The sequence below is a fragment of the Oncorhynchus gorbuscha genome, linkage group LG24 (assembly GCF_021184085.1).
Source record: "Oncorhynchus gorbuscha isolate QuinsamMale2020 ecotype Even-year linkage group LG24, OgorEven_v1.0, whole genome shotgun sequence".
Classification (NCBI taxonomy): domain Eukaryota; kingdom Metazoa; phylum Chordata; class Actinopteri; order Salmoniformes; family Salmonidae; genus Oncorhynchus; species Oncorhynchus gorbuscha.
In genome coordinates this window covers 2433622-2505012 of record NC_060196.1, presented here as the reverse complement: position 1 = coordinate 2505012, position 71391 = coordinate 2433622, and the positions used below count along the sequence as shown (strand labels likewise).

The 71391-nt window shown below is 45.9% G+C and overlaps 2 protein-coding genes across 4 annotated transcripts; both read left to right on the top strand.

Moving 5' to 3' along the window:
- Positions 1-17512: 17512 nt before the first annotated feature.
- LOC124013075 (fatty-acid amide hydrolase 2-A-like) lies at positions 17513-31065 on the top strand. 2 transcript variants are annotated; one of them, XM_046327225.1, is made up of 11 exons: positions 17516-17870; positions 18957-19039; positions 19411-19547; positions 20065-20274; positions 20591-20710; positions 25557-25692; positions 25803-25920; positions 27365-27484; positions 27577-27688; positions 30051-30239; positions 30439-31065. In XM_046327225.1, the coding sequence occupies exons 1-11, from the start codon at positions 17679-17681 to the stop codon at positions 30666-30668; spliced, it is 1647 nt and encodes a 548-aa protein (XP_046183181.1). In that variant the 5' UTR covers positions 17516-17678; the 3' UTR covers positions 30669-31065. The 2 variants fall into 2 exon arrangements, with proteins under 2 accessions (XP_046183182.1, XP_046183181.1); XM_046327226.1 differs by lacking the exons at positions 20065-20274; positions 20591-20710 and having other exon boundaries at positions 17513-17870.
- A 2064-nt stretch (positions 31066-33129) lies between these two features.
- On the top strand, positions 33130-54384 carry LOC124012655 (dual specificity testis-specific protein kinase 2-like). Of its 2 annotated transcripts, none has more exons than XM_046326516.1 (10): positions 33130-33327; positions 33913-34567; positions 45518-45639; positions 46204-46252; positions 46618-46764; positions 47205-47287; positions 48089-48179; positions 48934-49017; positions 49758-49844; positions 51031-54384. In XM_046326516.1, exons 2-10 carry the CDS (start codon positions 34382-34384, stop codon positions 52225-52227), a joined length of 2046 nt encoding a protein of 681 aa, XP_046182472.1. In that variant the 5' UTR covers positions 33130-33327; positions 33913-34381; the 3' UTR covers positions 52228-54384. The 2 variants fall into 2 exon arrangements, with proteins under 2 accessions (XP_046182472.1, XP_046182471.1); XM_046326515.1 differs by having other exon boundaries at positions 33886-34567.
- Positions 54385-71391: the final 17007 nt, after the last annotated feature.

Genomic DNA, 71391 nt, shown 5'->3' with positions numbered 1-71391 from the left:
GGCGTCTTGACTTAAATGTGCCGACAGGCGTCACTCATCACCAGATTCTCAGAGCAGGTGGGGCCCCACCCCTGCTGTCCCTAATTGGCTCCCCTTATATTTCTGTCCTCCAATGGGGTGCAAATACACACGTGCTTCTCTGCTGGTTGGTTAATAAATCAATATGCAGCACAGAGAAACACACACACTCAGTCAAGTGAAGAAGTCTCCCTCCCTTCCTTACCCCCCCACCTCTCTCTCTCTCTCTCTCTCTCTCTCTCTCTCTCTCTCTCTCTCTCTCTCTCTCTCTCTCTCTCTCTCTCTCTCACTGTATATTCTCTCTCTCCACTGTATATTCTTCCTCCCTCCCTCCCTCCACCCCCCCTCTCTCTCTCATCTCTCTGTCCCTCCCTCCCTCAGGTTGGAGGTGTGCAGGACCAGGATGGAGCCTCTGGCTCCCAGGTAGAGTGTGTCAGAGCTGGGGTCCAGCAGGAGGTCGCTGGTGTTGGACACCCCCAGAACTGTGCCTGATGAATACATTAACTAAACTGATGCTGTGTTGTTTGTTTATTAATTTGGGTCTAAAAACAAGACATAACCAATGAGTTTTCAAATAGAATAATGGACATTTTACAGTATATCTCTAATTTCTCAGCATACCATAGATTAAAGCAGCCTTTTTCAAACCTTTATTGTTTAAAAAGCAGCCTTTTTAAACAATAAACTCAATACCAGTATTTTCACTGACAAGACACCTTCTCACACAGCCAATATATCGCTTTGTTGGAGAGAGACAAAAAAATCTTGGTCCTCCTCTCCCTCTCCCTCTCCATCCCCATCGTTGGGCTCTCCTTTCCTCCAGAGGCTGGAGAAAACACACAAAGATAGGGCTGGATTCAACCACGGCTGGCTGCTGGCACCATAATTGGGGAGGAAGGGCTCATGGTAATGGTTGGAATAGAATGGTGTCAAACACATTGTTTCCATGGTTTCCATGTGTTTGATACTACTCCATTCACTCCATTCCAGCCATTATTATGAGCCGTCCTCCCCTCACCTGCCTCCCCTGGCAACCAAACCACTTCAACACTTATGCATTCTCTTGTTTAGCGATATTGAGTCTTTACAGTTTGATTGTCCGCATGGTCAGTAGTATCTAGTCTATTGATGCAAGCAGTATCAATCTAAGGAACATAACGAAGAAATGCCCTTCAAAATCTGTCAGTTTAAGCTAGAGATACCTGTTTTTGCAAGGGCTGCTTCTCAATCTACCGCATCTGCCTGTAGTGGCCTTCCACATCTGCCTGTAGTGGCCTTCCACATCTGCCTATAGATGCCTTCCACATCTGCCTATAGTGGCCTTCCACATCTGCCTATAGTGGCCTTCCACATCTGCCTGTAGTGGCCTTCCACATCTGCCTATAGAGGCCTTCCACATCTGCCTATAGTGGCCTTCCACATCTGCCTATAGTGGCCTTCCACATCTGCCTATAGAGGCCTTCCACATCTGCCTATAGAGGCCTTCCACATCTGCCTATAGTGGCCTTCCACATCTGCCTATAGTGGCCTTCCACATCTGCCTATAGTGGCCTTCCACATCTGCCTATAGTGGCCTTCCACATCTGCCTATAGTGGCCTTCCACATCTGCCTGTAGTGGCCTTCCACATCTGCCTATAGTGGCCTCCCACATCTGCCTATAGTGGCCTTCCACATCTGCCTATAGTGGCCTTCCACATCTGCCTATAGTGGCCTCCCACATCTGCCTATAGTGGCCTCCCACATCTGCCTATAGTGGCCTCCCACATCTGCCTATAGTGGCCTTCCACATCTGCCTATAGAGGCCTTCCACATCTGCCTATAGTGGCCTTCCACATCTGCCTATAGTGGCCTCCCACATCTGCCTATAGTGGCCTTCCACATCTGCCTGTAGTGGCCTTCCACATCTGCCTATAGTGGCCTCCCACATCTGCCTATAGTGGCCTTCCACATCTGCCTATAGAGGCCTTCCACATCTGCCTATAGTGGCCTTCCACATCTGCCTATAGTGGCCTCCCACGTCTGCCTATAGTGGCCTTCCACATCTGCCTATAGAGGCCCTCCACATCTGCCTATAGTGGCCTTCCACATCTGCCTATAGTGGCCTTCCACATCTGCCTATAGTGGCCTCTCACCTCTGCCTATAGTGGCCTTCCACATCTGCCTATAGTGGCCTTCCACATCTGCCTATAGTGGCCTTCCACATCTGCGGTGGAAGGTGTCCGAGTTACAACTGCGTTTGTCAGACCATGAAACATCCCGAAAAACGGTCTTCTCATGGAAACGTCTGTAGCGTCCGAACGGGTTGGCCGACAAAATAATATGGATAGATGAGACTCTCACAAACACGATGGTGTTCTCCGTTTTGCACTACGTGTCATGTTTTGTCATTTATTATCTTGTCTTGTCCCTGTGCTTCCCATTCTATTCGTTTCCCTCTGCTGGTCTTATTAGGTTCTTTCCCTCTTTCTATCCCTCTCTCTCCCCCTCCCTCTCTCACTCTCTCGCTCTCTCTTCTCTCTATCGTTCCGTTCCTGCTCCCAGCTGTTCCTATTCCCCTAATCAATCATTTAGTCTTCCCACACCTGTTCCCGATCCTTTCCCCTGATTAGAGTCCCTATTTCTTCCTTTGTGTTCCGTTCCTGTCCTGTCGGTTCCTTGTCTAGAATTCACCGTGCTGTGTTTGTGTATCGCCCTGTCGTGTCGTGTTTTCCTCAGATGCTGCGTGGTGAGCAGGTGTCTGAGTCTGTCTGGTTCAAGTGCCTTCCCGAGGCAACCTGCTGTTCACCTGCTGTTCAAGATCGAGTCTCCAGTTTGTCCTCGTCATTTCGAGTGAAAGTTGTGTTTTTTTGTTTGTAATTACTTTACTGGATTAAAGACTCTGTTTTCGCCAAGTCGCTTTTGGGTCCTCTTTCACCTGCATGACAGAAGGAACCGACCAAGGAATGGACCCAGCGACTTCAGACGCTCGTTACACTGCCGTCGAGATCCAAGGAGCCATGCTCGGCAGACACGAGCAGGAATTGTCTGCTGCTCGCCATGCCGTGGAGAACCTGGCCGCTCAGGTTTCCGACCTCTCTGGACAGTTCCAGAGTCTACGTCTCGTGCCACCTGTTACTTCCTGGCCTGCCGAGCCTCCAGAACCTAGGGTTAATAACCCACCTTGCTACTCCGGGCAGCCCACTGAGTGCCGCTCCTTTCTCACGCAGTGTGAGATTGTGTTCTCTCTCCAACCCAACACATACTCTAGAGAGAGAGCTCGGGTTGCTTACGTCATTTCACTCCTTACTGGCCGGGCTCGAGAATGGGGCACAGCTATCTGGGAGGCAAGGGCTGATTGCTCTAACAAGTTCCAGAACTTTAAAGAGGAGATGATTCGGGTTTTTGACCGTTCAGTTTTTGGTAGGGAGGCTTCTAGGGCCCTGGCTTCCTTATGCCAAGGTGAACGGTCCATAACGGATTATTCTATTGAGTTTCGCACTCTTGCTGCCTCTAGTGAGTGGAACGAGCCGGCGCTGCTCGCTCGTTTTCTGGAGGGACTCCACGCAGTGGTTAAGGATGAGATTCTCTCCCGGGAGGTTCCTTCAGATGTGGACTCTTTGATTGCTCTCGCCATCCGCATAGAACGACGGGTAGATCTTCGTCACCGGGCTCGTGGAAGAGAGCTCGCATCAACGGTGTTTCCCTGCTCCGCATCGCAACCATCTCCCTCCTCTGGCTCAGGGTCTGAGCCCATGCAGCTGGGAGGGATTCGCATCTCGACTAAGGAGAGGGAACGGAGGATCACCAACCGCCTGTGCCTCTATTGCGGAGTTGCTGGACATTTTGTTAATTCATGTCCAGTAAAAGCCAGAGCTCATCTGTAAGCGGAGGGCTACAGGTGAGCGCAACTACTCAAGTCTCTCCATCAAAATCCTGTACTACTTTGTCGGTCCATCTACGCTGGACCGGTTCGGGTGCTACATGTAGTGCCTTGATAGACTCTGGGGCTGAGGGTTGTTTCATGGACGAAGCATGGGTTCGGAAACATGACATTCCTTTCAGAGAGTTAGAGAAGCCTACGCCCATGTTCGCCTTAGATGGTAGTCATCTTCCCAGTATCAGATTTGAGACACTACCTTTAACCCTCACAGTATCTGGTAACCACAGTGAGACTATTTCTTTTTTGATTTTTCGTTCACCGTTTACACCTGTTGTTTTGGGTCATCCCTGGCTAGTATGTCATAATCCTTCTATTAATTGGTCTAGTAATTCTATCCTATCCTGGAACGTTTCTTGTCATGTGAAGTGTTTAATGTCTGCCATCCCTCCCGTTTCTTCTGTCCCTACTTCTCAGGAGGAACCTGGCGATTTGACAGGAGTGCCGGAGGAATATCATGATCTGCGCACGGTCTTCAGTCGGTCCCGAGCCAACTCCCTTCCTCCTCACCGGTCGTATGATTGTAGTATTGATCTCCTTCCGGGGACCACTCCTCCTCGGGGTAGACTATACTCTCTGTCGGCTCCCGAACGTAAGGCTCTCGAGGATTATTTGTCTGTGTCTCTTGACGCCGGTACCATAGTGCCTTCTTCCTCTCCGGCCGGGGCGGGGTTCTTTTTTGTTAAGAAGAAGGACGGTACTCTGCGCCCCTGCGTGGATTATCGAGGGCTGAATGACATAACGGTTAAGAATCGTTATCCGCTTCCCCTTATGTCATCAGCCTTCGAGATTCTGCAGGGAGCCAGGTGCTTTACTAAGTTGGACCTTCGTAACGCTTACCATCTCGTGCGCATCAGAGAGGGGGACGAGTGGAAAACGGCGTTTAACACTCCGTTAGGGCATTTTGAGTACCGGGTTCTGCCGTTTGGTCTCGCCAATGCGCCAGCTGTTTTTCAGGCATTAGTTAATGATGTTCTGAGAGACATGCTGAACATCTTTGTTTTTGTCTATCTTGACGATATCCTGATTTTTTCTCCGTCACTCGAGATTCATGTTCAGCACGTTCGACGTGTTCTACAGCGCCTTTTAGAGAATTGTCTCTACGTAAAGTCTGAGAAGTGCTCTTTTCATGTCTCCTCCGTTACTTTTCTCGGTTCCGTTATTTCCGCTGAAGGCATTCAGATGGATTCCGCTAAGGTCCAAGCTGTCAGTGATTGGCCCGTTCCAAGGTCACGTGTCGAGTTGCAGCGCTTTTAGGTTTCGCTAATTTCTATCGGCGTTTCATTCGTAATTTCGGTCAAGTTGCTGCCCCTCTCACAGCTCTTACTTCTGTCAAGACGTGTTTTAAGTGGTCCGGTTCCGCCCAGGAGCTTTTGATCTTCTAAAAGAACGTTTTACGTCCGCTCCTATCCTCGTTACTCCTGACGTCACTAGACAATTCATTGTCGAGGTTGGCCTTCAGAGGTAGGCGTGGGAGCCATTCTATCCCAGCGCTTCCAGTCTGACGATAAGGTTCATCCTTGCGCTTATTTTCTCATCGCCTGTCGCCATCTGAGCGCAACTATGATGTGGGTAACCGTGAACTGCTCGCCATCCGCTTAGCCCTAGGCGAATGGCGACAGTGGTTGGAGGGGGCGACCGTTCCTTTTGTCGTTTGGACAGACCATAAGAACCTTGAGTACATCCGTTCTGCCAAACGACTTAATGCCCGTCAAGCTCGTTGGGCGTTGTTTTTCGCTCGTTTCGAGTTTGTGATTTCTTACCGTCCGGGTAGCAAGAACACCAAGCCTGATGCCTTATCCCGTCTGTTTAGTTCTTCTGTGGCTTCTACTGATCCCGAGGGGATTCTTCCTTATGGGCGTGTTGTCGGGTTAACAGTCTGGGGAATTGAAAGACAGGTTAAGCAAGCACTCACGCACACTGCGTCGCCGCGCGCTTGTCCTAGTAACCTCCTTTTCGTTCCTGTTTCCACTCGTCTGGCTGTTCTTCAGTGGGCTCACTCTGCCAAGTTAGCTGGTCATCCCGGTGTTCGAGGCACTCTTGCGTCTATTCGCCAGCGCTTTTGGTGGCCGACTCAGGAGCGTGACACGCGCCGTTTCGTGGCTGCTTGTTCGGACTGCGCGCAGACTAAGTCGGGTAACTCTCCTCCTGCCGGTCGTCTCAGACCGCTCCCCATTCCTTCTCGAGCATGGTCTCACATCGCCTAGACTTCATTACCGGTCTGCCTTTGTCTGCGGGGAAGACTGTGATTCTTACGGTTGTCGATAGGTTCTCTAAGGCGGCACATTTCATTCCCCTCGCTAAACTTCCTTCCGCTAAGGAGACGGCACAAATCATTATCGAGAATGTATTCAGAATTCATGGCCTCCCGTTAGACGCCGTTTCAGACAGAGGCCCGCAATTCACGTCACAGTTTTGGAGGGAGTTCTGTCGTTTGATTGGTGCGTCCGTCAGTCTCTCTTCCGGGTTTCATCCCCAGTCTAACGGTCAAGCAGAGAGGGCCAATCAGACGATTGTCGCATACTACGCAGCCTTTCTTTCAGAAACCCTGCGTCTTGGGCAGAACAGCTCCCTGGGCAGAATACGCTCACAATTCGCTTCCTTCGTCTGCTACCGGGTTATCTCCGTTTCAGAGTAGTCTGGGTTACCAGCCTCCTCTGTTCTCATCCCAGCTTGCCGAGTCCAGCGTTCCCTCCGCTCAAGCGTTTGTCCAACGTTGTGAGCGCACCTGGAGGAGGGTGAGGTCTGCACTTTGCCGTTACAGGGCACAGACTGTGAGAGCCGCCAATAAACGCAGGATTAAGAGTCCAAGGTATTGTTGCGGCCAGAGAGTGTGGCTTTCCACTCGCAACCTTCCTCTTACGACAGCTTCTCGTAAGTTGACTCCGCGGTTCATTGGTCCGTTCCGTGTCTCCCAGGTCGTCAATCCTGTCGCTGTGCGACTGCTTCTTCCGCGACATCTTCGTCGCGTCCATCCTGTCTTCCATGTCTCCTGTGTCAAGCCCTTTCTTCGCACCCCCGTTCGTCTTCCCTCCCCCTCCCGTCCTTGTCGAGAGCGCACCTATTTACAAGGTACATAAGATCATGGACATGCGTTCTCGGGGACGGGGTCACCAATACTTAGTGGATTGGGAGGGTTACGGTCCTGAGGAGAGGAGTTGGGTTCCGTCTCGGGACGTGCTGGACCGTTCACTCATTGATGATTTCCTCCGTTGCCGCCAGGATTCCTCCTCGAGTGCGCCAGGAGGCGCTCGGTGAGTGGGGGGGTACTGTCATGTTTTGTCATTTATTATCTTGTCTTGTCCCTGTGCTTCCCATTCTATTCGTTTCCCTCTGCTGGTCTTATTAGGTTCTTTCCCTCTTTCTATCCCTCTCTCTCCCCCTCCCTCTCTCACTCTCTCGCTCTCTCTTCTCTCTATCGTTCCGTTCCTGCTCCCAGCTGTTCCTATTCCCCTAATCAATCATTTAGTCTTCCCACACCTGTTCCCGATCCTTTCCCCTGATTAGAGTCCCTATTTCTTCCTTTGTGTTCCGTTCCTGTCCTGTCGGTTCCTTGTCTAGAATTCACCGTGCTGTGTTTGTGTATCGCCCTGTCGTGTCGTGTTTTCCTCAGATGCTGCGTGGTGAGCAGGTGTCTGAGTCTGTCTGGTTCAAGTGCCTTCCCGAGGCAACCTGCTGTTCACCTGCTGTTCAAGATCGAGTCTCCAGTTTGTCCTCGTCATTTCGAGTGAAAGTTGTGTTTTTTTGTTTGTAATTACTTTACTGGATTAAAGACTCTGTTTTCGCCAAGTCGCTTTTGGGTCCTCTTTCACCTGCATGACACTACGACCCACAGAAGTATCATGGTACTATTTTGAAGGTAACCGGTACCGGTAGAAAATGAATGGAAGTAGGGAAGTAGCGCCACAGTCAAATAATATTACTAAAAAATATTCATATTCATGAAATCACAAGTGCAATATTGCAAAACACAGCTTAGCCTTTTGTTAATCCACCTGTCGTCTCAGATTTTGAAATTATGCTTTACAGCGAAAGCTATACAAGTGTTTGTGTAAGTTTATCGATAGCATAACATAACATTATGTACACTAAGCATTAAGTAGCTAGGTCAAGAAAATCAGAAAAACAATCAAATTAATCGTTTACCTTTGATGATCTTCGGATGTTTTCACCTACGAGACTCCCAGTTACACAACAAATGTTACTTTTGTTCCATAAAGATTATTTTTATACCCAAAATACCTCCGTTTGTTTGTCGCGTTATGTTCAGAAATCCACAGGAAAGAGCGGTCACGACAACGCAGATGTATATTCCAAAAAATATCCATAATATCCACAGAAACATGTCAAAAGTTTTTTATAATCAATCCTCAGGTTGTTTTTAAAATACACTGTATATTCGATAATATATCAACCTGGTGTGTAGGTTTTTCAATAACACCGGGTTAAACAATGGCCGCTTTACTCTGTAGCGCAAAACTCATACTGAGAGCCCCCACCTATCCACTTACGCAATGTGATCTTTCACGCTCATTTTTCAAAATAAAAGCCTGAAACTATGTCTAAAGACTGTTGACACCTTAGGGAAGACATAGAAAAAGGAATCTGGTTGATATCTCTTTAAATGGAGGATAGATATGCATAGGAACAGAGAGGTTTCAAAATTAGAGGCACTTCCTGATTGGATTTTCCTCAGGCTTTCGCCTGCAATATCAGTTCTGTTATTCTCACAGACAATATTTTTTACAGTTTTGGAAACTTTAGAGTGTTTTCTATCCTAATCTGACAATTATATGCATATCCTAGTTTCTGGGGCTGAGAAATAGGCAGTTTCAAATGGGTACGTTTTTTAGCCAAAAACGAAAATACTGCCCCCTACACGCAAAAGGTTAAATATACTTAAGTATCAAAAGTACGTAATTGAAGTAAAAGTATTAATAATTTCAAATTCCTTATATTAAGCAAACCAAACGGCACCATTTCCTTGTTTTTATATTATTTACGGATAGCCAGGGGCACGCTCCAACACTCAGACATAATTTACAATCAAGGCATGTGTTTTAGTGTTTTAGTGAGTCCGCTAGATCAGAGGCAGTGGAGATGACCAGGGATGTTCTCTTAAAAAGTGTTAAACCATTTTCCTGTCCTAAGCATTCAAAATGTACAAGTACTTTTGGCTGTCAGGTAAAATGTATGGAGTAAAAAGTACAATATTGTCTTTAGGAATGTAATGAAGTGAAAGTAGTCAAAAATATAAAGTCAAGAATAAATATCCCAAAAAATGACTTAAGTAGTACTTTAATGTTGTGGACGGGTTGTTATTAGTAATTGTGGGCGGTGCAGGGTGAACAAACAGCTGACCCTCACATGGCTTCTGTCTTGAACCATGACAAAGATTGTCTATTATATTGAGAAGATAATCAAGTGACAGCTCTATCAATGGAAATACATATCCTCAAATGATGGAAGGCGAGATCAGGTGGAACCATTCGAGGCAATGAGAGATCAGGTGGAACCATTCAAGGTAATGAGAGATCAGGCAAACGTGTGAACAACTGGCTAAAAAGATGTTTCTCTCAACCTCACACCAAGTCTAATAACATAACCAACCTTATTAAGATCTGTTAATGTAGATTTTTACATCAACAAATAACCTTCAATTAATTGCATTTTCATCTCTTATCAAAATTAAAATAAACCAATAAATATATTTTATTTATAAAATGATCTTTCTCAAAAAACATCACATACAATAATCTCTCAATGTACTCCCCAAAATGTTTGGGCGGGGGTGACCCCGCTAGGGGAAGCCAGAGATCGGTGTATAATGGTGAGATGCTCATGTCTCCACCGTAACAAAGGTAGTCATTGTCCCAAAGGAGGGAAGGCAGGAAACAAGTTTAGGTCTACAAATGATGCACATAGAAAGGCATCAGGTTTATTGCGGACAGATTTTGTCAAGAGAGAGCTCTCACTACACCTCGTCCTCTCTGCTAAAACTATCTCACCGGAGAAAGCATCCGAGTGAGCAAAACAGAGCGAAACAGTTCTTGCTTACTGTATACTCAGTGTACAAAACATTAAGGACACCTTCCTAATATTGAGTTCCACCCCCCTTTTTCTCCTAAGAACAGCCTCAATTCATCATGGCATGGACTCTACAAGGTTCGAAAGTGTTGCACAGATATGCTGGCCCATGTTGACTTCAATGCTTCCTACAGTTGTGTCAAGATGGCTGGATGTCCTTTGGATGGTGCACCATACTTGATATACATGGAAAACTGTTGAGCGCGAACAACCCAGCATCGTTGCAGTTCTTGACCCAGCATCGTTGCAGTTCTTGACCCAGCATCGTTGCAGTTCTTGACCCAGCATCGTTGCAGTTCTTGACCCAGCATCGTTGCAGTTCTTGACCCAGCATCGTTGCAGTTCTTGACCCAGCATCGTTGCAGTTCTTGACCCAGCATCGTTGCAGTTCTTGACCCAGCATCGTTGCAGTTCTTGACCCAGCATCGTTGCAGTTGTTGACCCAGCATTGTTGCAGTTGTTGACCCAGCATCGTTGCAGTTGTTGACCCAGCATCGTTGCAGTTGTTGACCCAGCATCGTTGCAGTTGTTGACCCAAACATTCACCCTCTGAATGGCACACATACACAATACATATACAGTGGGGCAAAAAAAGACCATCATTTGCAAAAAAACTCATTAAAAATCCTACAATGTGATTTTATGATTTTTTTTTCTCCTAATTTTGTCTGTCATAGTTGCAGTGTACCTATGATGAAAATTACAGGCCTCTCTCATCTTTTTAAGTGGGAGAACTTGCACAATTGGAGGCTGACTAAATACTTTTTGGCCCCACTGTATATCTCAATTGCTTCAAGGCTTAAAAATCCTTCTTCAACCTGTCTCCTCCCCTCCATGTACACCGATTGAAGTGGATTTAACAAGTGACATCAGTAAGGAATCATAGCTTTCACCTGGATTCACCTGGTCAGTCAATGTAATGGAAAGAGCAGGTGTCCTTAATGTTTTGTACACTTTGTATCCCATCTATCTGATGCTGTCTGGACAGAAATAGCATGTATGACATGCCATACTCTCTTTGTCCAGACAGCATCAGATACATGGTCTACACATACTGAGACAGAGGGGCGCTGTTTCACTGTCCAGACAGCATCAGATACATGTCTACACATACTGAGACAGAGGGGCGCTGTTTCACTGTCCAGACAGCATCAGATACATGGTCTACACATACTGAGACAGAGGGGCGCTGTTTCACTGTCCAGACAGCATCAGATACATGGTCTACACATACTGAAACAGAGGGGCGCTGTTTCGCACGCTCAGATGCTTTATCTGGTATTGATGCGTCTTTCTGTCTGCACGGGTCTATCTTATCAATATTTCAATATTTTATTTGGAGAGGCAAAGAGGTATGCTAGGGTGGGCCAGGCCCCCTTAGGCCCACAACCTCGACCCTGTGTAAATCACTTTAATTGTGTCAAGACCTGACCTCAGTATCTTTAGTAGAAGATCAACAAGTCGGAAAGCCTGAACGGTAATTCAATGAGGCCAAACACGCATGTTAAAAATGTATACATTTTTAAATCAAAGTTTATTTTATTTTCTATTTTGTAAAAAAATACATATACAACTGCATTTTGTCAAGGAACATAGTACATTTTACAAATCTTTTTCAAGATATTAATCAAAACAGGGATATTTCAAACATGGATTCCTCATCAAAACAGAGCCCCCCTCCAACAGAGCAAAACAACAATATCATCATAAAACTCTTCACTCTATGAATCCTAGCGGTTAAGAGCATTGGGCCAGTAACCGAAAGTTCGCTGGTTCAATTCCTCACACCGACTGGATTAAAAATCTGTTGATGTACCCTGGAGCAAGGCACTTAATTAACCCTAATAGCTCCTGTAAATCGCTCTGGATAAAAAGTTTTGCTAAATGACTAAAATGTCCATTTGGCTGATGAGAAGTAAGCATATAAACATACAGTTCTTTACTCCACCACCATTACGCTCTCCACTCCCAATACCTGCAGTAGAACCAACACAGAGTTAGACTGGTCACCGTCTCAGAGCCAAAAAGTGTATGGTGGGAGTGTTGAGTGGGATGTCTGAGGACAAACCTCGATCTTGAACAGCAGGTGAACATTCAGGCAGCTCACCCGCAACAGTATGAACAACACAGAGAATCAGTCCTACTCCTTACGCTGTGATCAGTGTTATTAGAGCAGTAGTCTTTTACCTAATATATAATAATAATAATAATATATGCCATTTAGCAGACGCTTTTATCCAAAGCGACTTACAGTCATGTGTGCATACATTCTACGTATGGGTGGTCCAGGGTGGTCAGTGGGGTGCCGTCCACTCATTTCCAGGTCCCCGCAGTAACATTGGTGGAGTGGAGAACTGTGGGTATATTTCTTACTTTTCATCAGCCAAAGAGTATGGTGGGATGTTGAGCATCTCAGGGCAATTCATTGGATCTGCGAGAAATAGGCCTCTCTGGCTACGTTTACACAGGCAGCCCAATTCTGATCTTTTGCCCAATAAGTGGAAAATAATCAGAAGTGGGCTGCCTGTGTAAAGGCTGCATGGTACTTTCTCTGCATTGCTGTTTAAGGAACTATATATACAGGAGGAAATCTAAGGTGGAATTACACAGAACAAATATATATATATTCAGGTCCATCCATTTGGACCTGATCCATATCATATGAAATGGATACCACATTTTGGGGACCTGTTTTGGCTAGTGAGCGCTACCTTCCAAGCTACTGGCTGAAATGATACAAACCTTTATAATGCATATTTAACACAATGTCTGTGGCAGGTAGCCTAGCGGATAAGTGTGTTGGGCCAGTAACCGAAGGTTGTTGGTTTGAATTCCTGAGCCGACAAGGTGAAAATCTATTGGTGTATCCTTGAGCAAGGCACTTATCCCTAATTACTCCTGTAAGTTGTTCTGGATAAGAGCATCTACTAAATATATATTCTCTCTCTTTTACCTGTTCCTCTCTGCTCTTTATGATCCTACTCTGTGGTCAGTCTCGGCCCACCAGTTGGGAATGGAGGACCTACTCTGTGGTCAGTGTTATTAGAGCAGTAGTGTATTACCTTGGTGGTCAGTGTTATTAGAGCAGTAGTGTATTACCTTGGTGGTCAGTGTTATTAGAGCAGTAGTGTATTACCTTGGGGTGGTCAGTGTTATTAGAGCAGTAGTGTATTACCTTGGTGGTCAGTGTTATTAGAGCAGTAGTGTATTACCTTGGTGGTCAGTGTTATTAGAGCAGTAGTGTATTACCTTGGGGTGGTCAGTGTTATTAGAGCAGTAGTGTATTACCTTGGTGGTCAGTGTTATTAGAGCAGTAGTGTATTACCTTGGTGGTCAGTGTTATTAGAGCAGTAGTGTATTACCTTGGTGGTCAGTGTTATTAGAGCAGTAGTGTATTACCTTGGTGGTCAGTGTTATTAGAGCAGTAGTGTATTACCTTGGGGTGGTCAGTGTTATTAGAGCAGTAGTGTATTACCTTGGGTGGTCAGTGTTATTAGAGCAGTAGTGTATTACCTTGGGTGGTCAGTGTTATTAGAGCAGTAGTGTATTACCTTGGGGTGGTCAGTGTTATTAGAGCAGTAGTGTATTACCTTGGGGTGGTCAGTGTTATTAGAGCAGTAGTGTATTACCTTGGGATGGTCAGTGTTATTATAGAGCAGTAGTGTATTACCTTGGGGTGGTCAGTGTTATTATAGAGCAGTAGTCTCTTACCTTGGGGTGGTCAGTGTTATTATAGAGCAGTAGTCTCTTACCTTGGGGTGGTCAGTGTTATTATAGAGCAGTAGTCTCTTACCTTGGGGTGGTCAGTGTTATTATAGAGCAGTAGTCTCTTACCTTGTTATTATAGGCAGTAGGTCAGTGTTATTATAGAGCAGTAGTCTCTTACCTTGGGGTGGTCAGTGTTATTATAGAGCAGTAGTCTCTTACCTTGGGGTGGTCAGTGTTATTAGAGCAGTAGTCTCTTACCTTGGGGTGGTCAGTGTTATTATAGAGCAGTAGTCTCTTACCTTGGGGTGGTCAGTGTTATTATAGAGCAGTAGTCTCTTACCTTGGGGTGGTCAGTGTTATTATAGAGCAGTAGTCTCTTACCTTGGGGTGGTCAGTGTTATTATAGAGCAGTAGTCTCTTACCTTGGGGTGGTCAGTGTTATTATAGAGCAGTAGTCTCTTACCTTGGGGTGGTCAGTGTTATTATAGAGCAGTAGTCTCTTACCTTGGGGTGGTCAGTGTTATTATAGAGCAGTAGTCTCTTACCTTGGGGTGGTCAGTGTTATTATAGAGCAGTAGTCTCTTACCTTGGGGTGGTCAGTGTTATTATAGAGCAGTAGTCTCTTACCTTGGGATGGTCAGTGGGGTGCCGTCCACCCATTTCCAGGTCCCCTCATTAACAGAGTCAGTCAGACCAATCCAGACTCTCTTGTTGAGGTTGAAGAACATTTTCTGTTTTTGAAAAAGATAAACATATATACGTATTCTGTTTGATTATATCTAACCCCTGCACACCCATATCATCTCTCTCTCTCTCTCTCTCTCTTACCTGTTCCATATTGCTGTTAATGATCACAAGGTCTGCTCCTCTCTCCAGACAGTCCTCTCTGCTCTCCTCCCAGGTTTACGTCTCAGTAGACAGGAAGTACTAAATCGATTCATACTTGTGACAGGTTACAGGACAGGGTTGTTGTGAAAGATGAAAATATGAATTGACGTCCAACTTCTTACACTGTACACTTAATGACCGAATACAGACACATGCTCGGGCCTGTGTGATAATGACATGATCATTTAGTGCGGTAGATTTACTAGCCTCCCACTGAGAACATTTCTCTCAGTCTGTAGTTGTTCTCTCTCTTCAGTACATTTGTTTTCATAAACTATGAATCTCGTTAAGACCTCATTATCTGCAACGACTAAAAAAAGAGAAGTTGCTCACTAAATTAGATAACATCAGAACTGCTAAAATAGTAAGAACAATAACTATAATGTTTACAGTAACTTTGAGCGCAGCAAGAATGTCACGTTGCCAAGCAACATCCAAAGGTAAGGCCAAGATGTAAATAGAAAAGTAGAAAATCTGGTGACCTGTGATGAAGACGGCACAGCATCAAGTCTAGTCAATGTAATGAGGGCCTTATACTCACAGTATTCAGACAGGCCTATGATCCCAGCCAGTAGGAGAACACACAGCATCAAGTCTAGTCAATGTAATGAGGGCCTTATACTCACAGTATTCAGACAGGCCTATGATCCCAGCCAGTAGGAGAACACACAGCATCAAGTCTAGTCAATGTAATGAGGGCCTTATACTCACAGTAGACAGACAGGCCTATGATCCCAGCCAGTAGGAGAACACACAGCATCAAGTCTAGTCAATGTAATGAGGGCTTTATACTCACAGTATTCAGACAGGCCTATGATCCCAGCCAGTAGGAGAACACACAGCATCAAGTCTAGTCAATGTAATGAGGGCCTTATACTCACAGTAGACAGACAGGCCTATGATCCCAGCCAGTAGGAGAACGCACAGCATCAAGTCTAGTCAATGTAATGAGGGCTTTATACTCACAGTAGACAGACAGGCCTATGATCCCAGCCAGTAGGAGAACACACAGCATCAAGTCTAGTCAATGTAATGAGGGCTTTATACTCACAGTAGACAGACAGGCCTATGATCCCAGCCAGTAGGAGAACACACAGCATTCACAGACACACTGCAGCAACTAGGAAGGGTCTCTTCCCTGAGCTCTCAGGCTCTGTAGACAAATAAGAGAGACTTGTGGTGTGTTATGTTGGTCAATTATTTGTAACAGTGTCTGCTGTCTCTTCTCTCTTGGTGCTGGTCTCACCGTCTCTCAGGGTGTCTGCACTGACGTAGATATCCACAATCCTCTCCTCCATCTGACCTCTGTCAAACTTTACCTTCTTGTTCATATCTGCTACTACAGCAAAAGTTGTAAGTATTTGTTGTCGGCAGCGGTCCTTTGAGGCATGGGTTGTAGCTATTGGGTAAAAAACTGTCTACTTCCATGAAGACACTCAAATTAAGGTATTGGAATGAAAAAAGCACGCCAGGTGTATGTTAAAGTAACTCTCCAGTGTTTCCAGATTTCTATAAATTATTACCTATAATTCATAAAAATATGAGTGAAATAGTTTAAGTTCCAAAAAATTCTAAATAAGTGCATTATGTTAAAATGCTTTTCTGTGTTGGAAAGGTGTCACCACAACAACAGAATGGGGCATATACCGGTCATAAAAATATGAACGTGAGTAGACTGCTGATTGGCCAGCTCATCCTCAGGAGTATGACATCATTCCTTATGAAGAAATAGCAAGCATGTTTTAAACAGTCTGTTTGAGATACAAGTTTGAGATGGAGACATATTTTTATGAAGACATATTTTTTCTCCAATTTATGCTTTGGCCACAAATTCGAGTAAAGAATGAGTCAACAACATTATTTGGGTCGAAATTAACAGAATATTAACTTTGTGAGATTTTCACTGGACAGGTGTTCATTTATTGGTTTCAAACTTTATTGTTATCCAAAGCAACATGAGTGGAAACCATTGAAGGAGCAAAGCAGCACAGATATTCCATGGCTCATCACATTCATTTTGTTCTGCGTCTGTATGGTTCGTTTTCTGTCAGTGGAGGCTGGTGGGAGGAGCTATAGGAGGACAAGCTCATTGTAATGGCTGGAAAGGAATTGTGGTCCCGCCTCCTGCCTCTCTATTGGATGGTTTTGTCTATCATTAAAGAAATGCAGGCTAATGAGAGATTGCTATTGGTGCTTGATAACCATTACAGGCAGCTCACTTATTATCAGTAAAGATCAAGACCAAAGCATAATGCAATGTGTTTAAAAAAAACTTTAGACATTTCCACAAATGAATAACTGTATTTTGAGCAGCCTACTCCTTCCTACTGTTCAAAAACAGTCCAAGTTCCTAAATAGTGCGTGTCTGCTTTTTTTGTGTGTGTACTGTCTCTGCGGGTCTGAATGGAGGAAGCTGAAGCGTTGGACTGGGATGTTTGCTGCCATCTAGTGGTAGTAAACGGAACAACGACACTGCAAAGACAGCGCTGTCTGCTACATTAAACTGCTGTATAACAATGCAATGTAATTGTTTCACTGTGTAGTTTCAACAGATAAGACCGTTTTCATTGTGATTGTGCCCTGACAACAACAAAAAAATGCAGTTTTGAGAAGTGCAGTAACTGCAGTCGACTGTGGTATTTTGGACCCAGTAATTGCTGCGTTCAACTGCAGTTGATAACTGCATTGTACTGCAGTTGAACTGCAGTTATACTGCACTCTAATTGCAGTTACACTGCAAAATTACTGTAGTAAAAAAAGTGTTTTATGTATACTGTAGTTATACTGCACTCTGACTGCAGTCTTTCTTCCGTAGCGGTGATATAACATATCTGATTGTATGGGGTCCCCTACGGAAATTCCGGTTAACTTTCATGCAAGAAACTGAGTCTGACATAACACCTGCAGCGAGCAGTGGCAGAGGTTCATTTTATTACAGCACACCCGTTGCATTCTGGGAGAGTGGATAGAGACTGAGCAGTGGATCTTTTTTAGTAGTACGGCAATTTCTGGCACCCGAAATCTCATGTCGAAATAGCTAGTCTTCCGCTATCGGTAGGAATGGCGCTGACACGGTTCGAGCGGTTCCTGGCCTCGATACTGCGGGGAGCGGTCAGGTTGCTGTTTGCCGTATTCCAGCTGCTCGCTCAGCGGCGGGAGGCCGACAGGTCGGTGAGGAGGCTCCCACCAATCACCAACCCACTGTTGAGGGTCCCCGCGATGCGGCTCGCCCGCATGATTCGACGGAGAGAGGCAGGTGAACTTTATTAAAGTGTTGTTAGGTAGTTAAATGCCACCCGGTAGATCGTGACATAACGTGTAGTCATACAGAAATGTCCGGGGTAAATGAAGAACTGCCAGTTGCTTGTTTTATTATGCATCGTAGCTCGGAATGTTTAGGGAAGAGAAAGATGCTGCAAGGTGACTCGGTGGCACTGACGAATGCTGGGATATGTAGGCTAGTAATAACTCACGACAGTAGTTTACTGACAGTAGTTTACTGTACTTCGTACCTAATAGTACTTGTATTACTCTGGGCCTACTTGAATAAAGTAGCCTATTGAATTATCATTTCATATAAAATACATTCAAGTTGGTTGTGTTTTCAAACACATCCTGTCACATCCCAGAGGATATACTGTCGTTTGATTCTCTATTCCATACAGGTCTCTGTTCAAAAGCAGTACACTACATAATAAGGTACCAGTTGGGACACAGATTTGTGTGGCTTTTGATGGTTGAGCCGGGCTCCCTGTTGAGAGGGATTTACTTCTAGAACGTAAACAATAGTGGCAGGGGGCCACGTAGAGCCACCGGAGGGGACTTGACTTAACCTGCACAAAGGTCACTGTAGTCAGAGGAGGCTACATCCCAAATGGCAACTGGTGACCTATATAGTGCACTGCTTTTGACCAAGGCCCATAGGGTTCTGGTTGAAAGTAGTGCACTATAAAGGGAATAGTGTGCCATTTTGGGGTAGAGACAGAGACAATAGGAACTCTTTCCCCCACTCCCGTTCTCTCTCTGCTATGTAACGTTACAGTGCTTTGAACATCTGGTAATGTCACTATACATCCTGCCAATTGTACTCTCAGATTAGCTTTTTACAGTGTTTACAGCCTACGAGAATAGACATATTCATCCTAAATATTCACGGTTGTGGTTCTCATTTCTTTTTTGGATTGATCATGTTTGTATCCCAAATGGCACCCTATTCTCTATGTAATGCACTACTTCTAGTCAAAGGTAGTGCACTAACAAGGAATAGGGTGGCATTTGGGGCACAGAATATCTTGATGAATTAGGCTGTAATTGATATAATTGCCCCTGTTCGCTCAGGTAACCAGTGTGGAGGTGGTACAGACCTACATAGACCGCATCCAAGAGATTAACCCTCTCATCAATGCCATGGTCAAGGACAGGTAAGAGAGAGAGTGTGTGTGTGTGTGTGTGTGTGTGTGTGTGTGTGTGTGTGTGTGTGTGTGTGTGTGTGTGTGTGTGTGTGTGTGTGTGTGTGTGTGTGTGTGTGTGTGTGTGTGTGTGTGTGTGTGTGTGTGTGTGTGTGTGTGAGATCGAGAGAGGACACCTACTTTCACTGTGCATTTCAAGTCAAGCCACACTCCCATCCTCCCTTTATCTTTTACCTCCTATTCTCTGTCTGTCTGTCTCTGTCTCTCTCTCTCTCTCTCTCTCTCTCTCTCTCTCTCTCTCATCCCTCCACCCATCTCTCTCATCCCTCCACCCATCTCTCATCCCTCCACCCATCTCTCATCCCTCCACCCATCTCTCTCAGGTTTTCATTGGCCCTGCAGGAGGCAGCCCAGGTGGATAAGCTGATAGAGGAGGAGACAGGAGGAGAGGATGTTCTGGAGGACAGGCTTCCTCTACTGGGTGTCCCTTTCACTGTCAAAGAGGCCTTCTCCCTCCAGGGTAGGCTGCTAATGCTACACCTTCTAATGATGGTTAGAATAGAGTCACTTTATTTCTATGAACCCTGGTACTCTGGTAAACAGGGTCACTGCCCTGACCTGCAGCAGTACTGCTGTCTGTTGTATTTCAATATTTGATGCAACGTTTGGTGCCAAAGTATGGAGTCTTGCGTCCAGGGCAGGCTACTAATGCTACTTATAGTGAGGATAATATGATCAACATGGCCAATACCCTGACCTGTAGTTGTGCCTGTGCTGCAATCAGTGTTCTTTCCCCACTGGTTGTCCTTGATGCAACGTTTGTTGCTAAAGTCTTATCTGTCTCTGTGCCATTCCCTCACTCTCAAGGTCTAAACCTGCTGAAATTGGAAACCTACTGAACTACTACAGTTTAAATAAAAGCCTTGTTTGTTCCAATGCCTTGTTCACTGTCCCCATTTACCATCCCCTCTCTCTCTCTCCCTCTCTCGCTCTCTCTCCTCTCTCTCGCTCTCTCTCTCTCTCTCTCTTCTCCCCAGGCATGCCTAACTCCACAGGGCTGGTGTCACGGCGGGGGGTGATTTCGGCAACGGACGCTCCCCCGGTGGCTCTGCTGAAGAGGGCAGGGGCCATTCCTCTGGGGGTGACTAACTGTAGTGAGCTCTGCATGTGGCTTGAGTCCCATAACCACCTGTATGGAATCACCAACAACCCATACGACCTGGAGAGAATACCAGGAGGAAGCTCCGGTTAGTTACACCGCTGTCATTCTCCAATGGAATGGAATGGAATGGATGGTCTCAATGGAATGGAATGGATGGTCTCCAATGGAATGGAATGGAATGGATGGTCTCCAATGGAATGGAATGGATGGTCTCCAATGGAATGGAATGGATGGTCTCCAATGGAATGGAATGGATGGTCTCCAATGGAATGGAATGGCAACAGAATGTTTGGGATACGGTGGAATGGAGCAGATAATAGAATGTTACCTCTACTGTCAACCTTCAATATATTGTTACTACCATCTAGTATGACCTTTATCTCTCTGTCTGTCTCTCTCAGGAGGGGAGGGCAGTATTTTGGGGGGCGGTGGTTCCGTGATAGGGGTTGGCTCTGATGTTGGGGGCAGTATTCGCATCCCAGCATTCTTCAACGGCATCTTCGGCCACAAGCCAACATCAGGTGAGGGCGTCCATTCTGACACCTGTGTGTGAGTGTTGTGTGCATGGAGGTTTGTATCTATCCCACGTTGTAGAGGGACACGTCCTATGAGACACTCACACCAATCTGCTCTCTCTGTAGGATGTAACTGGGCCAGTTCCTTCTAATCGTGTGTGTGGTTGTGTTTAATTGCAGGTGTGTGTGTATTTTAATATTTGGTATGTTATTAGTATCCCCATAAGCTGTTGTTAAAGCAACAGCTACTCTTCCTGGGGTTCAACACAGAACATGAAACATGATACAGAACATCGTTAGACAAGAACAGCTCAAGGACAGAACTACAATCATTTAAAAAGGGCACACAGCTTTCATGTCAATACAATACACACAAACTATCTAGGTGAAAAGGGGAGAGGCGTTGTGCCTTGAGGTGTTGCTTTATCTGTTTTTTAAACCAGGTTTGCTGTTCATTTGAGCAACAGAGTTCCATTGAATAATGGCTCTATGTAATACTGTACGCTTTCTTCAATTTGTTGTGGATTTGGGGACTGTGAAAAGACCCCTGGTGGCATTTTGTTTTTTATATATTTTTATTTCACCTTTATTTAACCTGGTAGGCTAGTTGAGAACAGGTTCTCATTCGCAACTGCTACCTGGCCAAGATAAAGCAAAGCAATTCAACACATACAACAACACAGAGTTACACACGGAATAAACAAAACATACAGTCAATAATACAGTAGAACAAAATAAAACAAGAAGTCTATATACAGTGAGTGCAAATGAGGTACGATAAAGGAGTTAAGGCAATAAATAGGCCACGGTGGTGAAGTAATTACAACATAGCAATTAAACACTGGAATGGTAGATGTGCAGAAGATGAATGTGCAAGTAGAGATACTGGGGTGCAAAGGAGCAAGATAAATAAATCAATACAGTATGGGGATGAGGTAGGTAGATAGATGGGCTGTTTACAGATGGGCTATGTACAGGTGCAGTGATCTGTAAACTGCTCTGACAGCTGGTGCTTAAAGTTAGTGAGGGAGATATGAGTATCCAGCTTCAGTGATTTTTTGCAGTTCGTTCCAGTCATTGGCAGCAGAGAACTGGAAGGAAAGTCGACCAAAGGAGGAATTGGATTTGGGGGTGACCAGTGAGATATACCTGCTGGAGCGCGTGCTACGAGTGGGTGCTGCTACGGTGACCAGTGAGCTGAGATAAGACGGGGCTTTACCTAGCAGAGACTTGTAGATAACCTGTAGCCAGTGGGTTTGGCGACGAGTATGAAGCGAGGGCCAACCAACGAGAGCGTACAGGTCGCAATGGTGGGTAGTATATGCGGCTTTGGTGACAAAACGGATGGCACTGTGATAGACTGCATCCAATTTGTTGAGTAGAGTGTTAGAGGCTATTTTATAGATGACATCTCGGAAGTCGAGGACCGGTTGGATGGTCAGTTTTACGAGGGTATGTTTGGCAGCATGAGTGAAGGATGGTTTGTTGCGGTATAGGAAGCCAATTCTGGATTGGAGATGCTTAATGTGAGTCTGGAAGGAGACTTTACAATCTAACCAGACACCCAGGTGTTTGTAGTTGTCCACATATTATAAGTCAGAACCGTCCAGAGTAGTGATGCTGGACAGGCGGGCAGGAGCGGGCAGTGATCGGTTGAGGAGCATGCATTTAGTTTTACTTGCATTTAAGAGCAATTGGAGGCCACGGAAGGAGAGTTGTATGGCATTGAAGCTCGTCTGGAGGTTAGTTAACACAGTGTCCAAAGAAGGGCCAGAAGTATACAGAATGGTGTCGTCTGCGTAGAGGTGGATCAGAGAATCACCAGCAGCAAGAGAGACATTATTGATGTTTACAGAGTAGAGAGTCGACCCGAGAATTGAACCCTGTGTAGAGACTGCCAGAGGTCCGGACTACAGGCCCTCCGATTTGACACACTGATCTCTGTCAGAGAAGTAGTTGGTAAACCAGGCGAGGTAGTCATTTGAGATCCCAAGGCTGTCGAATCTGCCAATAAGAATGTGGTGATTGACAGAGTCGAAAGTCTTGGCCAGGTCGATGAATATGGCTGCACAGTAATGTCTCTTATCGATGGCGGTTATGATATCGTTTAGGACCTTGAGCGTGGCTGAGGTGCTGTGGCCAAGATTGAACTGTTTGGCCTGAATGCCAAGAGTCATATATGGAGGAATCTGGCACCATCAGTGAAGCATGGTGATGACAGCATAATGCTGTGGGGATGTTTTTCGGCGGCAGGGACTGGGAGACTAGTCAGGATTGAGGGAAAGATGAACAGAGCAAAGTGCAGAGAGATCAAAACCTGAGTGCTCAGCACCTCAAACGGGGGCCGAGGTTCACCTTCCAACAGGACAACAACCCTAAGCACACATCCAAGACAACGCAAGAGTGGCTACGTGACAAGTCTCTGAATATCCTTGAGTGGCCCAGCAAGAGTCCGGACTTGAACCCTATCGAACATCTCTGGAGAGACCTGGAAATAGCTGTGCAGTGATGCTCCCCATCCAACCTGACAGAACTTGAGAGGATCTGCAGAGAAGAATGGGAGAAACTCCCCAAATGCAGGTGTGCCAAGCTTATAGCGTCATACCCAAGAAGACTCAAGGCTGTAATTACTGCCAAAGGTGCCTCAAAGTATTGAGTAAAGGGTCTGAATACTTATGTAATTCAGATATTTTCATTTTTTAAATTTTTTTATACATTAGCAAACTTCTTTTTTTTAAACTGTTTTTGCTTTGTCATTGTGGGATATTGTGTGGAGATTGTTGAGGGGAAACCAACTATTTAATCTGGTTTAGAATAAGGCTCTAACGTGATAAAATGTAGAAAAGGTTAAGGGGTCTGAATACTTTCCGAATGCACTGTAAGTTGACTATGTAAACAATTTGGGATTTTCAACACAATGTTTCTTATCAAAAGAAGAAGTGATGCAGTCAGTCTCTTCTCAACTGTTAGCCAAGAGAGACTGGCAGCATAGTATTTATATCAGCCCTCTGATTACAATGAGCGACAGCTTAACTATGTCTTTCTTTGCAACACTTGACCACATGATTGGACAATAATCAAGATAAGACAAAACTAGAGGCTGCAGGACCTTCTTTGTGGAGTCAAAAAGCAGAGCATCTATTTACTACAGACAGACCTCTCCACATCTTTACAACCATTGAAGCTGTATGTTTTGACCATGACAGTTTACAATCTAAGGTAACATCAAGTAATTTAGTCTCCTCAACTTGTTCAACAGCCACACCATTCATTACCAGATTCAGCTAAGGTCTAGAACTTAGGGAGTGATTGGTACTAAATCCAATGCTCTTAGTTTAAGATGTTCAGGACCAGTTGATTACTGGCCACCCATTCCTAAACAGACTGCAACTATTTGTTAAGGGTTTCAGTGACTTCATTAGCTGTGGTTGCTGATGTGTATATGGTTGAATCATCAACATACATGAACACACGTCCTTTGTGTGTGTTTGTGTGGTTTTGTTTGCTTGCAGGTGTGTGTGTGTTTCTGGGTGTTCTACTGATGTTGTCCATTATTCTCCCTCTAGACAGGTGTAGTATCTAACATGGGTTAGTTCTCCCCTCTCTCTCTGTAGGTGTAGTATCTAACGTGGATCAGTTCTCCCCTCTCTCTCTCTGTAGGTGTAGTATCTAACGTGGGTCAGTTCTCCCCTCTCTCTCTGTAGGTGTAGTATCTAACGTGGATCAGTTCTCCCCTCTCTCTCTCTGTAGGTGTAGTATCTAACGTGGGTCAGTTCTCTCTCTCTGTAGGTGTAGTATCTAACGTGGGTTAGTTCTCCCCTCTCTCTCTCTGTAGGTGTAGTATCTAACGTGGGTCAGTTCTCTCTCTCTGTAGGTGTAGTATCTAACGTGGATCAGTTCTCCCCTCTCTCTCTCTGTAGGTGTAGTATCTAACGTGGGTCAGTTCTCTCTCTCTGTAGGTGTAGTATCTAACGTGGATCAGTTCTCCCCTCTCTCTCTCTGTAGGTGTAGTATCTAACGTGGGTCAGTTCTCTCTCTCTGTAGGTGTAGTATCTAACGTGGGTTAGTTCTCTCTCTCTCTCTCTGTAGGTGTAGTATCTATCGTGGGTCAGTTTCTCTCTCTCTCTCTCTCTCTCTCTCTCTCTCTCTGTAGGTGTTGTATCTAACGTGGGTCAGTTCTCTCTCTCTCTCTGTAGGTGTAGTATCTAACGTGGGTCAGTTCTCTCTCTCTCTCTGTAGGTGTAGTATCTATCGTGGGTCAGTTCTCTCTCTCTCTCTCTCTCTCTCTCTCTCTCTCTCTCTGTAGGTGTAGTATCTATCGTGGGTCAGTTCTCTCTCTCTCTCTCTCTCTGTAGGTGTTGTATCTAACGTGGGTCAGTTCTCTCTCTCTCTCTCTCTCTCTCTGTAGGTGTAGTATCTAACGTGGGTCAGTTCTCCTCTCTCTCTCTCTGTAGGTGTAGTATCTAACGTGGGTCAGTTCTCCTCTCTCTGTAGGTGTTGTATCTAACGTGGGTCAGTTCTCCTCTCTCTACAGTATAGATGTAGTATCTAACGTGGGTCAGTTCTCCTCTCTCTCTCTCCTTTTCTCTCTCTCTCTAGGTGTAGTATCTAACGTGGGTCAGTTCTCTCTCTCTCTCTCTCTCTCTCTCTCTTTTTCTCTCTCTCTCTAGGTGTAGTATCTAACGTGGGTCAGTTCTCCTCTCTCTACAGTATAGGTGTAGTATCTAACGTGGGTCAGTTCTCTCTCTCTCTCTCTCTCTCTCTCTCTCTCTCTCTCTCTCTCTCTCTCTCTAGGTGTAGTATCTAACGTGGGTCAGTTCTCCTCTCTCTCTCTTTTTCTCTCTCTCTCTAGGTGTAGTATCTAACGTGGGTCAGTTCCCCCCGGCCTCGGGGCAGCAGCCTGGTTTCCTGTGTACAGGCCCAATGTGTCGCTACGCCCAGGACCTGCTGCCCATGCTCAGAGTTATGGGAGGAGCCAACGCTGACAGGTACAGAGGGGCAACAAAAAAACAACAACATGCACAGATGAACATTGACTAGACGTTAATAACACCCAGATATGACCATGTCTTCTCTCTCTCTGCCTCCCCATCTGCAGGTTGTCTCTGTCATCTGAGGTGGATCTGAAGAGACTACGGTTCTTCTCTGTTCCTCACGATGGAGGCTCTCCTCTGGTGTCTCCTGTTGACCAGCAGCTAGTCCTGGCTCAGAGGAGGGTAAGAGAGAGAGGGGGAGGAGGGGAGGGAGACAGGAGAGTTCCTCTGGTGTCTCCTGTCGACCAGCAGCTAGTCCTGGCTCAGAGGAGGGTAAGAGAGAGAGAGAGGGAGGAGGGAAGGGGGAGGACGGGAGGGAGACAGGAGAGTTCCTCTGGTGTCTCCTATAGACCAGCAGCTAGTCCTGGCTCAGAGGACGGTAAGAGAGAGAGAGAGGGAGGAGGGGAGGGAGACAGGAGAGTTCCTCTGGTGTCTACTGTCGACCAGCAGCTAGTCCTGGCTCAGAGGAGGGTGAGGAGGAGGGGAGGGAGACAGGAGAGTTCCTCTGGTGTCTCCTGAGGAGGGAGGGAGGGAGACAGGAGAGTTCCTCTGGTGTCTCCTGTCAACCAGCAGCTAGTCCTGGCTCAGAGGAGGGTGAGGAGGAGGGGAGGGAGACAGGAGAGTTCCTCTGGTGTCTCCTGTCAACCAGCAGCTAGTCCTGGCTCAGAGGAGGGTAAGAGAGAGAGAGGGGGAGGAGGGGAGGGAGACAGGAGAGTTCCTCTGGTGTCTCCTATAGACCAGCAGCTAGTCCTGGCTCAGAGGAGGGGGGGAGACAGGAGAGACCAGAGTCCTGGCTCAGAGGAGGGGAGAGGACGGGGGGAGGGGGAGGGAGACAGGAGAGTTCCTCTGGTGTCTCCTATAGACCAGCAGCTAGTCCTGGCTGGCTCAGAGCAGAGTCCTGGCTCAGAGGAGGGTGAGGAGGAGGGGAGGGAGACAGGAGAGTTCCTCTGGTGTCTCCTATAGACCAGCAGCTAGTCCTGGCTCAGAGGAGGGTAAGAGAGAGAGAGGACGAGGAGGGGAGAGACAGGAGCGTTCCTCTGGTGTCTCCTGTCGACCAGCAGCTAGTCCTGGCTCAGAGGAGGGTAAGAGAGAGAGAGGGGGAGGAGGGGAGGGAGACAGGAGAGTTCCTCTGGTGTCTCCTATAGACCAGCAGCTAGTCCTGGCTCAGAGGAGGGTAAGAGAGAGAGAGAGGGGGAGGAGGGGAGGGAGACAGGACAGTTCCTCTGGTGTCTCCTGTTGACCAGCAGCTAGTCCTGGCTCAGAGGAGGGTAAGAGAGGGAGGAGGGGAGGGAGACAGGAGAGTTCCTCTGGTGTCTCCTGTCGACCAGCAGCTAGTCCTGGCTCAGAGGAGGGTAAGAGAGGGAGGAGGGGAGGGAGACAGGACAGTTCCTCTGGTGTCTCCTGTCGACCAGCAGCTAGTCCTGGCTCAGAGGAGGGTAAGAGAGAGAGAGAGGAGAGTGAGTTGGAGAAAGAAAGGGGGAGATGGAGCAAAGGAGGTAGAGAGAGAAGGAGATAAGAGATGAGGGAAATGGTTGAATCAGGAGAGACTGAGGAAGATTAGAAGATGGAAATAGAGAGAGGGAGGGAGAGAACGTTAGAGAATTCAGTGTCACCATGTCTTCCCCAGGTGGTAGAGCGTCTGGAGGCAGACCTGGGGGTCAAAGTTCAGCAGTTGAAGATTCCTCAGCTCAAATACTCCTTCCAGATCTGGAGTGCGATGATGGGAGCCCCGGGGAAGGATGGAAAGGTGTGTATCTATTTGTGTGAGTTTTTGCTTGTCTCTGAGTGCTTGAATGTATAGTATTGCCTTAATGGTCTAAATGCCTGTTTGTCCAACAGCAGCCCACATCGTTTGCAGAGCTGATGTCTGACCATGGGAAGAAGGTGTGGCCTCTATGGGAGATGGCTAAGTGGACTGTGGGACTCTCCAAGCACACCGTGGCTGCTATAGGTGTGTGATTGTTATGTGTTGGTTATGTGATGGTGTGTGATGGTTTAAGGACATGTAGTAGGCCTCCCCTACTTCTCTGTTCCTCCCTCCTTTTCTCTCTCTCCCTGTCCCCCTCTCCCTTTTCAACTATGTCATGTTGTCTATAACTGAGGATAATGTTATATTGTTTTTCATTTAACTCTGTGCTCTTGAAAGTGGGGCACATTGTTGTAAATGAAATAACCAGAACTCCTCTCAGTTCTGGTCCTGGTAGAGATGTTTCACTGGTCCCGACCCACGTCAGACTGGGACTGGGAGTGTGTTGGTACATACAAATGACTGTCCTTTTTCCCTCTCGTTGCCACTCTCTCTCTACCTCTACCTCTCTACCCCTCTCTACCTCTCTCTACCCCTCTCTACCTCTCTCTACCTCTCTCTACCCCTCTCTACCCCTCTCTACCTCTCTACCTCTCTCTACCTCTCTACCCCTCTACCTCTCTCTACCGCTCTCTCTCTCTGCCTCTCTCTGCCTCTCTCTGCCTCTCTCTGCCTCTCTCTGCCTCTCTCTGCCTCTCTCTACCTCTCTCTACCCCTCTACCTCTCTCTACCCCTCTACCTCTCTCTACCCCTCTACCTCTCTCTACCTCTACCTCTCTACCCCTCTCTACCTCTCTCTACCCCTCTCTACCTCTCTCTACCTCTCTACCGCTCTCTCTCTCTACCTCTCTCTACCTCTCTACCCCTCTACCTCTCTCTACCGCTCTCTCTCTCTACCTCTCTCTACCGCTCTACCCCTCTACCCCTCTCTACCCTCTCTACCTCTCTCTACCTCTCTCTACCTCTCTCTACCTCTCTCTACCTCTCTCTACCGCTCTACCTCTCTACCCCTCTACCTCTCTCTACCCCTCTCTACCCCTCTCTACCCCTCTCTACCCCTCTCTACCCCTCTCTACCTCTCTCTGCCTCTCTCTACCTCTCTACCCCTCTACCTCTCTCTACCGCTCGCTCTCTCTGCCTCTCTCTGCCTCTCTCTGCCTCTCTGCCTCTCTCTACCCCTCTACCTCTCTCTACCCCTCTACCTCTCTCTACCGCTCTCTCTCTCTACCTCTCTCTACCTCTCTACCCCTCTACCTCTCTCTACCTCTCTCTCTCTGCCTCTCTCTACCCCTCTACCGCTCTACCCCTCTACCTCTCTACCCCTCTACCTCTCTCTACCTATCTCTAACCCTCTCTACCTCTCTACCCCTCTACCTCTCTACCCCTCTACCTCTCTCTACCTCTCTACCCCTCTACCTCTCTCTACCGCTCTCTCTCTCTCTGCCTCTCTCTACCGCTCTCTCTCTGCCTCTCTCTACCGCTCTCTAACCCTCTCTACCCCTCTACCTCTCTCTACCCCTCTCTCTCTCTGCCTCTCTCTACCGCTCTCTCTCTCTGCCTCTCTCTACCGCTCTCTCTCTCTCTGCCTCTCTCTACCGCTCTCTCTCTCTCTGCCTCTCTCTACCGCTCTCTCTCTCTCTGCCTCTCTCTACCGCTCTCTCTCTCTCTGCCTCTCTCTACCGCTCTCTCTCTCTCTGCCTCTCTCTACCGCTCTCTCTCTCTCTGCCTCTCTCTACCGCTCTCTCTCTCTCTGCCTCTCTCTACCGCTCTCTCTCTCTCTGCCTCTCTCTACCGCTCTCTCTCTCTCTGCCTCTCTCTACCGCTCTCTCTCTCTCTGCCTCTCTCTACCGCTCTCTCTCTCTCTGCCTCTCTCTACCGCTCTCTAACCCTCTACCCCTCTACCTCTCTCTACCGCTCTCTCTCTCTCTGCCTCTCTCTACCGCTCTCTCTCTCTCTGCCTCTCTCTACCGCTCTCTCTCTCTCTGCCTCTCTCTACCGCTCTCTCTCTCTCTGCCTCTCTCTACTCTCTCTCTCTGCCTCTCTCTGCCTCTCTCTGCCTCTCTCTCTCTCTCTCTGCCTCTCTCTACCTCTCTCTCTCTCTCTCTCCTCTCTCTACCGCTCTCTCTCTCTGCCTCTCTCTACCGCTCTCTCTCTACCTCTCTCTCTCTGCCTCTCTCTACCCCTCTACCTCTCTCTACCTCTCTCTACCCCTCTACCTCTCTCTCTGCCTCTCTCTACCCCTCTACCTCTCTCTGCCTCTCTCTACCCCTCTACCTCTCTCTACCTCTCTCTACCCCTCTACCTCTCTCTACCTCTCTCTACCCCTCTCTCTCTCTGCCTCTCTCTACCCCTCTCTCTCTCTGCCTCTCTCTACCCCTCTCTCTCTCTGCCTCTCTCTACCGCTCTCTCTCTCTCTGCCTCTCTCTACCCCTCTCTCTCTCTGCCTCTCTCTACCGCTCTCTCTCTCTGCCTCTCTCTACCGCTCTCTCTCTACCTCCTCTCTCAGGTCTGGTCCTGGTAGAGATGTTCCAGAGGTCCCAGCCCACCCAGTTCATCCTGCAGCAGAAGGAGTCTCTCCAGAAGGACCTGGAGGAACTGTTGGGGACAGACGGGGTGCTGCTCTACCCCTCTCACCCGCACCTCGCCCCCAAACACCACCATCCCCTCTTCACCCCCTTCAACTTCTCCTACACTGGTCAGTGGTGCTTTATCTAGCTTGGTGTCAGTGGTGGAAGGTAGGCAGTAGTTTGCAGAGCCTCATATGTTCTTTACCTGGTCAGGATAATATCTATCCCTAAATGACAGCCATTGCCTGAAGTACAGATCCTAAACTTTCTTTTGGTGTCAACATTTTTATCAGCTCTGACACGGTACCCTTCTCTCATCCCTCACAGGTATCTTTAACATTCTGGGTCTTCCGGTGACCCAGTGTCCGTTGGGGCTGAGTGCGGAGGGTTTACCCTTGGGACTGCAGCTGGTAGTGGGGAAGCAGCAGGACCGTCTCTCCCTGGCCACCGCTGTGTTCCTGGAGAAGACCTTCGGCGGTTGGAGAGACCCGGGGAGCATCGCCACGGCCACCACCCATCTAGATACCTGGCGCGGGGCGTCAACGACCGCATCGTGAATATACAGAGATGTTTATTCTGGGAGGAATGAAAGTCCTAGAAGACAGAGGAATGTATGCACTGACACAGACAGGCAGACACACTCACACTGTCTGTTTGCACATGCCGTCCTGTCAGTCGTCCAGCCTTCTCATTCGTTCTTTAACAGCAGACTGTCGCCAGGTTACTGAGTCACTCGTCCACTACAGTATGTCTGTTGTGTCTTCGTCACAAAGTGCCCTATGCTTGTCCAAAGAGCCTTTATGTGTCTTGTCATTGTGTGTTCCTGGCTTGTGTCCCAAATGACTCCCTATATAGTACACTACATTTGACCAGAGCCCTATTCCCTACATAGTGCCCTACATTTGACCAGAGCCCTATTCCCTTCATAGTGCCCTACATTTGACCAGAGCCCTATTCCCTTCATAGTGCCCTACATTTGACCAGAGCCCTATTCCCTTCATAGTGCCCTACATTTGACCAGAGCCCTATTCCCTTCATAGTGCCCTACATTTGACCAGAGCCCTATTCCCTTCATAGTGCCCTACATTTGACCAGAGCCCTATTCCCTTCATAGTGCCCTACATTTGACCAGAGCCCTATTCCCTTCATAGTGCACTACTTACATATTGCACTACTATGGGTCCCGGTCAAAAGTAGCGCACTATATCGGGAATAGGGTGCCATTTGGGATGCAGGTGGTGACTGTCCGACAGCTATATGTTGCGTCAGGGTTTTGATGTGTAATGTCCAATAAGGTTTTCTCTCTACACTGTATTTGTCCACTACTAATGAGATGTCGGAACCTGATTGGAGAGAGACGGTATTATGAGAATGTCATGTGTTATGGTGTAGTCCATGTTCAAATGACGGGTAATTGATGGGTGATATACCACCACGTCTCTTCAATGCCTGGCGCTTTTTCAACAAGTTAACGTGATCTACTGTATAAAGACATGTGCATATTATGATCATTTGAAAGGATATCGTTGATAATGTTTCATATTAAATGTCAATGGTTACTGTCCTACAATTATGCCAGAACAAATATTATAATAAAATGTACATTATACTGAGGACAACATTGTATTTCCTAAGTGTGTTTTTGACATTTTCTCCGTGAAACTGACCATTATATTTCCCCGTAGCAGCAATGGAACACTTCAGGCTGGTTTCCCGGACACAGATTAAGCCATTGAGCATGCTTGTAAATCCAAGAGTGTCCTTAATCTGTATCTGGGAAACCGACCAACAATCTCAGAAATGTAGGCTAATCTTTTCTGCTGACAATGTCTTCTTCAATTTGACCACCGGGGGGAGTATATGCTCCAATTACATTTTATCAATAGCATAGAATGTCTGGTTGTCATTGCAAAGGTGGTGTGCTGTTCAGATCTATGATTGAAAGAGAAATGGAGAACCTGAGCTAGTCGATTCAGTTTTTGTTTGTGTTCTCAATCAAATGTATTTAGAAAGCCCTTTTTACATCAGCTGATGTCACAAAGTGCTCTACAGAAACACAGCCTAAATCCCCAAACAGAAAGCAATGCAGATGTAGAAGCACGGTGGCTGGGAAAACGTTGGTTCCTGTGACTAAATCATCACAGATTGGAGTGTTGCGATTCAGAATGAAATCACGCAATGATGTCCTCATTCACCACGCACACACCAGTCCCATAATAGGAATCCGTCATCACTCAGGGCCGTGGATTTATGCCGCCTTCAAAACAACTGGGAACTCAGAATTCTCCGACTTCCGACCTCAGTGCGTTCAAACCAACCGGGTTCAGAAAACAAACGAGCTCCGACTGGGTAAAAATCATTCTAGAGCTCCGACTTTCTGACGTCATGATTTGACCTCGTCTATTTTCCGAGTTCCCAGTTGTTTTGAACGCGGCATTAGAAGTATCTTTCACTTTGAGCTGTCAGACTTTCATGTGCTCATTACAAACTGATGTGGATGGTCGGGGGAATTTGTCATGCTCAGTGAGGTAATGTTTTGCCTCCTGGTGGAAGCTATGGTGCTTTTGTTTTGTCCTGTAGCCTAAGGTTTTTATGTGTCCAGGATAAGGAAAAATGCAGCCTATACACAAACGCATTGTTTTGAATGTCCACTGACATCCCAACGGTTAAATATGCAATAAAATATGTTTTATTCAAATGAGCTTTCAAATTCTGCTACTTGCTTTAATGTCAAAAGAGTATGAATTTGCTTAGAAACATATTTATTTCCAGAATCTTTAACCTGACCATATTTTTGAATATCTGCAGTAGTTTGAGCTCATCATCAGGGTTTTCAGCGAGGGGCACCATTGCTTCAAGTTCCAGCGTGTACAGTAAAAGCAGCAGTGGTACAGTGTAACAGAATAATACAATATTAAAAAGAAAAAAGTGTCATTGCAGTGACACTTCCGCTTCACGTTATTTTCTCTCAGGCCCCGCCCCGTGTGTCGTCCAATCAAAGAGCTCGTTTAGAAGCGCTTCAAGAGAACATTATTATTATGGTTGAGAGATCGACGGCAGTGGGAATCAGACCAAGAAACGGATCGAAATCCACGGTAGATTTACCGTCAATAGACCATCTGCAGTTATTGTAACGATCGATTATTTTATTGTGACTGTTTTGACCGAGAAGCCAACACAATTCCTACATCATCCGATACTGCTTTGCAAAGACAGGTAAACCGTTGGATATCCGGCTTATTCGGCCATTATAGCAATCATCCAGGCAGAAATCCCCCCGGTAATGAATGTACGGTTGTATTCTGAGCGAGCTCTTCCATTATTAACACTACAGTGTCTGATGGAAAGTGCAATCAAGCTCGTTTTATTTTGATGATCTGTTTTGCAGCAATGAATATTTTCGCTGTTTATGTCAGTCAGCTTAATTCACCAGCTCTATTTGTCAAGTGGAGAGGAGCGGGCAGCTGAGGGCATGGTTTATCGCCACACAAGGTGCTTTAGTAGCGGCCGTCTGCTACAGCAACATTGGATCCTATGAACACCCCGTAGGATCGGGATTAATAATAGGGCTACAATGTAGCTAGTGTTGATTAATTGTAGCCGAACATATTCAGAATAATATATTGCAATGAGGTGGTGCTGAAAGAGTGCGATAGAAAAATTAACAAGAGGGGGAATGGCTGACCATAGTTGAAGGTTTTCCCTTTGACTTGGATGAACTATAAACTATAACGAATAGGCTGTTCTTAAACGACTTCCTTCTCTCCCCGACAGTGACAGCTGTGGTCTTTTTGCATGCAGCAATAGGTTCCATCGCCGCTAGGACGAGCCTGCATCGACTGAGACATTGTGATAGGCTGGCTATAGGAGAAGGAACCGGCTGCATGCACCTCCGCCTCCCTCCTCCAACGTCAGCAGCGAGGACGGTACTGTTCAGTGCCTGTATCACCCGTTAACGGGATGACGAAGTGAACCAAGCCTCCTCACGCACCGAACGCTGGATTCCGCATGAGGACTGAATGAGTGGAAAGAGAGGGAGACAAGAGGTGATGGCGATGCTGATCTAGTGAGGAGAAGGGAAAGCCTATTCATTTCCCGATTGATTTATCAGGACCTTAACAGCCGACACGGGGTCTCTACCAAGGTTTCAACAACCAATTAATCCCCTCGCACGACGGACGACATTTGCCATTCCGAGGCGATGGGAACCGCGCGTAGATGCCGGACTGCGGTTTAAACGTGCACGTGTCTCTGTGAAAGCGCGGCTGTGATGGAGCACGACGAAAGTAGCGACGCGGAGGTTGCTGCCGAGCCCCTGCTGCACGGTATTCACGCGCCCAATCGGATCAGGCCCTCGTCGTACCGGGCACTGCGGAGTGCCGTTTCCAGCCTGGCGCGCATCGATGACTTCGTATGTGAGAAGATCGGGTCAGGGTTCTTTTCAGAGGTCTTCAAGGTGAGTCTTCAATGCAAGTTATTAACAAAACCTATTCATTAATTACTGTATAATATTATATTGCAATGCTTAAAAAACTATGTATAGCCTCCTTGTATATATATGCAGCATACTACTACTTCTGCAATGACCCATGAGGTCTGAACCTTGATGGCACAGGAAGTAGTAGTGTGCCCACCCTTTGACCAAGGGCATCACCTCCTCAAGTCCAGCTTGCTACACAAGGTTCATCATAATTTACAGGTCTACAGGTCACACACAGGAAAATATGTGTAGGACTGTTGACGGCAGACATCACAACCTTGTTATTCTCAGAATAGATGACAGACCACCCTATGACTCCCCGGAGAGACACATCTCATTAGTACAGCTGCTAGGATCTAGCTACATTACACATAAGTCATTGGAGGAAGGCGTCTTCTGTAGGGGGAGCCGCGCCGCTCGGTCTGAACATTAAAGCACGCGAGTATAGAGAATCATTGTACCATCTAAGCCGCTGTGCACTGCCAGAGAGGTGTGTGTCTCAGTGGTACTGTGCCCTGCCAGAGAGGTGTGTGTCTCAGTGGTACTGTGCCCTGCCAGAGAGGTGTGTGTCTCAGTGGTATTGTGCCCTGCCAGAGAGGTGTGTGTCTCAGTGGTACTGTGCCCTGCCAGAGAGTTTTGTGTCTCAGTGGTACTGTGCCCTGCCAGAGAGGTGTGTGTCTCAGTGGTACTGTGCCCTGCCAGGGAGGTGTGTGTCTCAGTGGCACTGTGCCCTGCCAGAGAGTTGTGTGTGTCTCAGTGGTACTGTGCCCTGCCAGAGAGTTGTGTGTGTCTCAGTGGCACTGTGCCCTGCCAGAGAGGTGTGTGTCTCAGTGGTACTGTGCCCTGCCAGAGAGGTGTGTGTCTCAGTGGTACTGTGCCCTGCCAGAGAGCTGTGTGTCTCAGTGGTACTGTGCCCTGCCAGAGAGGTGTGTGTCTCAGTGGCACTGTGCCCTGCCAGAGAGTTGTGTGTCTCAGTGGTACTGTGCCCTGCCAGAGAGTTGTGTGTCTCAGTGGTACTGTGCCCTGCCAGAGAGGTGTGTGTCTCAGTGGCACTGTGCCCTGCCAGAGAGTTGTGTGTCTCAGTGATACTGTGCCCTGCCAGAGAGTTGTGTGTCTCAGTGGTACTGTGCCCTGCCAGAGAGGTGTGTGTCTCAGTGGTACTGTGCCCCTGCCATGCCAGAGAGGTGTGTGTGTCTCAGTGGTACTGTGCCCCTGCCATGCCAGAGAGGTGTGTGTGTCTCAGTGGTACTGTGCCCTGCCACAGAGGTGTGTGTCTCAGTGGTACTGTGCCCTGCCAGAGAGGTGTGTGTCTCAGTGGTACTGTGCCCCTGCCATGCCAGAGAGGTGTGTGTGTCTCAGTGGTACTGTGCCCCTGCCATGCCAGAGAGGTGTGTGTGTCTCAGTGGTACTGTGCCCCTGCCATGCCAGAGAGGTGTGTGTGTCTCAGTGGTACTGTGCCCTGCCAGAGAGTTGTGTGTCTCAGTGGTACTGTGCCCTGCCAGAGAGGTGTGTGTCTCAGTGGTACTGTGCCCCTGCCATGCCAGAGAGGTGTGTGTGTCTCAGTGGTACTGTGCCCCTGCCATGCCAGAGAGGTGTGTGTGTCTCAGTGGTACTGTGCCCTGCCAGAGAGGTGTGTGTCTCAGTGGCACTGTGCCCTGCCAGAGAGGTGTGTGTCTCAGTGGTACTGTGCCCTGCCAGAGAGGTGTGTGTCTCAGTGGTACTGTGCCCTGCCAGAGAGGTGTGTGTCTCAGTGGTACTGTGCCCCTGCCATGCCAGAGAGGTGTGTGTGTCTCAGTGGTACTGTGCCCTGCCAGAGAGGTGTGTGTCTCAGTGGTACTGTGCCCTGCCAGAGAGGTGTGTGTCTCAGTGGCACTGTGCCCTGCCAGAGAGGTGTGTGTGTCTCAGTGGTACTGTGCCCTGCCAGAGAGGTGTGTGTCTCAGTGGTACTGTGCCCTGCCAGAGAGGTGTGTGTCTCAGTGGTACTGTGCCCTGCCAGAGAGGTGTGTGTCTCAGTGGTACTGTGCCCTGCCAGGGAGGTGTGTGTCTCAGTGGTACTGTGCCCTGCCAGAGAGGTGTGTGTCTCAGTGGCACTGTGCCCTGCCAGAGAGGTGTGTGTCTCAGTGGCACTGTGCCCTGCCAGAGAGGTGTGTGTCTCAGTGGTACTGTGCCCTGCCAGAGAGGTGTGTGTCTCAGTGGTACTGTGCCCTGCCAGAGGTGTGTGTCTCAGTGGCACTGTGCCCTGCCAGAGAGGTGTGTGTCTCAGTGGTACTGTGCCCCTGCCATGCCAGAAAGGGGTGTGTGTCTCAGTGGTACTGTGCCCTGCCAGAGAGGTGTGTGTCTCAGTGGCACTGTGCCCTGCCAGAGAGGTGTGTGTCTCAGTGGTACTGTGCCCTGCCAGAGAGGTGTGTGTCTCAGTGGTACTGTGCCCTGCCAGAGAGTTGTGTGTCTCAGTGGCACTGTGCCCTGCCAGAGAGTTGTGTGTCTCAGTGGTACTGTGCCCTGCCAGAGAGTTGTGTGTCTCAGTGGTACTGTGCCCTGCCAGAGAGTTGTGTGTCTCAGTGGTACTGTGCCCTGCCAGAGAGGTGTGTGTCTCAGTGGTACTGTGCCCCTGCCATGCCAGAGAGGTGTGTGTGTCTCAGTGGTACTGTGCCCCTGCCATGCCAGAGAGGTGTGTGTGTCTCAGTGGTACTGTGCCCTGCCAGAGAGGTGTGTGTCTCAGTGGTACTGTGCCCCTGCCATGCCAGAGAGGTGTGTGTCTCAGTGGTACTGTGCCCCTGCCATGCCAGAGAGGTGTGTGTGTCTCAGTGGTACTGTGCCCTGCCAGAGAGGTGTGTGTCTCAGTGGTACTGTGCCCCTGCCATGCCAGAGAGGTGTGTGTGTCTCAGTGGTACTGTGCCCTGCCAGAGTGGTGTGTGTGTCTCAGTGGTACTGTGCCCTGCCAGAGAGGTGTGTGTCTCAGTGGTACTGTGGCCTGCCAGAGAGGTGTGTGTCTCAGTGGTACTGTGCCCTGCCAGAGAGGTGTGTGTCTCAGTGGTACTGTGCCCTGCCAGAGAGGTGTGTGTCTCAGTGGTACTGTGCCCCTGCCATGCCAGAGAGGTGTGTGTGTGTCTCAGTGGTACTGTGCCCTGCCAGAGAGGTGTGTGTCTCAGTGGCACTGTGCCCTGCCAGAGAGGTGTGTGTCTCAGTGGTACTGTGCCCTGCCAGAGATGTGTGTGTCTCAGTGGTACTGTGCCCTGCCAGAGAGGTGTATGTCTCAGTGGTACTGTGCCCTGCCAGAGAGGTGTGTGTCTCAGTGGTACTGTGGCCTGCCAGAGAGGTGTGTGTCTCAGTGGCACTGTGCCCTGCCAGAGAGGTGTGTGTCTCAGTGGCACTGTGCCCTGCCAGAGAGGTGTATGTCTCAGTGGTACTGTGCCCTGCCAGAGAGGTGTGTGTCTCAGTGGTACTGTGCCCTGGCAGAGAGGTGTGTGTCTCAGTGGTACTGTGCCCTGCCAGAGAGTTGTGTGTCTCAGTGGTACTGTGCCCTGCCAGAGAGGTGTGTGTCTCAGTGGTATTGTGCCCTGCCAGAGAGGTGTGTGTCTCAGTGGTACTGTGCCCTGCCAGAGAGGTGTGTGTCTCAGTGGTACTGTGCCCTGCCAGAGAGGTGTGTGTCTCAGTGGTACTGTGCCCCTGCCCTGCCAGAGAGGAGGAGAGGACTGTGTGATTACAGGAGAACAGGTCGCGCTCACTGCTCACACTAAGCTGATTACCTCTCAGGCTCTCACAACCTCTGTGTGTGTTTCTGTGTGTGTGTTTACAGTGTGTGCATCTTCAATTTTAACTATAGCATCTTCACTGTGAACTGATGGTGAGCACATCAGTGTGTGGGGACTTGTGTGTGTTTGTTTTAAAACCTCAAGGTCCGTGACTGCTGTATAAATGCCCATGTCGTTATCACAGACTATTAACATGACAGTCAATGTGTTCACTGGGCCAAGATACAGTACATTACCGATACACAACATCAATGTGATCACTGGGCCAAGATACAGTACATTACTGATACACAACATCAATGTGATCACTGGGTCAAGATACAGTACATTACTGATACACAACATCAATGTGATCACTGGGCCAAGATACAGTACATTACTGATACACAGCATCAATGTACAAATCTGCTTAGGCTACAGGCCTGCAGAACAGTCAAATGACCAGGCATTAAAAGCATTAGATGCCTGAGCTCCAGTGTGGTATTTGCCTCTGTTGAAGGCATTTGTTTTCTATATTGGCCAGTTCTACATTCCATTGTGCTTAATGATCTTTAGCTCTTCATTCTCTAAGCTCTGAACCTCTCTCTCTCTTTCTCTCTCTAGTTAGGTGGGTCTGCAAATACAGTCCAACCCTTCATTTGTTTGCACACTTCAGTTTGTCTTGGATAAGAGCCTTGATTTCCTTCCTCCATAAGTTAGTCACATCCCCAATGGGTGGAACTTATTGTGTGTGTGTGTGTGTGTGTGTGTGTGTGTGTGTGTGTGTGTGTGTGTGTGTGTGTGTGTGTGTGTGTGTGTGTGTGTGTGTGTGTGTGTGTGTGTGTGTGTGTGTGTGTGTGTGTGTGTGTGTGTGTGTGTGTGTGTGTGTGTGTGTGTGTGTGTGTGTGCGTGCGTGCGTGCGTGTGCACCTCCCAGTATGTAACGGTTGTACTTTGCTTCTGAAGAGTGTTATCATCATGCTGTCAGAGTGGGAAGTATTTATTCAGTTAGTCATAAAACTCAACTTGGAGATGAAACATTTAAGGTTAAATATATATTATGACCTCATGCATGTTGTGGGGCAACTTCCTGATAACAGGCATCAACGACAATAGAATTCAAATATACCAAGGCTGACACGATTGGCTCGTTCAAATGTTTACGCCCTCCACTGAGGCATGCTAGAGAGACAGAGGGACTTCTCTGACCAACATCCCATTGACAGCCCAACTAGCCAACATCTGAATGTTATTCCTAACCTTAACCAAACCCTATCTCAACCTTCATTTTAACCAATCAACATTAGTTTGCTGGTCAGCCACGTCCCTTTAGTTTTTCCCTGAGGCTCAGTTGGAAAGCGGCATTGGAAACAGTCTTGGTGGATCAGCATGTTGTGGTTGTTGATTTCTTTCAGTAGGAAGTAATTCACTATACAGGGATTGGAATGGGGTGATATTTGGGAGGAACACTACGTTTAATGCTGTTCACTAGATCTGATTCTCAACCTGCCATATGCGTCCCAGGAGTGGCTTCATTTACATTAGGCCCCAGATTTAATCTCTCTCTCTCTGTCTCTGTCTCTCTCTGTCTCTATATCTATCTCTATATCTATCTCTCTATATCTATCTCTCTATATCTATCTCTCTATATCTATCTCTCTATATCTATCTCTCTATATCTCTATATCTATCTCTCTATATCTATCTCTATATCTATCTCTCTATATCTATCTCTCTATATCTATCTCTCTATCTCTCTATATCTATCTCTCTATATCTATCTCTCTATATCTATCTCTCTATATCTCTATATCTATCTCTCTATATCTATCTCTCTATATCTATCTCTCTATATCTCTATATCTATCTCTCTATATCTATCTCTCTATATCTATCTCTCTATATCTATCTCGAGATCAATGACACAATGCTCATGCCGTCAATAGTTCATATTCACCAAACATTTGATTAGCCAACATCCTGTTCTTGCCTAATTCACCCTGAATGATCCTGATTGATTAGAATACAAGTCAATGATACTAAAGCTGACCATGTTTTGCATTGGTCTTTGCAATGGAAATAGTTTTACAGCCCATGTTTTAGTCCCACAACCAATTAGTTTACATTTTAAGAGTTGACTGGTGTGGTTTTGCTCGAAAGTGTTTGGAGGGTGTGTGTTTGTGTTTGTGTGTGTGTGTGTGTTTTAAGAGGCTGAGACTGTCCTGTCTATGTTGTGATGTCACAGTGACGGTACCCTGGATTTGTGCAGATCAAGAGGGGTGATGGGAAATCTAGAAATCCTATTAGTGCGGAGCGGCTATTAAATACACACAATATGTTCTTCCATCCTCATGGGGACCTAAATATCCATTCACAATCCATTCACAATCCTAAATATCCATTAATATCCATTCACAATCCTATTTTCCAGAACCTTAACCTGTAACCCTAAACCTACCCCCCCCACCACCACCACACACAACACACACACACACAGTCTGACTCAAGCAAAAAGCCACACATAGGTCTTCAACCAATCATTGTCCATAACGCATGCCACATGCTAGTACATATGCACCACTTACACACTAATTGCAACTAACACATCCACCTCCTTTCTCTTCCCCCCTTCTCTCTCTCCCTCTTACACACACAGTACCAGATCTACTATTAACTGTGTCCCCTCACCTCCAGGTAGAAGTTTCCATAGCCCTAAGCACAGATCTAGGATCAGCTTGCCCTCCTCAAACTCTGTACTAGACCATTAAGGGGGGGGTTCTAAACTGATCTTAGATCTGTATAGGAAGGAGCAACTTCATCATACTCCAGGTTTGTGTTCCTATCCCACCTGAACAAGAGAAATATCTACAGTTGAAGTCAGAAGTTTAAATACACTTAGGTTGGCGTCATTAACTCGTTTTTCAACCACTCCACAAATTTCTTGTTAGCAAACTATAGTTTTGGCAAGTCAGTTGGGACATCTACTTTGTGCATGACACACAAATTGTTTACAGACAGATTATTTCACTTATAATTCACTGTATCACAATTCCAGTGGGTCAGAAGTTTACATACACTAAGTTGACTGTGCCTTTAAACAGCTTGGAAAATTCCAGAAAATGATGTCATGGCTTTAGAAACTTCTGATAGGCTAATTGACATCATTTGAGTCAATTGGAGGTGTATCTGTGGATGTATTTCAAGGCCTACCTTCAAACTCAGTGCCTCTTTGCTTGACATCATGGAAAAATCTAAAGAAATCAGCCGAGACCTCAGGCAAAAAAAATTGTAGACCTCCACAAGTCTGGTTCATCATTGGGAGCAATTTCCAAACGCCTGAAGGTACCACATTCATCTGTACAAACAATAGTACGCAAGTATAAACACCATGGGACCACACAGTCATCATACCGCTCAGGAACGAGACGCGTTTTCTGTCTCCTAGAGATGAACGTACTTTGGTGCAAAAAGTGCAAATCGATCCCAGAACAGCAAAGGACCTTGTGAAGATGCTGGAGGAAACGGGTACAAAAGTATCTATATCCACACTAAAACGAGTCCTATATCGACATAACCTGAAAGGCCGCTCAGCAAGGAAGAAGCCACTGCTCCAAAACCGCCATAAAAAAGCCAGACTACTGTTCGCAACTGCACATGGGGACAAAGATCAAACTTTTTGGAGAAATGTCCTCTGGTCTGATGAAACAAAAATAGAACTGTTTGGCCATAATGACCATCGTTATGTTAAGAGGAAAAAGGCGGAGGCTTGCAAGCTGAAGAACACCATCCCAACCGTGAAGCATGGGGGTGGTAGCATCATGTTGTGGGGGTGCTTTTCTGCCGGAGGGCCTGGTGCACTTCACAAAATAGATGGCATCACGAGGAAAGAAAATTGTGGATATATTGAAGCAACATCTCAAGACATCAGTCAGGAAGGTAAAGCTTGGTCGCAATTGGGTCTTCCAAATAGACAATGACCCCAAGCATAATTCCAAAGTTGTGGCAAAATGGCTTAAGGACACAAAGTCAAGGTATTGGAGTGGCCATCACAAAGTCCTGACCTCAATCCTACAGAAAATGTATGGTCAGAACTGAAAGTGTGTGCAAGCAAGGAGGCCTACAAGCCTGACTCAGTTACACCAGCTCTGTCAGAAGGAATGGGCCAAATTTCACCCAACTTATTGTGGGAAGGTTGTGGAAGGCTACCTGAAACGTTTGACCCAAGTTAAACAATTTAAAAGCAATGATAACAAATACTAATTGAGTGTATGTAAACTTCTGACCCACTGGGAATGTAAAAGCTGAAATAAATAATTCTCTCTACTATTATTCTGACATTTCACATTCTTAAAAAGTGGTGATCCTAACTGACCTGAGACAGGGAATGTTTACCAGGATTAAATGTCAGGAATTGTGAAAAACTGAGTTTAAATGTATTTGGCTAAGGTGTATGTAAAATTCTGACTTCAACTGTATGTAAGAATACCATAGTACCCTCCAAGCTCATCACTAAGTTGAGGGCCCTTGGTCTCAGCCCCTCCCGGTGCAACTGAGTCCTGGTCTTTTTGACAGGCCGACCCCAAGTGATATAGATGGGCTACAACACCTCCGCCACGCTGATCCTCAACACGGTGGCCACACGGGTGTTTGGTCAGCCCCCTTCTATACTCTCTGTTCACCTATGACTGCGTGGCCATGCAAGGGGAATGGGAAGGTTTGGTCGGCAGGGATGTTCTTGCCCCATGTTCTAGCGATTTGTGTGGCTTGCCGGGCGCAATGCACGCTGACACGGTCACCAAGTGTACAGTGTTTCCTCTGACACATTGGTGCGGCTGTCCTCCAGGTTAAGCGAGCATTGTGTCAAGAAGCAGTGCGGCTGGGTTGTGTTTCAGAGGACACACGGCTCTAGACCTTCGCCTCTCCTGAGTCCGTATGGGAGTTGCAGCAATGGCACAAGACTAACTACCAATTTGGATACCACAAAATTTTAAAAAATTAAAGGAAAAATTTAAAAAACGATTACAATTATTTGTATTTATTTTTAAAGACATCAAAAAAAAGGTCCCTTCACATAGACAGTGTGGTGAAGAAGACACACTGCCCGCCCTCCAGGACATCTACAGCACCGGTGTCACAGGAAGGCCATGAACATCATCAAGGACCTGATCCACATCCTGTTCACCCTGCTTCCATCTAGAAGGTGGAGACGGTACAGGTGCTTCACAGCTGGGACCAGGACCAAGAGACTGAGGCCATCAGACTGTTCACCCTGCTTCCATCTAGAAGGTGGAGACAGTACAGGTGCTTCACAGCTGGGACCAAGACCAAGAGACTGAGGCCATCAGACTGTTAAATCATCTCCACTAGCCGGTCTCTGCCCAGTACCCTGCCCTGAACTTTAGTCACTGTTACTAGCCGGCTACCACCCGGTACTCTACCCTGCACCTTACAGACTGCACTGGTCACTTTACATTGGTCACTTTAGTAATGTTTCCATACTGTTTTACTCCCTTTATATACTGTATTCTAGTCAAGACTCATCCTATATACCTACTGTTGTACACACCTTTTCTACTCGTACACTGTTCACAATGCCAGGTTCAAGTTAGTCCCACCCTGTTTCGGTCCACTTTCTGCCATTTAGTTTCTAGTGAAACTATGGTTGTCTTTAGTGAATACCACCCAGTCCTCTTTCTCACCATCTCTATGGTTGTCTCTAGTGAATACCACCCAGTCCTCTTTCTCACCATCTCTATGGTTGTCTTTAGTGAATACCACCCAGTCCTCTTTCTCACCATCTCTATGGTTGTCTCTAGTGAATACCACCCAGTCCTCTTTCTCACCATCTCTATGGTTGTCTTTAGTGAATACCACCCAGTCCTCTTTCTCACCATCTCTATGGTTGTCTTTAGTGAATACCACCCAGTCCTCTCTCACCTCATCTCTATGGTTGTCTCTAGTGAATACCACCCAGTCCTCTTTCTCACCATCTCTATGGTTGTCTTTAGTGAATACCACCCAGTCCTCTTTCTCACCATCTCTATGGTTGTCTTTAGTGAATACCACCCAGTCCTCTCTCACCTCATCTCTATGGTTGTCTCTAGTGAATACCACCCAGTCCTCTTTCTCACCATCTCTATGGTTGTCTTTAGTGAATACCACCCAGTCCTCTCTCACCTCATCTCTATGGTTGTCTTTAGTGAATACCACCCAGTCCTCTTTCTCACCATCTCTATGGTTGTCTTTAGTGAATACCACCCAGTCCTCTCTCACCTCATCTCTATGGTTGTCTTTAGTGAATACCACCCAGTCCTCTTTCTCACCATCTCTATGGTTGTCTCTAGTGAATACCACCCAGTCCTCTTTCTCACCATCTCTATGGTTGTCTTTAGTGAATACCACCCAGTCCTCTTTCTCACCATCTCTATGGTTGTCTCTAGTGAATACCACCCAGTCCTCTCTCACCTCATCTCTATGGTTGTCTCTAGTGAATACCAGCCAGTCCTCTCTCACACCTCATCTCTATGGTTGTCTCTAGTGAATACCACCCAGTCCTCTCTCTCACCTCATCTCTATGGTTGTCTCTAGTGAATACCACCCAGTCCTCTCTCTCACCTCATCTCTATGGTTGTCTCTAGTGAATACCACCCAGTCCTCTTTCTCACCATCTCTATGGTTGTCTCTAGTGAATACCAGCCAGTCCTCTCTCACCTCATCTCTATGGTTGTCTTTAGTGAATACCACCCAGTCCTCTCTCTCACCTCATCTCTATGGTTGTCTCTAGTGAATACCACCCAGTCCTCTCTCTCACCTCATCTCTATGGTTGTCTCTAGTGAATACCACCCAGTCCTCTCTCTCACCTCATCTCTATGGTTGTCTCTAGTGAATACCACCCAGTCCTCTCTCTCACCATCTCTATGGTAGTCTCTAGTGAATACCACCCAGTCCTCTCTCCCACCATCTCTATGGTAGTCTCTAGTGAATACCACCCAGTCCTCTCTCTCACCATCTCTATGGTAGTCTCTAGTGAATACCACCCAGTCCTCTCTCTCACCATCTGAGAGAGAGGAGCCATTGTAATGAAATAAAACATTCTTAACTGACTGATCTAGTTAAATAAAGGTTAAATATTTTTATTTTAATAATAATCTCTATGGTTGTCTGAAGCAGTGCTGCTCTCTGTCTCCCCCTACAGGTGCAGCACAGGATCACAGGCCAGGTGATGGCCCTAAAGATGAACACTCTGGCCAGCAACAAGGCCAACATGCTCAGGGAGGTCCAGCTCATGAACCGGCTCTGCCACCCCAATATACTCGGGTATGTCTAGAGCCACACACACACACACACACACACACACACACACACACACACACACACACACACACACACACACACACACACACACACACACACACACACACACACACTGCATGCACAATGTACACACTTGGCTATGTGCAGTGCATATTGCACAGCTGCCCTGTCACCCTCGCTCAGACCATTTATTAGTAGCACTGTGTTGTTGTCACAGATGGAAGGGGTTCTTATAATCTTTGTGGTAGTAGCCTACCTTTGCTGTGGATAGAACTTGCGTCAACTCTCAGCAGCACCACCCAAGGGAAAAGACACAACTGCTGTCAATTAAAAACAACATGTAATCTGGAAAGACGGACAGGCAGAAAACTAGCCTGTAAAATGGTGCAAAACCATTATCAGAACAGAGGACAGACACACACAAACTCTCTTCAAATGTAAGACATTATTGGAATCATTGAAACCGCTTGTAAACTAGGTTTGAAATCACATAGTTGTTTTTAGCTGTGTAGATGATGTATTCTGGATGTATTCAGTGTGTTTTGAATGCTCTCCCTCTCTGCTCAGGTTCCTGGGAGTGTGTGTACAGGAGGGCCAGCTCCATGCTCTAACTGAGGTAAACTCATCCGGATTCTGTCTCTCTGGAGGGAGTCCTTGCATTTTATCTTCCAGAGACAATAGTGTCCATGGTAACAGAATTGGCTGTATACACTGGCCATAAAAATTAATGAAGATGAGGGTTGCGTTCCATTTAAATTAAATTTTACACAGGCCTGCAAAGAACATAGGCTAAGGTCTCTACAGAGTATTACGTCCTTACAACGCCTATGGAAATGTTTAACGTCTCAGGAACCACATCAATTTAATGTAGGGTTAATGATCATGTAATAGGTGTGGGCATGCACAGAATCTGTCTGTCTGGAATGGACTCAATCTCATTAACTGTGTGTGTGTGTGTGCTGTTGTCATGGTTACCTACAGTACATCAACGGGGGTAACCTGGAGCAGCTGCTGGACAGTGACAGGTATCTGTCGTGGTCGGTGAGGATGGGTCTGTCTCAGGACATCGCCTGTGGCCTGCAGTACCTCCACAGCAAGGGCATCTTCCACAGAGACCTCACCTCCAAGGTAGGAGATAAGAGCATATAGGGGACCAGACAGACACAATAACTCTTCCCTTCATGTCATCTTGCATTAATTGTTAATTTAATCTCACACACACAATCATATGCTCTCTCTCCTCTCTCCCCTCTCCTCTCTCCCCTCTCCTCTCTCCCCTCTCCTCTCTCCCTCTCTCCCTCTCTCTCTCTCTCCCCCTCTCTCTCTCCTCCCCTCTCTCCCCCCTCTCTCTCCCCCCCTCCCCCTCTCTCTCTCCCCCTCTCCCTCCCTCCTCCTCTCTCTCTCCCCTCTCTCTCTCCCCCTCTCTCTCTCTCCCCTCTCTCTCCCTCTCTCTCTCCCCCTCTCTCTCCCCTCTCTCTCTCCCCTCTCTCTCTCCCCTCTCTCTCCCCCTCTCTCTCCCCCTCTCTCTCCTCTCTCTCTCTCTCTCTCTCTCTCTCTCTCTCTTATAGAACTGTCTGGTACGCTGTGAGAATGGTGTATTCACTGCAGTAGTGGGAGACTTTGGTCTGGCAGAGAAGATTCCAGACTACAGGTTAGTACTGTGAGAATATTCCAGACTACAGGTTAGTGCTGTGAGAAGATTCTAGACTGCAGGTTAGTGCTGTGAGAAGATTCCAGACTACAGGTTATTGCTGTGAGAAGATTCTAGACTGCAGGTTAGTGCTGTGAGAAGATTCCAGACTACAGGTTAGTGCTGTGAGAAGATTCCAGACTACAGGTTATTGCTGTGAGAAGATTCCAGACTACAGGTTAGTGCTGTGAGAAGATTCCAGACTACAGGTTAGTGCTGTGAGAAGATTCTAGACTGCAGGTTAGTGCTGTGAGAAGATTCCAGACTACAGGTTAGTGCTGTGAGAAGATTCCAGACTACAGGTTATTGCTGTGAGAAGATTCCAGACTACAGGTTAGTGCTGTAAGAAGATTACAGACTACAGGTTATTGCTGTGAGAAGATTCCAGACTACAGGTTAGTGCTGTGAGAAGATTCCAGACTACAGGTTATTGCTGTGAGAAGATTCTAGACTGCAGGTTAGTGCTGTGAGAAGATTCCAGACTACAGGTTATTGCTGTGAGAAGATTCCAGACTACAGGTTAGTGCTGTGAGAAGATTCTAGACTGCAGGTTAGTGCTGTGAGAAGATTCTAGACTGCAGGTTAGTGCTGTGAGAAAGTTCCTCTAGATTACAGGAGGACTATATGACTGTCTCCCCATATTCCCATCATGACTGCACATATAGCCTACAGTCTAGATGAGTTAGTTAAATGCATTGTACATTCTATTCTGTTTTTAAATAAATGTGTTCTATATGAATGTATTATTTTCCTCTCCTCCAGTGACGGGGTTGATCAGCAGCCTCTGGCCGTGGTGGGCTCCCCCTACTGGATGGCCCCGGAGGTGCTGAGAGGAGAGCTCTATGATGAAAAGGTACTAACAGAAGTACAGATAGACATTTCACTGGATGTATAAATATGAAGCATCCGGTTGGCGTTTCCAGTCACTAACAAATATGGTGATGAGAGGAAGCCCAGAGGACGGCAGTGGGAGAAGATGGATTTTGGCCGACATTCTGTTAATTTACTCATCGATGAAACAATACTTTTCTGTTCCCACAACTACAATCTGTTACGAAAAGAGTGGACAAAGTTTTGTAGACTTTACCCTTTGCCAGAGTTGTATTGTTTAGAAGGAGTGCAAAGGCGAATTGAGTTATTGCACACGTGCACTACAGAGTAGGCGTTACCTAATGAACATATGCAAATGCATGGTAGAACGAGCCAATGGGATCTCATTAGCTCATGCTTGGCTCTGCCCACCTCCTTGCTTGTTCTGCCCACTATGGCTCATTTGTTTCCATTGGAAACGACAGGCTGTGGTTTATCTTAGTTAAGTTATACAAATCTTTGACAGTAGTCAACTGTTTCCTGGCTGTTATCTCACTGGTCCGGGTGCATCATTATACGAAGCAAACACAGTAATATAATGAAACAGTACTCTGCCATAAAACAATCTGGAAGGACAACTGTTCCATGTTCCTGCTGTGTTTTTCTGGTTGTGTCTAGTGGGTCCTGCTAATATGTATGTTTCTGGCAAATGACCAGACTCTTCCAAGGTGTATTATTGTGAATATTTCAAGTGAGATGTTATTGATTAGATGTGATTGGCCGACTCTGACCCCTAGGTGGATGTGTTTGCCTATGGAATCATCCTGTGTGAGATCATCGCCCGGATAGAGGCTGATCCGGACTTCCTACCTCGCACTGAGGTACACACACACACACACACACACAACCCCACAGTGTATGACAGGCACACAGTTAACCAATGCTTTTCCTTTTTCCCTGATCACACAACCCTAAATCAATGGTTTCATACTATCACACAACAAACTGACAGTGTAAACCCTTAATCCAAACCCTTTCTACACCACTTTTTTTCCACTTTGACCCAGAAAATAAGTGCCCTCCCTGTCCTTATTGCACATTATCACATGTAACTGCAGTGGAAGACTTAGATATTTAATCACTGCAGTACAGGGCAGCAGTTCCAGCTACATGTGAGGTTTAAAGTGGAACTGACAGTGTTTTCACTACTGTAACGACTAGAGGTCGACCGATTTAATCGGAATGGCCGATTAATTAGGGCCTATTAATTGTCTAAACACAAGGCTGCATTTCCTCTCCATATTTATTTTGACTTAGTATACAGTATGTAATTCCCAAATATTCTAAGAATGTATGACGATGTGAAAATGTGACTAAGTGCTCGCTTGTCAGAAATCTTCTAAAAAAATCTGTCATTTTTCCTGGGGGGACTATACTGTATGAACAGATTTGAATGAGATTTCATGTTGCTAAAATACTGTCAGTTCCACCTTAATGAGTATAACTCCTTCACAGTGTAGTTCTCCATCTAGTTGATATGATGGAGAACCACAACATGTACATTATTTTAACCTAGTCGGCTACATTAAAAGATGATGATGATGATCCTCTGTGTGTGCAGGACTTTGGACTAGATGTGGATGCCTTTGAGAGCCTGGTTGGTGACTGTCCAACACCATTCCTCAACCTTGCAGTCCTCTGCTGCAATGTAAGATGCAGACTGACTTACAGATTGGCTGACTTCATAATAATGACATGCATTAATGACTCTGTGTACATACTTACTGTAAATGCACAGATTGACTGACTTCATAATAATTGCATGCATTAATGACTCTGTGGACATACTTACTGTAAATGCACAGATTGACTGACGTCATAATAATGACATGCATTAATGACTCTGTGTACATACTTACTGTAAATGCACAGATTGACTGACTTCATAATAATGACATGCATTAATGACTCTGTGGACATACTTACTGTAAATGCACAGATTGACTGACTTCATAATAATGACATGCATTAATGACTCTGTGGACATACTTACTGTAAATGCACAGATTGACTGACTTCATAATAATGACATGCATTAATGACTCTGTGGACATACTTACTGTAAATGCACAGATTGACTGACTTCATAATAATGACATGCATTAATGACTCTGTGGACATACTTACTGTAAATGCACAGATTGACTGACGTCATAATAATGACATGCATTAATGACTCTGTGTACATACTTACTGTAAATGCACAGATTGACTGACGTCATAATAATGACATGCATTAATGACTCTGTGTACATACTTACTGTAAATGCACAGATTGACTGACTTCATAATAATGACATGCATTAATGACTCTGTGTACATACTTACTGTAAATGCACAGATTGACTGACTTCATAATAATGACATGCATTAATGACTCTGTGGACATACTTACTGTAAATGCACAGATTGACTGACTTCATAATAATGACATGCATTAATGACTCTGTGGACATACTTACTGTAAATGCACAGATTGACTGACTTCATAATAATGACATGCATTAATGACTCTGTGGACATACTTACTGTAAATGCACAGATTGACTGACGTCATAATAATGACATGCATTAATGACTCTGTGTACATACTTACTGTAAATGCACAGATTGACTGACGTCATAATAATGACATGCATTAATGACTCTGTGTACATACTTACTGTAAATGCACAGATTGACTGACTTCATAATAATGACATGCATTAATGACTCTGTGTACATACTTACTGTAAATGCACAGATTGACAACCTAAAACCAACCATACATTCAAAAAGTATGCACTGTTTACACTCTTCCTGCTCCCCTCACTCTGTTTCTCCCTCTTTCTCAGATGAATGCAAAGACACGTCCCTCGTTCTCTGAGATAGTGGTCTTGCTGGAGGGGATGGAGAGAGGAGAGGAGGAGAGGAAGACGGCCATCCCTCTGGGCGATTGTCTCTCCTCAAAACCCCCCACTGGCCACATCAGCCCCTACCGACGACGGAGTTCCCTCTGTCGCCCCGGCGACCAGCAGTTGTCACGGAGCCAGTCTGAAATGCTTCCACCAACGACGCCCCCACTCGGCACCCTGGCCCGGGTCAACCCCTTCTCCCTGCGGCAGGACCTGAACGGGGGCCGCATCAAGCTCTACGACACCCCCAGCAAGTCTGTCATCTCCCTGACCTTCACCCTTCCCCAGCAGCCTGACACCTGCGCCTCTCCCCCCCTCAGGGGAAACCTCTTACTCCGCGGGCCCCCCCGACGCTGCCAGTCTCTCCCCTGCACCCCCGAGCCGGGGCGAACCCTCTCCCTCCTCCGTGACCCCGACCTGCAGCGCTTGGGGAAAGAGGAGGGGGAGGATGAAAGGAGGAAGGAGAAGGGAGGTATGGTGGAGGATGAAAGGAGGAAGGAGAAGGGAGGGATGGTGGAGGACGTGTCAGATGATTCTGGGCTGCCTCTGGACCTGGTGTCTCTGGGTCCTCTGGAAGAGGAAGAGGAGGAAGGTTTTTCTCTGGGGGAGCCTATGGACTGCAGCAGGTCTCCTGACACACTAGAGGGCGCTGTCCCTACACCAGGGAGACATCTACTACACCCAGCCTCGTCCTCTTCCTCCCTGTTTCTGCAGCCGAACGGCTGGCGTCACCCAGTCTCCAATGCCCCTTCCTCCCTCCCTCCTCTCCCTCATCTGGACAACAACAACATCTCGGCGATGGTGGTCGTCGGCCGTCCGATTGGCTGGAGGGCTAGCGGCTACCGCACCGCAATCCCGGGCCCCCCTGCTGGCCCCGCCCCTGAACAAGATGAGGTAATTTCCTGTCCGGGCTGCTGTCTGATTGGTCTGAGCTTTCCATCCGTGTGCCTGAAGGGGGTGCCGACCCCTCGCCGCGTTCCGCCCCGACGACCCTACCGGAACCTCAACGGGGGGGGCATCAGTGACCCTTCAGCTGCCACGGCAACCAAGGGACTGCTTTGTTGCGGGGCGAATGGTCTCGCTCCTCCGACTGCACCTTGTGTGCCTGGGCTACCCCTACCAGAGGCACAGACTTAGGAAGGGCTCCCCCTAGTGGGCTGACTGGCCAACAACAACATTAACACCAGTGACATTACTGAGACTTTGACTGGTTTTGTGTATTGTCGCTATTACTATTTATTATTACTATTAGGAACTTATGATGTTGATTACTACTACTACCTGAAGTGTGTGTGTGTGTGTGTGTGTGTGTGTGTGTGTGTGTGTGTGTGTGTGTGTGTGTGTGTGTGTGTGTGTGTGTGTGTGTGTGTGTGTGTGTGTGTGTGTGTGTGTGTGTGTGTGTGTGTGTGTGTGTGAGGAGTTGGGGACACTGGTGGTTGTATTGGGAGTAACAAGGGAGAAGCACAATAGGAAACCAGAAGTGGGTTATTGATGTGAGATCTTATATATTGGTTGTTGACCTGGTGGCATTTGAAAATGTCATTGTGTCGCTGGTTTGTTCACTCACTTTCTGCACTCTGAATCTTTCTATTTGATTCCTACTAATGATTTTTCACTGGTCTGGGTGGTGCTTGAGATTTGTATTGAATTCAAACAAGTGCTTCTTCTTCCCATAACCCACTATGATCCAGGTATCCTCTCAGTGTGTGTGTGAATTTTTAACAGCTTGTGTATCTTTGAAACAGCAGGAAAAGCAATTCTCCTTATTCTCCTAGCTTATTTACATATTGTACTGATTATTTCACTCTAAGTTCTGTCTGTGTGTGTCAGAGGGAGAGAAAGTGTGTGTGTGTATGACTGAATGACTAAGGTTTGTCCCTTGATGTCTGTTTTGAAATGTCAGTGGTTTGCAGGTCATTTCCCCGTACCCGTGTGTGAGATTAGAGAACTGTGTAATCATTTAATATAAAGTTAGTGAGTTGAACATAATCTTTACTATAATGTTTTTTGACACCATTGATGAGAATCACTCCACTCTTCATTTCATAGGGCTACTGGTTCCGTACCTGTTGAGGTTGACTCCCTGTATATGAAATGGCACCCTATTCCCTATATAGTGCACTACTTTTGACCAGGGCCCACGGGGCTTTGGTCAAAATAGGATGCCATTTTGTCTGTTGTCCCCAGAGCTTAAGGTGTGTTTGTCTCCCTCTGCTGGCCTGGAGGACCCGGGCATACCAGGCCATTGTGGCTCACAGGCTTTGTCTCTTCCTTTCGTCATAACCCTTTCCTTCTACGAGAAGCTATACATGACCAGACCAGGGAAAACTCCAGGCTTCAGTTATAGACCTGGAGGTTTTCCTAGACGGGTAACTTTGTCAGGAAAAAGTCCCAGCCATATATCATATCAACTGATATGAGGGGACTGAAAAAGGTTTATGGCTATGCTATTAACATTTCTAACCAGTTCTAACCACTTAATCTAGCTAGTGATCTGTAGGAAAGGAGGAGGAGGAAACATAAACAAGTGTATTGGGACGTAGCCAGTCACACTCAACTGTACTGGCCAGAGAGTCTCTTTGTTACTGCACGGTTTAAACAGCATGATTTACAGAGTCTGGACAACTGTGTGCATCCATCCAAATAATTCCACTGTTCTGTCCCATATTGATGATGTCATAATGACAATGGTACAAACACCGACCCATATGTCCATGGAACAACCGAGGGAGTGTAATGCACTTTCTTTTTTAAAGCTGAGAATCTTGTTGATTTAACATTATTTATGAAATCATGTATGTAGCTAACTAGTAAACCCTTCTGCTGGCTGGGATGTTGGTTGGTCTGTTGCTAGTTGGAATAATAAATTATTATTATGGAAATCTGTGTCTGTTCCTTTCCGGGAACAACCCTTCCCCTTTAGACACTTGTAGAGATCTGAGAGGACTTGATAGGATGCATCAATATAGTCATAGCTCCACCTTGTCCTCTGATGGAATTTCACCATATTGCTTAAGCCTGTCCAACCCTCTCAGATCTCCACCAGTTCCTATAGGAAGGGGTTGTTTCTGGACAGGGGCTCTGTTTCTACTAGAACCCATCCTCTACATGCAAGACACTGATCAGACCCCTTGATTTTTTCCCCCGTATGTTATTACGTTGCAGCCTATGTCTAAAATGGATGAAATGGTTTTTTTCCGCATTAATTGACTGTACACACAACACTCCATTATGACAAAGCAAAAACAGGTTTTTTGACATTTTTGCAAATGTATTAAAAATAAACTGATGTCACATTTACATAAGTATTCCGACTCTTTACTCACTACTTTGATGAAGCACCTTGTCACTAGTGTAGAGAGGAGGAGGCAGTCGCAGGTTTAGAACTACTACATTTATTTAAGCACCATTTCTTTTATATCCTATGAACTTTACATGTTGGTGCTCATGGGTCCTTTTACATGGAAATGCCCAGAGGTGACTGATGCCTTTGTTTCCACGGCAGCTGAACCATTTCAACACCATGATCTGGATTTGTCCACTTTCACATTGTTTGAGAGATACCGGTGTTCTCTATGATGAGACAACCAGCCTAGATTGTGTCAATGATCTGAGGAAGAAGCTCTTCTCCAATAGGTCATTCTAGATGGAGAACATCACAGGCTGCACTACTACAACATTCAAACAGAGCAGTGTACCAAACAAGCATTTTGTCAACAAGACTGAAAACCATCCAATTGGCACTTTCACCAGAAACTACTGGATGGACTAAACCAGTTGATTCCTGGACACCTTAGATGACTCTCTTACCAGAGGCTGACCACGTTTACAGAGAACTCCTGATGTGTGGCAGCAGAAGTGAGCCCCTCTGTTCTTGGTCGTATCGATGCCAGGATGCTGGATTGTCATCCACTCAGGGTCGGAGTTATGGGCAGTCCTTATGGGGTCTGGCCCGCCCTACCTCCTTGACCAACCAAATGAAATATATTTATTTGACAAACGTGTGCCAACAGGAACAGGCATCAAACTCAGATAAAGCATCCAAACGAGCGAAACAAACACAAATGGGCTGCAATATTCAAGGTAAATTAAATCCAGTTTGAGAGACTTCCCTGGTGTCCTTTAGTAATCAAATGTTTTCTCCACGGTCTGTAGGTTCAGGTTTCAGGCCTTTATGAGTTTTACTTTAGAAAAGGATCTCTCCGCAGAAGTGACAGTTACAGGGATGTTAAAAACATCTATATTGCCGTAGCAACATCAGGGAAACTGGGGAGGGAGTTGTGCTTCAAATACAGCAGTTCTGTAACAAATGTAATCTCATTCTGCTTAATTGCCGGCCTCAACACCTTATGGAAATAGATGAACTGTTTACGAAGCTCTGGGGACAAGTCGTCTGGATACAGACAATAAATGGGCAGATGAACTGTATACGAAGCTCTGGGGACAAGTCGTCTGGATACAGACAATAAATGGGCAGATGAACTGTATACGAAGCTCTGGGGACAAGTCGTCTGGATACAGACAATAAATGGGCAGATGAACTGTATACGAAGCTCTGGGGACAAGTCGTCTGGATACAGACAATAAATGGGCAGATGAACTGTATACGAAGCTCTGGGGACAAGTCGTCTGGATACAGACAATAAATGGGCAGATGAACTGTATACGAAGCTCTGGGGACAAGTCGTCTGGATACAGACAATAAATGGGCAGATGAACTGTATACGAAGCTCTGGGGACAAGTCGTCTGGATACAGACAATAAATGGGCAGATGAACTGTATACGAAGCTCTGGGGACAAGTCGTCTGGATACAGACAATAAATGGGCAGATGAACTGTATACGAAGCTCTGGGGACAAGTCGTCTGGATACAGACAATAAATGGGCAGATGCAAACAGATGATCATCTTTAGCAGACAACGGTTCTTGAGGGCTGGAACATAAAAGATCTTTCAATTTTGTTCATACTGGTGAACTGCCGTTTGACTTGTGTGGTTGCAATATCAACAGTCTCTTTTCTCTGGTCTATCTTGGCATGCAGCATTTCAATCGTGTGCAGTGTTAATGCATTACATACACATGGTTAGCAGATGTTAATGCGAGTGTAGCAAAATGCTTGTGCTTCTAGTTCCGACAATGCAGTGATAACCAACAAGTAATCTAACTAACAATTCCAAAACTACTGTCTTATACACAGTGTAAGGGGATAAAGAATATGTACATAAGGATATATGAATGAGTGATGGTACAGAGCAGCATACAGTAGATGGTATCGAGTACAGTATATACATATGAGATGAGTATGTAGACAAAGTAAACAAAGTGGCATAGTTAAAGTGGCTAGTGATACATGTATTACATAAGGATGCAGTCGATGATGTAGAGTACAGTATATACGTATGCATATGAGATGAATAATGTAGGGTAAGTAACATTATATAAGGTAGCATTGTTTAAAGTGGCTAGTGATATATTTACATCATTTCCCATCAATTCCCATTATTAAAGTGGCTGGAGTTGGGTCAGTGTCAATGACAGTGTGTTGGCAGCAGCCACTCAATGTTAGTGGTGGCTGTTTAACAGTCTGATGGCCTTGAGATAGAAGCTGTTTTTCAGTCTCTCGTTCCCAGCTTTGATGCATGTGTTGAGGATCAGCGGGGAGGAGATGTTGTTGCCTAGACTCTCAGTCTAACAGTGTTAATGCATTAGACTCTCAGTCTAACAGTGTTAATGCATTAGACTCTCAGTCTAACAGTGTTAATGCATTAGACTCTCAGTCTAACAGTGTTAATGCATTAGACTCTCAGTCTAACAGTGTTAATGCATTAGACTCTCAGTCTAACAGTGTTAATGCATTAGACTCTCAGTCTAACAGTGTTAATGCATTAGACTCTCAGTCTAACAGTGTTAGTGCATTAGACTCTCAGTCTAACAGTGTTAATGCATTAGACTCTCAGTCTAACAGTGTTAATGCATTAGACTCTCAGTCTAACAGTGTTAATGCATTAGACTCTCAGTCTAACAGTGTTAATGCATTAGACTCTCAGTCTAACAGTGTTAATGCATTAGACTCTCAGTCTAACAGTGTTAATGCATTAGACTCTCAGTCTAACAGTGTTAATGCATTAGACTCTCAGTCTAACAGTGTTAATGCATTAGACTCTCAGTCTAACAGTGTTAATGCATTAGACTCTCAGTCTAACAGTGTTAATGCATTAGACTCTCAGTCTAACAGTGTTAATGCATTAGACTCTCAGTCTAACAGTGTTAATGCATTAGACTCTCAGTCTAACAGTGTTAATGCATTAGACTCTCAGTCTAACAGTGTTAATGCATTAGACTCTCAGTCTCAGTCTAACAGTGTTAATGCATTAGACTCTCAGTCTAACAGTGTTAATGCATTAGACTCTCAGTCTAACAGTGTTAATGCATTAGACTCTCAGTCTAACAGTGTTAATGCATTAGACTCTCAGTCTAACAGTGTTAATGCATTAGACTCTCAGTCTAACAGTGTTAATGCATTAGACTCTCAGTCTAACAGTCTAACAGTGTTAATGCATTAGACTCTCAGTCTAACAGTGTTAATGCATTAGACTCTCAGTCTAACAGTGTTAATGCATTAGACTCTCAGTCTAACAGTGTTAATGCATTAGACTCTCAGTCTAACAGTGTTAATGCATTAGACTCTCAGTCTAACAGTGTTAATGCATTAGACTCTCAGTCTAACAGTGTTAATGCATTAGACTCTCAGTCTAACAGTGTTAATGCATTAGACTCTCAGTCTAACAGTGTTAATGCATTAGACTCTCAGTCTAACAGTGTTAATGCATTAGACTCTCAGTCTAACAGTGCATTAATGCATTATGATTAGACTCTCAGTCTAACAGTGTTAATGCATTAGACTCTCAGTCTAACAGTGTTAATGCATTAGACTCTGTTAATGCATTAGACTCTCAGTCTAACAGTGTTCATTAGACTCTAAGTGTTAGTGCATTAATGTCTAACATTAGACTCTCAGTCTAACAGTGTTAATGCATTAGACTCTCAGTCTAACAGTGTTAATGCATTAGACTCTCAGTCTAACAGTGTTAATGCATTAGACTCTCAGTCTAACAGTGTTAATGCATTAGACTCTCAGTCTAACAGTGTTAATGCATTAGACTCTCAGTCTAACAGTGTTAATGCATTAGACTCTCAGTCTAACAGTGTTAATGCATTAGACTCTCAGTCTAACAGTGTTAATGCATTAGACTCTCAGTCTAACAGTGTTAATGCATTAGACTCTCAGTCTAACAGTGTTAATGCATTAGACTCTCAGTCTAACAGTGTTAATGCATTAGTGACTCTCAGTCTAACAGTGTTAATGCATTAGACTCTCAGTCTAACAGTGTTAATGCATTAGACTCTCAGTCTAACAGTGTTAATGCATTAGACTCTCAGTCTCAGTGTCTAATGTTAATGCATTAGACTCTCAGTCTAACAGTGTTAATGCATTAGACTCTCAGTCTAACAGTGTTAATGCATTAGACTCTCAGTCTAACAGTGTTAATGCATTAGACTCTCAGTCTAACAGTGTTAATGCATTAGACTCTCAGTCTAACAGTGTTAAATTAGTGTTAATGCATTAGACTCTCAGTCTAACAGTGTTAATGCATTAGACTCTCAGTCTAACAGTGTTAATGCATTAGACTCTCAGTCTAACAGTGTTAATGCATTAGACTCTCAGTCTAACAGTGTTAATGCATTAGACTCTCAGTCTAACAGTGTTAATGCATTAGACTCTCAGTCTAACAGTGTTAATGCATTAGACTCTCAGTCTAACAGTGTTAATGCATTAGACTCTCAGTCTAACAGTGTTAATGCATTAGACTCTCAGTCTAACAGTGTTATGCATTAGACTCTCAGTCTAACAGTGTTAATGCATTAGACTCTCAGTCTAACAGTGTTAATGCATTAGACTCTCAGTCTAACAGTGTTAATGCATTAGACTCTCAGTCTAACAGTGTTAATGCATTAGACTCTCAGTCTAACAGTGTTAATGCATTAGACTCTCAGTCTAAGAGCGATTTTCTAGGTTCGCTAGCCATCTATTGTGTCTTTTAACGCAACGTAACGTAAACAACAGCTAGCCTGCAACACTGCAGCCCCGGAACGAATCGCAACACTGCAGAAACTTTAACACTCAACGGAACATTCGAGACGTGTTAATGCATTAGACTCTCAGTCTAACAGTGTTAATGCATTAGACTCTCAGTCTAACAGTGTTAATGCATTAGACTCTCAGTCTAACAGTGTTAATGCATTAGACTCAGTGTTAATCAGTCTAACAGTGTTAATGCATTAGACTCTCAGTCTAACAGTGTTAATGCATTAGACTCTCAGTCTAACAGTGTTAATGCATTAGACTCTCAGTCTAACAGTGTTAATGCATTAGACTCTCAGTCTAACAGTGTTAATGCATTAGACTCTCAGTCTAACAGTGTTAATGCATTAGACTCTCAGTCTAACAGTGTTAATGCATTAGACTCTGTCTAACATTGTTAGTGCATTAGACTCTCAGTCTAACAGTGTTAATGCATTAGACTCTCAGTCTAACAGTGTTAATGCATTAGACTCTCAGTCTAACAGTGTTAATGTATTAGGCTCTGTCTAACAGTGTTAATGCATTAGACTCTCGGTCTAACAGTGTTAATGTATTAGACTCTGTCTAACATTGTTAGTGCATTAGACTCTCAGTCTAACAGTGTTAACTCTCCTTCCAGACTCATATCAAACATCTCCAATCGAAAATCAAATCAAGAGTCGGCTTTCTATTCCGCAACAAAGCCTCCTTCACTCACGCCGCCAAGCTTACCCTGGTAAAACTGACTATCCTACCGATCCTCGACTTCGGCGATGTCATCTACAAAATGGCTTCCAACACTCTACTCAGCAAACTGGATGCAGTCTATCACAGTGCCATCCGTTTTGTCACTAAAGCACCTTATACCACCCACCACTGCGACTTGTATGCTCTAGTCGGCTGGCCCTCGCTACATATTCGTCGCCAGACCCACTGGCTCCAGGTCATCTACAAGTCCATGCTAGGTAAAGCTCCGCCTTATCTCAGTTCACTGGTCACGATGGCAACACCCATCCGTAGCACGCGCTCCAGCAGGTGTATCTCACTGATCATCCCTAAAGCCTACGCCTCACTCTCAGTCTAACAGTGTTAATGTATTAGACTCTCAGTCTAACAGTGTTAATGCATTAGCGCGAGGACGCGCTCTTTGAAAGGAGGTAACGACCTTACCCTGGTAAAACTGACTATCCTACCGATCCTCGACTCGGCGATGTCATCTACAAATGGCTTCCAACACTCTACTCAGCAAACTGGATGCAGTCATCACAGTGCCATCCGTTTTGTCACTAAAGCACCTTATACCACCCACCTGGGTTTATTACCACGGAAATCGACTCTGCTGCACAGGTAAACTTTTGCGGCACAGTCGATAGCGCGCCGGACATCGGGTTAGGAGGTCGAGTGTTCAAGACTTGCTCCCTGCTGTGATAGTTCCATCTGGAAGATGTGGCACGCAACCTCTGGTTGATTCAATGCAATGCCTGTATATCTTTTCGGACAGAACCTCGATCATTTTATTCGTCCAAGTAAAGTGACACAGAATGGTCATAAAGCATCATGAAACTTACATAAAACATGATGATTGTAAAGAATTTATTGCAACAACAAAGGATTTAAGAAACTAATGTAAAACAAAAGGAATCTTCTTGGCAGGGAGAAAAATAATTAGAATAAATGTGGGTTTTGACACTCTTATGTAGGTGTCATAACCAGGCATAAAATAACGATATACATTGGATTTGCTTACCAAGGCTACAATGAATGTTCCTGAGTGGCCTAGTTAGTTTCAACTTAAATAGGTTTGAACATATATGGCAAGACTTAAAAATGGCTGTCTAGCAATTATCAACAACCAACTTGACAGAGCTTGATGAGTTGTAAAAATAATAATGTTCAAATATTGTACAGTTCAGGTGTGCAAAGCTCTCAGAAACGTACCCAGAAAGACTCCCAGCTGAGTGAGTCTCTTATTTTCTTTACTGTTTTTATGCTGAGAATCTTGTCAATTAAAACATATTTTATTTATAATACCAATAAATAAAATGTCTTGAAAGCACGTATGTAGCTAACTACTAAACCCTTCTGCTGGCTAGGAAAGTGGTTGGTCTGTTGCTAGATGAAATTTTTATTCATTATGGAGATGCGTCTCTATTTTTATCCAGAAACAAACCTTTCCCCAAGATACTTGTAGAGATCTGAGAAGACATGAATGATTACTATGGTGATAGCTTCACCTTGCCCTCTGATAGGCTAGGTGGAATTTCATTATTGCTTCATCCTGTCCAATCCTCTCAGATCTCCACCAGTGCTGTATAGGAAGAGTTGTTTCTGGACAGGGGCTCTGTTTTTTCTACTAGAACCCTTCCTCTACATGCAAGACACTTCTGATTAGCTTGTTACTGTAAGTATCATCATTGGTAAATACAGCTTTAATAAACTGTCATCAATAAATCAATCATAAGGCCCTTCTTACATCAGCCTATGTCAAAGTGCTGTACAGAAACCCAGCCTAAAACCTCAAACTGTCACGCCCTGGTCGAAGTATTTTGTGTTTATCTTCATTTATTTGGTCAGGCCAGGGTGTGGCATGGGTTTTTGTATGTGGTGTGTATGTATTGGGATTGTAGCTTAGTGGGGTGTTCTAGTTAAGTCTATGGCTGTCTGAAGTGGTTCTCAATCAGAGGCAGGTGTTTATCGTTGTCTCTGATTGGGAAACATATTTAGGCAGCCATATTCTTTGTGTGTCGTGGGTGTCCTTAGTGTCCTTGTTCCTGTCTCTGTGTTTTCACCAGATAGGGCTGTTTCGGTTTTCGTTACGTTTCCACGTTTGTTGTTTTTGTAGTTTTGTATTGATTCGTGTTTTACGTTTGTTGATTAAACATGGATCGCAATCTACACGCTGCATTTTGGTCCGACTCTCCTTCACCACAAGAGAACTGTTACAGAATCACCCACCACAACAGGACCAAGCGGCGTGTCAACAGGCAGGATCAGCAGGAACAGCAACAGCGGCGCAAAGAGGAATGGACATGGGACGATGTATTGGACGGCAAGGGTTGCTACACCTGGGAGGAGATACTGGCTGGAAGAGATCGCCTCCCATGGGAACAGGTGGAGGCACTTAGGAGAGCAGAGGCAGCCGGAGAGAGGAGCCGGCGATACGAGGGAACACGGTTGGCAAGGAAGCCCGGGAGTCAGCCCCAAAAATTTATTGGGGGGTGGCTCACAGGGAGTATGGCTACGCCAGGTAGGAGGCCTGCGCAAACTCCCTGTGCTTACCGGGTGGGCTAGAGAGACCGGCACCGTGTTATGCAGTGGTGCGCACGGTGTCCCCAGTGCGGGTGCATAGTCTGGTGTGGTATATTCCAGCTCCGTGTATCTGCCGGGCTGGAGTGAGCATCGAGCCAAGTGCCATGAAGCCGGCTCTACGCATCTGGTCCCCAGTGCGTCTCCTTGGGCCGGCTTACATGGCACCAGCCTTGCGCTCAGTGTCTCCGGTTCGCCTACATAGCCCAGTGCGGGCTATACCACCTCGCAGCACTGGCAGGGCGACCGAGAGCATTCAACCAGGTAAGGTTGGGCAGGCTCGGTGCTCAAGAGCTCCAGTGCGCCTGCACGGTCAGGTCTATCCAGTACCACCTCCACACCCCAGCCCTCCGGTAGCAGCTCCCCGCACCAGGCTTCCTGTGCGTGTTCTCGGTCCAGTACCACCAGTGCCAGCACCTTGCATCAGGCCTACAGTGCGCCTCGCCTCTCCAGCTTTTCTAATATGTATTCTCACTTTCTATGGGTGTACTCTACTGTTATCATACTTAATCTCACTTACTCCCGTTAGTCCTAGAGTAACGTAACTTACTTTACTTTATTTCACCTTCTATATTATGTTTTCCGGCTACTGTATATCAACCAGTTTTACTTTTAGGTCTTACTGTTAGATAGTTTACATTGGTAATGGCCATAGATACCTTGGGTCATTACGGACCCAAACTTACTTACCTCGAAATGTCTTACTTAGATCTGTGACCCAGTGCCGCCAACACTAACATAGATACTTTTGTCTTAATCTTTCTCTATATTAGATTATATGGACGGTATACCCAATAAAAATCTTACTTACTGTTAGTTTTACAGTTAAAATCATCCCTTAGTTTTACAGTTAAAATCATCCCTTAGTTTTACAGTTAAAATCATCCCTTAGTTTTACAGTTAAAATCATCCCTTAGTTTTACAGTTAAAATCATCCCTTAGTTTTACAGTTAAAATCATCCCTTAGTTTTACAGTTAAAATCATCCCTTAGTTTTACAGTTAAAATCATCCCTTAGTTTTACAGTTAAAATCATCCCTTAGTTTTACAGTTAAAATCATCCCTGACAAATGCTTTGTAGCAATTTAATCCACTCCATTCTAAGTCATCAACTACATTAATTAGCATAACCCAACGGACAAAAAATCTTACTCGAAAATATTCATATTCATGAAATATAGTGAAACACAGCTTAGCCTTTTGTTAATCACCCTCTCATCTCAGATTTTGAAATTATGCTTTACAGCCAAAGCAAGACAAGCATTTGTGTAAGTTTATCGATAGCCTAGTATAGCATGGGAAGACCCACTCTCAAACTGTGTCTCTTTAGTATCCTTACATGATTATAGAAATGACTACTACTACTACTACTATTACTATTATTGCTACTACTACTACTACTAGTAGTACTCTCACACAGGGCTTGAGACTGACAGATCTTCACTCCAAACATGAACAGCAAAGTGTATCTGTCTGGTGAGTAGCCTTTGGTGTACAAAGATGGGAACTGAACTAAATGATTTGAAATAGAAAGGTGTAGGTGATGTTTTTTCTAATGTGCTTTTTCCTTTAAATTCTGTGTATAACGACGTACAGCAGTGGGGAGAATTTATTTAATGTTACCCCACACTTCAGTTGGTGTAGGCATCTTGTTGACATTCATCCAAGGACACCTCGACTTGCATTACACACCCTCACTGTGGACATATTTCTCATGAAATCATGTGATTTCACATCTCCTGTCCCTGCCATTATCTATCCTGTCCCTCCCTCTGGCCCTCCCTATCACCCCTCCTGTCCCTCCTACCACCCCTCCTGTCCCTCCTATCACCCCTTCTGTCTCTCCTACCACCCCTCCTGTCCCTCCTATCACCCCTTCTGTCTCTCCTACCACCCCTCCTGTCTCTCCTCTCACCCCTTCTGTCTCTCCTCTCACCCCTTCTGTCTCTCCTCTCACCCCTCCTGTCTCTCCTCTCACCCCCTGTCTCTCTTCTCACCCCTTCTGTCTCTCTTCTCACCCCTCCTGTCAATCCTACCACCCCTCCTGTCCCTCCTATCACCCCTTCTGTCCCTCCTATCACCCCTTCTGTCCCTCCTATCACCCCTTCTGTCCCTCCTATCACCCCTTCTGTCTCTCCTCTCACCCCTTCTGTCTCTCCTCTCACCCCTCCTGTCTCTCCTCTCACCCCCCTGTCTCTCTTCTCACCCCTTCTGTCTCTCCTCTCACCCCTCCTGTCTCTCCTCTCACCCCCTGTCTCTCTTCTCACCCCTCCTGTCTCTCTTCTCACCCCTCCTGTCTCTCCTCTCACCCCCCTGTCTCTCCTCTCACCCCTTCTGTGTCTCCTATCACCCCTTCTGTCTCTTCTACCACCCCTCCTGTCCCTCCTATCACCCCTCCTGTCCCTCCTATCACCCCTCCTGTCTCTCCTATCACCCCTTCTGTCTCTCCTATCACCCCTCCTGTCTCTCCTATCACCCCTCCTGTCCCTCCTATCACCCCTTCTGTCTCTCCTACCACCCCTCCTGTCACTTCTATCACCCCTTCTGTCTCTCCTCTCACCCCCTGTCTCTCCTCTCACCCCTCCTGTCTCTCTTCTCACCCATCCTGTCTCTCTTCTCACCCCTCCTGTCTCTCCTACCACCCCTCCTGTGTCTCCTCTCACCCCCTGTCTCTCTTCTCACCCCTCCTGTCTCTCCTCTCACCCCCTGTCTCTCCTCTCACCCCTTCTGTGTCTCCTCTCACCCCTCCTGTCTCTCCTCTCACCCCCTGTCTCTCCTCTCACCCCTCCTGTCTCTCCTCTCACCCCCCTGTCTCTCACCCCCCTGTCTCTCTTCTCACCCCTCCTGTCTCTCCTCTCACCCCCCTGTGTCTCCTCTCACCCCTCCTGTCTCTCCTCACCCCCTGTCTCTCCCTCACCCCCTGTCTCTCCTCTCACCCCCTGTCTCTCCTCTCACCCCCTGTCTCTCTCTCACCCCCTGTCTCTCCTCTCACCCCCTGTCTCTCCTCTCACCCCCTGTCTCTCCTATCACCCCCTGTCTCTCCTCTCACCCCCTGTCTCTCCTCTCACCCCCTGTCTCTCTCCTCTCACCCCTGTCTCTCCTCTCACCCCCTGTCTCTCCTCTCACCCCCTGTCTCTCCTCTCACCCCCTGTCTCTCCTCTCACCCCCTGTCTCTCCTCTCACCCCCTGTCTCTCCTCTCACCCCCTGTCTCTCCTCTCACCCCCTGTCTCTCCTCTCACCCCCTGTCTCTCCTCTCACCCCCTGTCTCCTCCTGTCTCTCCTCTCACCCCCTGTCTCTCCTCTCACCCCTCCTGTCTCTCTTCTCACCCCTCCTGTCTCTCTTCTCACCCCTCCTGTCTCTCCTCTCACCCCCCCTGTCTCTCCTATCACCCCTCCTGTCTCTCCTCTCATCACCCCTCCTGTCTCTCCTATCACCCCTCCTGTCCTCCTATCACCCCTCCTGTCTCTCCTATCACCCCTCCTGTCTCTCCTATCACCCCTCCTGTCTCTCCTATCACCCCTCCTGTCCCTCCTATCACCCCTCCTGTCTCTCCTCTCACCCCCTGTCTCTCCTCTCACCCCCTGTCTCTGTCCTCCTCTCACCCCCTGTCTCTCCTCTCACCCCCTGTCTCTCCTCTCACCCCCTGTCTCTCCTCTCACCCCCTGTCTCTCCTCTCACCCCCTGTCTCTCCTCTCACCCCCTGTCTCTCCTCTCACCCCCTGTCTCTCCTCTCACCCCCTGTCTCTCCTCTCACCCCTGCTGTCTCTCCTATCACCTCTCTTGTCTCTCCCATCACCCCTCCTGTCCCACATCCTGTCTCTCTTATCACCTCTCCTGTCTCTCCCATTACCCCTACTGTCCCCCATCCCGTCTCTCCTATCACCTCTCCTGTCTCTCCTATTACCCCTCCTGTCTCTCATCCTGTCTCTCCTATCACCTCTCCTGTCTCTCCCATCACCCCTCCTGTCCCTCATCCTGTCTCTCCTGTCACCTCTCCCATCCTTGCCATTAGTGGACCTTCCTGAAAACAATGACACAATACTTAGCTTAAACCTGTTCTGCCAGTTCATGTCTTTAAAGATTAGAGTGTTCCAATGTGGCTAGCCAAAAAGATGACAAGATAATTGACAGAGTCATTTTCTAGGTTTAATAACAAACAGACATGCTACATTTCTGGTTCTTCCACAACTGGTTTCCTGCTTGTAGAAGGGCACGGTTGCACGAATCATTTTCTCTAACTATAAGTCACACGTTTTCATGAGAAAATGTTTCTGCAGTGAGAGTATGCAATGCAAGTCAAGGTATCCTTGGATGCACGTCAACAAATGCACAAATGCGCCCTGGTACAAGCAACAACACTAATTCAAAAACAAAGTAATACAGCAAAAGAGGATTAAATAATATTTCTGCAATGAATGTACTATATTTTGTGAGCGAGTCAGAGAGAAGGCAAAAAAATAATTTCACAAGAAAAATAAGATTTTTTTTTTACAGGCTGTGCCTCAATAATATTCCAGAGGCAGAGAGACTGTTGGCATTGTGTCATCCTTAATTTGGGCAGCCATGTTTGGTTTTGGCTGCCATTTAACTGTAAATGACCATACTGCAAAAAATAATTTTGTTGTTAGATGTTTGCATAATGCTTGATACAGCCTATAAAACCTTGATTGATTAATTATGAATCCTTTGAATACTACATGATACAAATATAATATATTTGTCATGTTATACACTTATAAAAACTTCCATAAAGACATTATACATGCTTATAAATGGTTGATCCATTATTATACATTTAATAATAATATGCAAGTATTGTACAATTGAGCTAGCTTCTCTCTGCAAAATGATTTCAGGCCCCCTGAGCAGAGATCATTTTTTTCTATGTTTTCTCGAATGTGGTATGGAGCCATACATGCAAGCTATGTGTTGTCACTCTCCAATTTGCACCTGGCTGGGTTAGAGTGTGGGGAAAATAATGCATTTGTTTTTTACAATGTATCGAAATAATGTATTGTAATAACATTGTGCGGGTTCCCGCAAGACATTGTGTAGTTTCACACACTCCAAAGTTTAAAGAGTATGAGAAAAGCGTGAGACAGGCAGACAGGCAGGGAGACAGACAGGTTCATGGTGCTATGTTGAAACAGTAGGGTGGAGAAAGACAGACTGAAGGCACACAGCAAACCTTTTTGTTACCTTTTTTTGTTTTCACCTATACACACACTTTTCCACACTTCTATTACACACAGCTCCATTAGACCTGAACACCACATGTTATAAGTAGAGGGGTGCACAGTGTGCACTCAATGAAAATGTGTTCTTGTACATGCTCTTCACAGAAAACTGGAAAAGGCCAATGAATCTCAGGTTGAAAAAATAATTCATTGCGTAATTCCTCTTTCAATAAACATTAATAATGGATCCCACAGACACGAACACCACACAAGGGTTAAACTTCTTGAATCCAATCTTTTTTGTGTTCAAATACACATTTAGATTTGTGGACAGCTATCCACAACAACCACAATCTGTAAAGCGCAAATAGCTAAATGAGAGAGCAGCAGTGTCACATCAACGCGCTATGTAGATAACAATAATAAGTGAAATCTGTATCGCCATAGACTACGCCACATCCTGACCTCCAAGCGTTAATTCAAGTTGGATAATCTTTTGGATGCCGACAGCAGTCGCACCATTGGAAGACAGCTTGGACTGTAACCTATAAAAGCCTGTTCCTGTTCCAAGCTAGCTATGTAGGGTTAGGGTTAGGGTTAGCTAGCTTTATACTGCAGCTAAAAGTCAATCTGGTGACATCAACATTTCAAAGAATTATTTTCCTAATTATTTGCCTCCTTTGGAATGTAAGTTCATTTCCAAGCCACTATAATGATTATATCATCATCAGTGCTCATTGACGAAGCATTAAGTAGAATGCTCAGTTGGGCATTGTAGGGACGCCACCGGATTTTAACTAGCTAATGACAATTTTTCCATTTGTCTAAAGTAAAGTTGTTCAAGACATTATGATGTAGTCATTATGCACGTTCCTAAAACCGGACAGATATGGACATAAATATTAAATGCACTTCTGCAAGTCTAATGACCGAGGTAAAAACAATGTCAGGTTGGATATTCAACGGATATTCACCTGTAGTTTTCCTTACATCCACCAACAGCAGTTAGGGACCGTCAACATAGTGACAAATCACATTTTAAAAATGTCAATATCCCTTTAACCATTATTCCCAAAACTTGAAAAACCTGTTATTACCCGATGGCACAGACACACATATTGTTTGGGGGCGATTTACATCTTGCACTATTTTAAATGATTAATTTGCACTTTTGAATTTCAATAGCTCATTGGTCATGTGACCTACTAACTTAAACAAGGTTCAGAATGTCCACTGACTACCCTTCTATATTGCACACTCTAGTTTGTGTACTGTAAAATCACGAGGTGTAACATACATTTTTCATAGATTTAAATGTCAATAGCTCCTTGGTCATGTCAATTACACACCTAAGAAGCGTGCAGTGGATAATATACACCCATATTGCATAACCTCTAGTCATGTAGCTTCTATATTGTTGGGGGTTCAGTCCAGTGTTGTGTTTACCCTTTTCTTTAATATGTATCTATAATAATTGGTAGTTCTAAGTACTTATTTTCCCAGTTTTTTTTATTTTGCCACAGTATTTAACAGTGATACACAATAGGAGAGAGACAGATAATATATCCTTTCGTCTTTAACATCAACCATAAAGGAAAATGGCAACGTATGAAAGTCATGTTATTAATTTTCCAAAGCAGGGATGGAGAGTGAGCTAGTGAGGTAGGCTGCAGTGGGATTGCTGGTCAATACATATATAGAACATGTAACCACAGTAGTCGTGGCCAGTAAATCAATGAATACAAATTTAACATTGACAATTTAACAGAAATTGTAAACCTTTAATCTTTTCCAACATGTCAACAGACACTTTACTTCAAATAAGTACAAAACATTTCACAGTGTTAACTGTCTCTTTAACCCTGGTTGATGTACATGTCAGAGCCTCTTCAGTGTGGATGGGGTACAGCATACATTAACCCTGGTTGATGTACATGTCAGAGCCTCTTCAGTGTTGATGGGGTATAGCATACATTATCCCTGGTTGATGTACATGTCAGAGCCTCTTCAGTGTTGATGGGGTACAGCATACATTATCCCTGGTTGATGTACATGTCAGAGCCTCTTCAGTGTGGATGGGGTATAGCATACATTATCCCTGGTTGATGTACATGTCAGAGCCTCTTCAGTGTGGATGGGGTATAGCATACATTATCCCTGGTTGATGTACATGTCAGAGCCTCTTCAGTGTTGATGGGGTACAGCATACATTAACCCTGGTTGATGTACATGTCAGAGCCTCTTCAGTGTGGATGGGGTACAGCATACATTATCCCTGGTTGATGTACATGTCAGAGCCTCTTCAGTGTGGATGGGGTATAGCAGACATTAACCCTGGTTGATGTACATGTCAGAGCCTCTTCAGTGTGGATGGGGTACAGCATACATTATCCCTGGTTGATGTACATGTCAGAGCCTCTTCAGTGTGGATGGGGTATAGCATACATTAACCCTGGTTGAACTACATTTCAGAGCCTCTTCAGTGTGGATGGGGTACAGCATACATTATCCCTGGTTGATGTACATGTCAGAGCCTCTTCAGTGTGGATGGGGTACAGCATACATTAACCCTGGTTGAACTACATTTCAGAGCCTCTTCAGTGTGGATGGGGTATAGCATACATTATCCCTGGTTGATGTACATGTCAGAGCCTCTTCAGTGTGGATGGGGTACAGCATACATTAACCCTGGTTGAACTACATTTCAGAGCCTCTTCAGTGTGGATGGGGTACAGCATACATTAACCCTGGTTGATGTACATTTCAGAGCCTCTTCAGTGTGGATGGGGTATAGCATACATTAACCCTGGTTGATGTACATTTCAGAGCCTCTTCAGTGTGGATGGGGTATAGCATACATTAACCCTGGTTGAACTACATTTCAGAGCCTCTTCAGTGTGGATGGGGTATAGCATACATTAACCCTGGTTGAACTACATTTCAGAGCCTCTTCAGTGTGGATGGGGTATGATGTGCATGTCAGAGCCTCTTCAAGCATACATTAACCCTGGTTGATGTGCATTCAGAGCCTCTTCAGAGCCTCTTCAGTGTGGATGGGGTATAGCATACATTAACCCTGGTTGATGTGCATGTCAGAGCCTCTTCAGTGTGGATGGGGTACAGCATACATTAACCCTGGTTGATGTGCATGTCAGAGCCTCTTCAGTGTGGATGGGGTACAGCATACATTAACCCTGGTTGATGTGCATGTCAGAGCCTCTTCAGTGTGGATGGGGTATAGCATACATTATCCCTGGTTGATGTACATGTCAGAGCCTCTTCAGTGTGGATGGGGTAGCCCAGCATACATGCAGTAATTGAACCCAGAGCCTCTTCAGTGTGGATGGGGTATAGCATACATTAACCCTGGTTGATGTACATGTCAGAGCCTCTTCAGTGTGGATGGGGTACAGCATACATTATCCCTGGTTGATGTACATGTCAGAGCCTCTTCAGTGTGGATGGGGTACAGCATACATTATCCCTGGTTGATGTACATGTCAGAGCCTCTTCAGTGTGGATGGGGTACAGCATACATTATCCCTGGTTGATGTACATGTCAGAGCCTCTTCAGTGTGGATGGGGTATAGCAGACATTAACCCTGGTTGATGTACATGTCAGAGCCTCTTCAGTGTGGATGGGGTATAGCATACATTAACCCTGGTTGAACTACATTTCAGAGCCTCTTCAGTG

Excerpts from the sequence above, each read along its gene's own strand:
- LOC124012655 (XM_046326516.1), top strand. The coding sequence starts at position 34,382 with ATGGAGCACGACGAAAGTAGCGACGCGGAGGTTGCTGCCGAGCCCCTG. Across the intron at positions 46,765-47,204 it reads ACAGAGACCTCACCTCCAAG|AACTGTCTGGTACGCTGTGA; the intron begins GTAGGAGATAAG and ends TCTCTCTTATAG. Across the intron at positions 47,288-48,088 it reads GAGAAGATTCCAGACTACAG|TGACGGGGTTGATCAGCAGC; the intron begins GTTAGTACTGTG and ends CCTCTCCTCCAG.
- LOC124013075 (XM_046327225.1), top strand. The coding sequence starts at position 17,679 with ATGGCGCTGACACGGTTCGAGCGGTTCCTGGCCTCGATACTGCGGGGA. Across the intron at positions 25,921-27,364 it reads TAGTCCTGGCTCAGAGGAGG|GTGGTAGAGCGTCTGGAGGC; the intron begins GTAAGAGAGAGA and ends TGTCTTCCCCAG. Across the intron at positions 27,689-30,050 it reads GCACACCGTGGCTGCTATAG|GTCTGGTCCTGGTAGAGATG; the intron begins GTGTGTGATTGT and ends CTCCTCTCTCAG.